At 37.9% G+C, this 60,948-nt stretch overlaps 3 protein-coding genes and 2 long non-coding RNA genes across 7 annotated transcripts; 2 read left to right on the forward strand and 3 right to left on the reverse strand.

Annotated features, from left to right (window-relative positions):
• The first annotated feature begins 6,738 nt into the window (after window positions 1-6,738).
• LOC309478179 lies at window positions 6,739-10,934 on the forward strand. 3 transcript variants are annotated; one of them, XR_014198846.1, is made up of 5 exons: window positions 6,739-7,815; window positions 7,970-8,105; window positions 10,090-10,183; window positions 10,274-10,392; window positions 10,500-10,934. It is a non-coding gene; the product is annotated as an uncharacterized lncRNA (long non-coding RNA). The 3 variants fall into 3 exon arrangements; XR_014198845.1 differs by having other exon boundaries at window positions 10,090-10,392; XR_014198847.1 differs by having other exon boundaries at window positions 7,970-8,030; window positions 10,090-10,392.
• Window positions 10,935-13,242: 2,308 nt separating this feature from the next.
• LOC309477708 (uncharacterized protein) lies at window positions 13,243-50,105 on the reverse strand. The gene is made up of 2 exons (XM_082141075.1): window positions 48,053-50,105; window positions 13,243-16,417 (listed from the first exon to the last, which is right to left on the reverse strand). Exon 2 carries the CDS (start codon window positions 16,315-16,317, stop codon window positions 14,686-14,688), a length of 1,632 nt encoding a protein of 543 aa, XP_081997201.1. The 5' UTR covers window positions 16,318-16,417; window positions 48,053-50,105; the 3' UTR covers window positions 13,243-14,685.
• LOC309495205 (uncharacterized protein) lies at window positions 43,604-46,212 on the reverse strand (the record flags this gene model as incomplete). Its single annotated transcript, XM_082164846.1, has 1 exon — window positions 43,604-46,212. One exon carries the CDS (start codon window positions 46,210-46,212, stop codon window positions 44,884-44,886), a length of 1,329 nt encoding a protein of 442 aa, XP_082020972.1. The 3' UTR covers window positions 43,604-44,883.
• A 2,258-nt stretch (window positions 50,106-52,363) lies between the features above and the next one.
• On the reverse strand, window positions 52,364-53,722 carry LOC309481993. Its single transcript, XR_014200166.1, has 2 exons — window positions 53,563-53,722; window positions 52,364-53,134 (listed from the first exon to the last, which is right to left on the reverse strand). It is a non-coding gene; the product is annotated as an uncharacterized lncRNA (long non-coding RNA).
• Window positions 53,723-56,959: 3,237 nt separating this feature from the next.
• LOC309495287 (uncharacterized protein) lies at window positions 56,960-60,596 on the forward strand (the record flags this gene model as incomplete). Its single annotated transcript, XM_082164956.1, has 3 exons — window positions 56,960-57,072; window positions 57,415-58,459; window positions 60,226-60,596. 2 exons carry the CDS (start codon window positions 56,960-56,962, stop codon window positions 57,968-57,970), a joined length of 669 nt encoding a protein of 222 aa, XP_082021082.1. The 3' UTR covers window positions 57,971-58,459; window positions 60,226-60,596.
• Window positions 60,597-60,948: the final 352 nt, after the last annotated feature.

Consider the following 60,948-nt stretch of genomic DNA (forward strand, 5'->3'; position numbering starts at 1 on the left):
GACTAGACAAGGGTCACCTGTGAACAATCAAACAATGAACCAATAGGCTTGTTCGACTAGATACTCAGAAAAATTATATCACAGGTTTGGCACCTATAATGTTATGCATTTTTCTTATATCTTTATCATTTGCATTTGAATAAAAGACATTTTAACTCTGAATTATAACTTCAAGTTTAGTCTTTTTGGACAAAAAAAGGAAAAAGCTATTATATGGCTTCAGAAGACTTACAACACAACCCATAACACATGAGTTGTGAACTCATTGATTATTTTTAGGATCTTTTCTGGGACATTTCTTAACCATTTTTACATAAATTGTTGCATTGAATTGAATTAGACAAGTGTACACTCAAAAAAAATTTTTTGTCTAAAAATAAGATTTATGTATTTGAATTGCATAACAAATTTCCATGCATTTGGATTACATAGTTTTAACATAAACCAATCAATAATCTGAATGTGATTCATATTTTTAAGTCATATCTAAATGAAACAGATAAGACTTATGTAATTGTATTAATAAACTGAATGTGATTTATATTTGTCAGTCGTATGTAAATGAAACGGGTAAGATTTATGTAATAGTACACAGAAAAACGCCCATGTTAAATTAACACTGCTCAGTGTTCATATGTGTGCACACTACAGAGGTAAAGCGGTCTTGAAGTTAATGAGATAATTAACTGATGATTGAGCATTAATTATGAACACCTGCTGTTAACAAGCAGAATCACTGAAGGAAAGAGAAACACAAGAACTGACTTCAGCCACAGCCTTAGATTGACATCAACTGAAGAGAAAAGACATTAAATCTGTGAAGATCTCAGCAGAGGAGGATTAAACAACTCCACAAACAGAATTACCAGCTTCACTTATTACTAACCAGACTGACTTTATTTCATTTCCGTTTGAATGAAAACAATAGGTGTATTTTTAAGTCACCATGATGGTGGTTAGCGTTTGCTTTAGTTGGACTCTTGACCCTTGACTCTTTAATATAAAAATTCTCTGGCTGCTATAATTATGTGTTTATAAAACAAGTTTGTTGCAGCAAATAAGCCAAGAGAAAAAGAGATCAGGTGATGTTGACTGTTTATTGATGATGATGATGACAAAGTCATCATCATGTAATTGCCTGATTCGCTGATCTTGTTCAGTGTCTAATGCTTTGATTATATAGGACTTGTGTTTTTTTATTTTGTTTTATCCATAACAGAAGCCATTTGATTTTACAGCATGAAATCTATCAAACAATATACTTTTTTTTTTTTATAGTTAGTGCACAAAAACCTTTCATCTATGGCAATACTTAAACTCACACAGACATCAAGAAACAGCATATGAATCTCAACAATGGTGACAAAAGCTACAAAAATCCTGATGCATAATTTATTAATGCCGCAATGCATGCTGGGAGATATGGGTGAGTTTTGATTGGTTGTACCCAGCATGCACTGCAGCATGAAGCATTTCATTGATTGTCACCATTGTTGAGAGTAGGGCTGTGCGATATATATCGTGAGATTGTTATGCGCATCTCATCAGTAAAGCCGGTTCTTTGATTAGTAGTAAATCGCTATCACCTGCTTTCAGATGGAGCGGCATTTACTACAAAGAGCCGTAGTTAACTGACAAGCTGAGCCATATCGCATTAATATCGCGGACGTATCGCCAGCGATAATTAATGCGATATGGCTCAGCTTGTCAGTTAATTACGGCTATTTGTACACAGCAAAAACTCCAGTGTTAAATTAACACTCCTGGGAGTGTATGAGTCCACACTCAAGAGTGTTTAAGTTAATGATATAATTAAGTGATTAATTTAGTGATGATTGAACATTATTGAAGATACCTGATGTTAACAAGCAGAATCACTGAAGGAGAAAATCTCAAATTGTAAGTTACCGTTATGACGATCAATGGTTGCTTTAGTTGGACTCTTGACCCATATATTATTAACTTTAGATTTTGTTTGTCTGTTGTTTCTGAATTATAATCACTAGTTGAACAAAGAAAAAAGTGATCTGATGGTGTTGGTTATGTTATGACAATCATCATTTGAACTTGATCACTAAACTCATTAAAATCCTTCTTTCTGACTTCGATTTATGTTGTTGGTTAGTGAGTCTGCATAAATGCCCAAGATTTTTGATATAATATAAAGGATTTCTTAAAAGTTGTTTTAAAAAAAAATCATTCTTTTAGGCACACACAGATGTCAAGATTCAGTCTATGCATCTCAACAATGGTGAGGAGCAGAATATTCAATTAGGAAAAGTAAATTACATACAATTCAGATCATAATTTATTCATACCACAATGCATGATGGGAGCCATTAATGAGTTGTGATTGGTGGCAGCCACTGCAACATGCTTTATTATTGTCACCATTGTTGAGATTCACAGGCTGATTATTGATGTCTGTGTTTTAAATGAATTTATTTGAATGTCTTTTGATCAGAACAATGTTTATTAAATATAGAATTATAAGTAAAATACTGATAATCATAGGCTGAAGAATCACTAAACTGCTGCTAACAAGTTAAACCAAACTATCTCAATAAGTTTCCCTTTTCAGATCACAGCATGATTATGTCAAAACATAACCAACTGTATAAGATAACATTTTACTTTGTTCTTTTAACTGTTATAAATCAATAACAGCAGACAAACAACAGTATATATTAAAGTAAACATATAATGGTCTAGAGCCCAACTAAAGCAAACACCCATCACCTTAATGGTAACTTACAATTTGAGATTTTCTCCTTCAGTGATTCTGCTTGTTAACATCAGGTGTCTTCAATAATGCTCAATCATCACTAAATTAATCACTTAATTATCTCATCAGCCCTAAATGCCGCTCCATCTGAAAGCAGGTGATGGTGATTTACTACTAATCAAGGAACCGGCTTTACTGACGAGATGCGCATAACAATCTCACGATATATATCGCACAGCCCTAGTTGAGAGTCATACACTGATTCTTGATGTCCAAGTAATAATGTAGAAAGTTTAATGCACTAAATGTTTTTAAAATTCTTTATATTATTTGATTAACTGTTGGATCTAATGCTGTCAGGTCACACAGCTACTATAACAATTAAAACAAAATCACATAACCCCAATAATCAAAGCATTAGACACTGAAAAAAATAAGTGATTCAGGCCACAATATGATGATTACACCTTCATCAATAAACAACCAACATCACCTGATCTCATGTGCTCTTGGCTTTTTCGCTGCAACAAATGTGTTTTATAGACACATAATTATAGCAACCAGGAAAAAATTACATTACTGAGTCAAGGGTCAAGAGTCAAACTAAAGCAAACGCTAACCACCATCATGGTGACTTTAAAATATAACTATTGATTTCATTCAACGGAAATGAAATAAAGTCAGTCTGGTTAGTAATAAGTGAAGCTGGTAATGTTGTTTGTGGAGTTGTTTAATCCTCCTCTGCTGAGATCTTCACAGATTTAATGTCTTCTTTTAGCTGTGGCTGAAGTCAGTTGTAGTTCTTGTGTTTCTCTTTCCTTCAGTGATTCTGCTTGTTAACAGCAGGTGTTCATAATTAATGCTCAATCATCAGTTAATTATCTCATTAACTTCAACACCGCTTTAACTCTGTAGTGTGCACACATATGAACACTGAGCAGTGTTGATTTAACATGGGCGTTTTTCTGTGTACTATTACATAAATCTTACCTGTTTCATTTACATACGACTGACAAATATAAATCACATTCAGTTTATTAATACAATTACATAAATATTATCTGTTTCATTTAGATATGACTTAAAAATATGAATCACATTCAGATTATTGATTGGTTTATGTTAAAACTATGTAATCCAAATGCATGGAAATTTGTTATGCAATTCAAATACATAAATCTTATTTTTAGACAAAAATTTTTTTTTGAGTGTACATAAGAATGGTTTCATGAATGATTTACAAAATGTTTTGCTGCTTGTTTCATGCAGTGAAAGTGAACGGTGACAGGGGTTGCATTATGCCTGACACTGCATGAAAAGTGGGATTTTCGACAGTTACCGGCGCTGTAGATTGTCATGGAAGTTCAGGTTTACGACTGCAAACGGCAATTTACAGGCAACACTGCAAACTGTCGGAAATTGTCGGAAATTGACGTGGGACTTGCTTGCCCCGTGACCCCCCTCCCTCTAATGCTTTAACATGTAAATGAGACTGCTGTGAGCTTTACAAATGCAAATGAGGGTAGCAGGGGGAGTTTTATCCCAGGTGACTAAAAGGTATTAACTTAATTCTAAAAAAAATACAATACAATACAATATTTATTTATAACGCACAATTAAAAACAGCCAAGGCTGACCAAAGTGCTGTACAGGGCAATAGATAAAATGCAGGGCAGAAACAGGACAATAAAAAAAATCAAAAAAAATTTTTGAATTTTTTTTTTATTTTTTTTTATTTTTTTTACAAAAAGTCAAGGGGTAGGCTATTAAAAGCAAGAGAAAATAAATACGTTTTCAAGGATGTTTTGAAGATGGAAATTGAGGGAGCTAGTCTGATATAGAGGGGTAGACTGTTCCAAAGTTTTGGGCCTGCAGTCGCAAAAGTGCAGTCGCCTCGTTTTTTAAGTCGTCAACAACAGCTGAGCTCGCCATTTGCCTGGCTACCGTGCGAGTCTAATGGAAACTCACGCATGAATTTTCCTGCATTGAACTTGTTTTAGCGCCTGCCAAAGTGAATTTTTGTCAAGTCTTATTTGATCGGTGAGTAATGTAGATGAACGGCTGCGTTTGTGACAGGGCGCATGTTTTAACTAAAAGAATGACCAGAGAGAGAGAGAGAGCCGGTCGCGCGCGCACAAATTTCTCTGTGTAAACAACTTCTCGTTAGCTTTTGGCGCTTTTTTTTTTTTTTTTTTAAGTTAGCTTGCTGCTCATGGTTCATGTTCAGTTTCCATGTTATTTTAGCTGTACACGAGAGAATATGTCAATTTGGGATACTAAACTGCACGTAAACCGATAGCAGCATGGCATAGAGTTCTGAGTCTGACTGGCTAACTTAGCTCTTTGCTAACTAAGTTAGCTTGTCCATATAGCAGCTTGCTACGGGGTTCACAGATGATGCAAGGTGGGTTTAAAGGTGAATTGTCTAATTTATAAATGTGCGTCGTGAATGTGACACCTAACGTAACAACGTTACCAGGCAGAGGAGAAGGACGATGAGGTGATTAGATCTAACGTTAACTTAACGTTACGAGGAAGCACACTAAAAAAAAAAAAAAAAAATCGGAGGGTTCTGTTAGAAATGGTATTCTCATTTTCAGATATTTTATACATTTGAAATATAAAATCGGTTGATACAAATTGGGCCTGAAATTTTATACAAATGATTGATTTTATTTTTATTTTGCAGTATTATTGGATTCGGATGAGAATATCAGGGGTAATCGTTTTCTCTTAATTTATAATTGCAGTTTAAAAATTAAATTCTTTAACTTTATATATTTTATTTTACATTACCTCTGTATAAGCGTCAAGATATGCCCCCTTCAATAATGTACGAAGGAAGCTGCAGCCCATTGAGGACACCAGCATGTTGCACAATACTGGTGAGTACTGATGACAACTTAAACATAATATTGTGTTGTGTACAACATAAGTCACAGGCTTATTCATGTGTTTTATCTAATAAAGATTGTGCCATGTCTAGCCAAGTGGAGCGTCCTGGCAGTGAAATGTCCACTCCTGGTAAGTACTTTTCCCCCTGCACAAAACATTGCTCTGCACAAAGTCACACTCCATTCAAGACAAGAAGTTTTTTACTGCTTGTGAATAATCTATTTTAAATATATACAGTGCTGGTCAGAGTTATTTAAGCCGCTTGATTAAGAGTGAGAACCTACTCATCTTGAATGGACCAAAAAAAGCGAATGTTTTAGTTTCATCTTTCCATAGAACATTTGAAAAGTAACTGACACTACTGGAACTTCAAACGGGCATCGTTCTATGGTCAGAGTCTGGTCGTCCCTCTGCCCGTTTGAAGTTCCAGTAGTGTCAGTTACTTTTCAAATGTTCTATGGAAAGATGAAACTAAAACATTCGCTTTTTTTGGTCCATTCAAGATGAGTAGATTTTTCTCACTCTTAATTAAGCGTAGTAATGACTCCAGTATTTCATTATTAATTTAGTATAGGCAACATGACCGTACTTACTGGCTGACTCATGTGTTTCAGACTCTAATGGCTCTTTTCCACTACACAGTACCGGCTCGCCTCGACTCGACTCGACTCTGTTTGGTTTTCCACTGTGTAAAAGTTGTACCTGTACCTGCTTCCAGGTACTTTTTTCGTACCACCTCCGGCGAGGTTCTGAGCGAGCTGAGGCGATACTAAAATGTGACGTGAAAACACGGCAGACTGCTGATTGGTCAGAGAGAATCGTCACATTCACTGCGTCATCATAGCACGTGCCAGACGGAGTATCCTGAATAAAAAACAGCAAAAACAAAAACATCCAAAAACAGCATACACTCGATTTCCTCCATTGTCCTGTGTGTGTGGGTAGCGGGTGTGTCTCGTGTAAAAGATTAAGTCACGGCAGTTTCCTGCGGCGTCGCTATGACGACCAGGTACTATTGTGGAGGTACTATCTGCAATGGAAAACGGAGCGAAAAGCGAGGCGAGACAAGCTGAGTCGAGTCGAGTTGAGCTGGTACTGATAATGGAAAAGCGCCACAAGTCAAACTTTGAATGTCTTGTGGAAGCCTTCTCTGACCCGGAGAAATGTGCAGCCAGATTTCAGAGCAAGGAAATTTCCAGTGAGTATTCACTTTATCTGTTGCCCCAACCTTTATTTCTTTTTTCAGTGGAAAATAAATTTAGTTTTGAGGAATAACATTTCAGTATTTTTCTACAGAGATTGGACTTTAATGGCAACCAACAATCCCAATGTTCAAAGAAGGTTCAAATGTCTGTAATGCCAGCAGACTAGCACAAGACAAACAATTGTTTAAAAAATACATAAATGTGTATATATAATTTTAGAAAATGACAGATGGTTTTGCTAGATAAGAACCTGATTTCTCGACTGGGATTGTGTAGAGACTCTGAAGCTGCATTGAGACGGACATTTGAACCGTCTTGGAACATTGAGATCTTTGGTTGCCATTAAAGTATATGCCATTAAAAATATGGAAATGTTTTCCTTAAACTTAATTTCTTTTCCACTGAGGAAAGACAGACATGGATATCTTGTCACTCAGTATGAGTAAATTATCAGGAAATGTTCATTTTGAGGTGAACTAATCCTTTAAGGCTGATTTATACTTTTGCGTCAGACCGAAGCCCGAGCCTCTACGCTATAGGCTACACTGTTTCATTTATACTTCTGCATTGTTGTCCCTGTTGACGTACAATTACACATGCAGAAAGAAGCCTGTGAAACCCGAGGGAGGCGTTCTAGACCAATCACAGCGCTTCCGTCCACGTAAAATTGACGCATTGTTACATTTTGGGAGAGGTGCACGTCAGGGTGTGCTAAAGGGTACGCTATGTACACAGCCAACTCTGTAGCTACAGCGGGAGGTCGACGCATAACTATAAATTGGTCTTTACTTACTGCTTGAGAATCAAGTTTGGTAACAGTTTATTTTATTGGCTTAATGACATGTTTCAGACAGTCTTGCTTAGAAGAGCAGAGTGTGGCAATTCTTACCTTTTTGTTTGATTTCAATAATTGTACATTTTTGAATATTCTTTGTTTTTTTCGCCCTTAAGATGCTAGCGCACCTCTGAGCAAAGACCTGTTGACACCCAGTAAGTATTTATCTCATCGGTCACTTTTGTATTTTGTCAGGCCTTGTGAAATGTAAGAATATTCTGTTTTTCATGATTTCATCATAAAGCAAGAGGTCATGGGATTGATGGCTATTATTTGTTTAATAATTGTAAATAATCCTGTAATTTACAGGAAGCAGTATGCCATCTTCTCAACTCTGAGACAAATTGTGGGCGCTACGAACTGGAGTAAGGTAAAATAAATAAATAAAAGAATCTTACATTCTTTTATTTTTTTACTTTCATAAAAGCTTACAAACATTTTAAAGGTAAGATTCAAAGAATATGCTTTCATTCTCTTGTATAAGAAAATAGATCCGTTATAGTTTACGATCTTAACCCTCTGGGGACCAAGCTGTTTTTGGGGCCCTTGAGATGTTCTGACATGCTCTGACATTTGTGCTTTTTTCAGTTATTTATAAACATGTTAATGGCAAAGGTGTAAATTCACTCTATATAGCACAAACAGGCCTACCATAATATGCGAGCAACATGTATGTAGATGTTTGTATTTTTAAGAGAATAATGTTTATGCGTGGTTATTTAAAAAAATAAAAATGAAAGTTGCAGAAATAAGACCACAAAACTCATACAAAATATGTGCCCACAAGACTTTTGACTAATGGATGTTGTCCCTTTCAGTTCTAGCTTCAAAATTATGTGAAAATAGTCTTGCTTTATCGTTCACAAAAAAAAATACATTGATTTAAATGGTGTAAAACAGGTTTTGCTTGGAAAGCCAATATGCGAGGGGGAGGAGTAGTTTACACCTTAGTCCCACCCACTCTGCATAATGACTCTGCATAATTAGCCATTCATTCAGGTGTGACACTGACTGAGCCAATATATATTTTGAAGAAGACTTATATTGACCATTTAAGATTTTGCTTACATCTATCTTGTAAATATGTTTTGCTATTTTATTAAAAAGGTTACAATTACAACAATAATTGCAATTTCAGCAATATTTCTGCAAAAAAGTACTCTTTCTTTGTAAAAAAAAAAAAAAAAAGATTATAGGCCTACATTTTATCATATGTATTCATTAGTTTGAATATAGCCAACATTGGAACATCTTAGTCTATGACTTTATTTTTGACAAAATAGTATTTTATATATATGAGCAGAAAAGCTTATTTGATGTGACAGTATATTCTACAGTAAAAACTGTACCCAAATCTAGTCAACAAAATGTTGTCTTTCATACTTCGCCTGACTGTAACGCAGTAACTGTAACTGTAAAAGCAGTTTATTCTTTCACACACAGACGCGCGATTCATATTTAGGCTAAACACTCTTTACAAATATGTACCCTTCATTCATCTCACAGAAACGCGATTCATTTTAGGCTAAACAGTCTTTACAAATATGTACCCTTCATTCATCTCACAGAAACGCGATTCATTTTAGGCTAAACAGTCTTTACAAATATGTACCCTTCATTCATCTCACAGAAACGCGATTCATATTTAGGCTAAACAGTCTTTACAAATATGTACCCTTCATTCATCTCACAGAAACGCAATTCATATTATAGAAACGCGATTCATCTTTTTGTTTACATAAGCCTACAACGTTATTCTATAACGTTATTCCACATTAACACTTGAGAAAGGATAACTTAGCCTACCTCACTCCTCAGCGGGATCTGCTCCTCATATCAGCACGGAAAATTTTCTCCATAAGGTAGGCTATATTATGCCTCTTTGTTTACAGCTGATGTGGGCGTTTCACAGACTGAAATGGTTCTCAGAATTTGCGTTTGAATAGCACGCGCTCTCCGGGGCGTGGTCAAATTACTTTTGAATGGCTCGTAATGAGCTCGACTGGAGTCGCTCTCTTTTTATACAGATTACAGAAGCTGATAATATTTGTTTTTTATATAAATTACTTCATTTAAAAGCTGCGATCTCAAGCTTTATGCCCGTGGGTCTGTTTGCCTGTTTGACTGAATTTTCGCAGAGTTATAGATAATTTTCGAACGCGTTTCAAACGGGAGTTCACTGAAGGCAGAAATCGCATCATGTTAAAGTTTCTTTATTTGTCAAAAAGCAAAACACTTTATTTTTATTGTGAATATACAGAAAAAAAATAGAAACTGAACAGGATCGATTGATGTATTACACGAAAATGAAAGATCAAAATTAACAGAGCATTTAGTGTTTATTTTCATTGCTAAAAAAAAAAAACGAGCAATACGCGCGGGCGCGTTTTTGGTCCCCAGAGGGTTAATCATACATTTTGTTTCCATAGAGTAACCTCGCCTCATAACGAGGGCGTAACCTCACATTTACTCAGAGCTATGTCTGCAAGTCCAGATTTTCATGACGCTGATCATGACGACATTGTAAGTAACTTTTACTATTTTCTCCTTGTTTCATTTTACTGTGACTTGCGTTGTTTTTATTCATATCACTCTCATTTAATTGTTTTCCAGCTGCCTGTAAGACGTTCTACGAGACAGTACGCAGGAGCTTCAGGTACAAACAACCAGATCTGGCATTGCAGGCCGAAGCTGTGAAGAGTTCAGCTCGGAGTCGAGCGAGAAGAAAGAGGGTAAGATTTTTAGTCAATGTGACTATTTTTCACGTGCATTAATAGATGTTTTGTGTCCATACACAGTGCATCACAGTACTGATTGTCTGTATTGGTTGTTTTTACAGCTGCTAGAAGCGACACGGTGTGCTAGGTGAGGATGACGTGGGCATTTGGAAGTGCGCCACCATAGATCTGATGTCCGATGAAGTTCAACCACCAGCCAGGAGCTCACAGAGCTCTGTGCTACGCTGCAGTCGAGATTAGAGGCGACTCCTAAATACAGGGCAACGCACCACAGACGTTTTCAAAGTGGATCGAATTCAGAGAGAACGCCGCTAGTCACCTACAGCTCCGAAGATGAAAACAGACACTGAGCTTCCAATTTGTTGTGTGTGCAGATGATCTGTGCTTTGTACATAGGTGTATATTGTTTTGTGTTTGTGCTAATAAAGCTCTTTCTTTGAATAAACAGCATGTCCCTGGCAAATTTTCCTTTCCTTTATAAATTCATGTCCTTGATGGTAATAATAGTGTAGTCCATAGGTTAACAATGACATGAATATACCACAGAATAGCATATGAATATAAAAAAATAATTTATATATTAAATGAATATTATAATTTTTTGAATTTATAATGAGCGAGGGTGACCAATAGTAACAGATCTGCCAACCAATCACGAGTGATTTTTCTTGTTTAAACTACGTGGGTTCAACCAATAGTGAGTGAGGAAATTCAAGCCTTTCTCTGGCGGGAGCTGCTATTCATATGGTAATTAGAGCCATTCACACCTCCGGCGCGAGCGCACTGCATACGTCATGGTTCGTTTCCGACAATATTCGGCACAGACGCAGGCTGTAAGTTGTCGTTAACTGCCGAAAATTAGGGAGATTTACGGCCGTTTACGGGGTCGGAAATCCCAATTTTCATGCAGTGTGAGATCTGCTTTTGGGTTCACAGACAGAAAGTCAAACAGGTTTGGAACGTCACAAGGCTGAGGAAATTATTTAAATTTCACAACTATCACTTTAATAACCTTTCTAACAGTAAATTTTGTACTTTGCAGGGATCTCGGTAGGCTGAAATACAAGTTTGAACAAGAATAAAAATCCTCCTGTAGACCTGAAAATCACTGAAGTGCCTGGACCATCCACCAGAAAAGAGGAAAAACTAATGGAAAACGAATATTTTGTACCTTTTTACTTTTCTAACTCTTAAGTACCGCACATGTCCCTTGTGAATATTTTATTATTGATGGCATTTTATGTTGCAGCGAGTAGAGGTGCGGTCACATTTTTGAATTTCATGAAATTACACATGCAAAAAAAGTCCATTGACCATTGTCAGCAGTGTGGCGACGTAATGTATGAAGCACAGGAGTCACTTTCACACAGCTTTCTGTTGGTCAAATCCATAGACTGTAAAAAAAGATGGACGACACCCCTTCGCTCTCTTCCATTGGTGAGAACTGAAGCCGCCAGAGTCCCGATATGGCGCTGACATATTGGAACTTGAGTCTGCGCAGTAGCGATCTCGGGACCAGACCTGCGCAGTAGTGAGCAGGAAGTAAGCCTCAGGGAGAGTGCATTCTGCACAATTTTTAAAAAATTGATTGCAGTACGACAAGAGGCTTGATAAAATAAAGTAAATACAATCTTCTCAGTCCTCCGAAGATCCTGAAAAAATGTCCGTTGGTATTTCAGTGACTACTTCGCTCAGAAAACCTGTCAATCACAGCTGTCAATCATGACGTTACACCACCGCATCACGTAACTAACTAAAAACCAACTTATTTTTGAAACAGACACTTGAACTTACATCAGCGTGATAAAAATGACAGCAAATGAAAGAAACCACCTTTGGAAAAAAGATATTTGAAGTGTAATTTAATTGTTTAGTTGGTCTCACATCTCGTTGAATAACACAGGGAGGCGGGGCTTATGACCTATACTAGGACCAGTCACCGGGAGGCGATTGAGACGTTTTGGCTTCACTTTTCAGGGCTTGTGCGGCATGCTTGGTCAAATCCAGCGAATTCCAGTGACCAAGTGGGTCCCATAGTGACATATTTGACCACAAACGAATTTGCTGATCGTGTGGATTCTTATTGAAATGACTGGAATTCACTAGTGAACATTCACAGAACAGATAATTTTACTGCACCTTAATACTGTTTCCAGGACGAAGCCTCTACTTCCTCTATCTTGTTTCATGAGAATACTCAACAACCATTTATGAACACTGTTGATTCAAGTCACACATTTAAGCTTTTCAAAAGCCATAGTGTACATTACAGTCTCCTGTCTAATGGCATCCCAGACTTCAACATTTTATGATTCAAAATAGCTGAATAACTAACCATTAGAGATTTCAGTATAGAGATAAAGGTTAGGACCATAATTTTCAGGAATATTACAGCATAATGAGTGTATATTAGCACTGTTTGTTTGTTTTTGGCATCTGATAGAGCTTTTGGACAAGGAAACAATGATGTCAGACTTACCATCGGACTGAAACACAAATGTTTTAAAGTTAAGTGAAGATGGACATTTTTAATTAGTCAAAATTTATTTATTTTTACATTCATTTATTTCGTGGAACAAATGTGTTTCCATGCATTTTGTTGAAATGTCATTTCTTGTATAGCCTATTGTATATACATGGTTGATTATTCATGTTGCTTATGTAATTTTTTGTGTATTCATTGATATTAATGATATTAATAGCTTTTTTTCTCATGTGCATGGAAGTGTATGTATATAAAATATGTAATAAACAATTCTTATTTTGTATTTGGTTCAATTTGTTTATTATAATAGAAGTCAAAGGTAACCATACAACATGAAATTATATATTTTAAAAAATGAACATTGGTTCCAAGAGGCACCCAAAGTGGTTCCACACAGTGCCTTATATAAGAGTTCATCAGGAAACTTGTGGTTCCTCTGAGAACCGCCCCTTTTTAAAGGGTGCCTAGAGGATCTAAAGACGGTTCCGCCGGTGTAGCAAAGTGAAGAACCCTAAAAGGTTCCTCCAGGCACCTTTTATTTTTACAGAGTAGGTGAGGAGGTCTTCATTCCAGATTTCTCTATTCCCCATTTCTCTATCTTCTCACCCCATCATGCCAGCTGTAAATGGTTCTGGGTTTCTCCTTCCTTACCCCTCATCTCAGTGTTTCTCCTTCCTCTCACCCCCTCATGTCTTTATGTTTCTCTGAGGTGGTACAGTAAGATTGAGCTTATATACATCACAGAGAGACTTACAACTTCCTTGTAAGGTAGCAAAACATGTTGCTTATGTTTAAAGATAGAATGTATACCTAATGCACATGGTACAATCCACTATCCACATTAAGAAACTATTTCTTCAGTGTATACATTAGTGGTGTATACAGCTGTATTATACAAATGGTACATTTGCATCAGTTGAAACATTCATTCTCCTTGCAAAGAGCAAGCCAACTGTACACATTTGAAGTATCATCATTTTAACATCTCTGCTAAGTGAACATTGCATACCTCTAAGCAAAATATAACTCTACCAGCTCCCTGCTCAGCACACATGCACAAACATAGTCTGGCTTCACAAAAAACATTATGAAATTATAAAGAAAATGAATAAAGAAAAATAATAATAAAAAAATTACATTAAACAGTAAAGTTTTAGTCTTCAAGCAAGGACATTGTGTAATATAACTCTGATTGTATTCGTCTGAAAGAAGAATGTCATATACACCTAGGATGACTTGAGGGTGAGTAAATCATGGGCTATTTAAATTTTTGGGTGAACTATCCCCTTTAAAATGCTTTCTCAATGGATCTCCCAGCGCTGTGTAGTAATGTTGTTGCGTGATCGAGATCGGTCCACGAGTAAACCGCTGTATTGCTCCGAGCTGATAAACTGTTTTTTAACATGGTTTCGTTTGCCGTGTGATGTTTCTCATATGCGGCAGAAATGGCAGCTCTCGCACCGGCAGGAAAAAAGTCACAAAATGTGACCATTTACTCTCAGTCATGAGCGCCACCTGCTGCCAGAGAGCGAATGTGTGTTTTTTTGTGTGTTTTTTTTTGCATTGATCAGAACTGACAAATTAAATATCAATCAATGAACAAAGTGTCCTGTGCTCACCACACACCGGCTATAGGTGGAGAGGAGAGATTTGGCTATAGGGTGATGTGTGGCTAACTTACACAAAAGAAGCTCAGCAACTTACTGTGATCTCAGACTGTGGTGATGTGGTTTCTCCCCTGCATGGATCTTCATATGTGGCTTCAGGTGAGTTTTGAAAGAGAAACTTGTTCCACACTGATCTCACGTGTGCAGCTTCTCTCCGCTGTGGATCCTCTCATGTGATTTCAGACTTGCAGACTGAGTGAATCTCTTGTCACAGTGTGAACACTTGTAAGGTTTTTCTCCAGTGTGAATTCTCTGGTGCAGTTTTAAACAGCTCGCTGTCATAAAAGTCTTTTCACACTCAAAGCACATGTACTCTCTCACACCAGTATGAACTTTCTCATGCTTATGTAAATATGTCAGCAGTGAAAAACTCTTTCCACACACAGAACATGAATGTGGCTTCTCCTTCGTATGAACTGTCAGGTGTGTCTTCAGGACTGATGCCCTACGAAATGTTTTGCTGCATTGATCACATGTGAACGGCTTCTCTCCGGTGTGGATCATCATGTGTCTCTTAAGACAACGTTTGTTTGTGAAACTGTTTCCACATTGATGGCATACATGCGGCTTCTCTCTGCTGTGGATCCTCATGTGTAGTTTCAGGTCAGCTTTAAAAACAAAACTCTTTCCACACTGATCACACGTGAACGGCTTCTCTCCAGTGTGGATTTTCTCATGTGATTTCAGATTTGATGACTGACTGAATCTCTTGTCACAGTGTGAACACTTGTAAGGTTTTTCTCCAGTGTGAATTCTCTGGTGCCGTTTTAAACATTGCGCTGTAGTAAAAGTCTTCTCACACTCAAAGCACATGTACTCTCTCACACCAGTGTGTATTTTCTGGTGTAATTGTAAACTATACAGCTGTGAAAAACTCTTTCCACACACAGAACATGAATGCGGCTTCTCCTTCGTATGAACTGTCAGGTGTCTCTTCAGGTCTGTTGCCCTACGAAATGTTTTGCAGCATTGATCACATGTGAACGGCTTCTCTCCGGTGTGGATCCTCATGTGAACATTAAGAGGACCTTTTTTTGTGAAACTGTTTCCACATTGATGGCATACATGCGGCTTCTCTCCAGTGTGGATCCTCATGTGTATTTTCAGGTCAGCTTTAGAAGCAAAACTCTTTCCACACTGATCACACGTGAACGGCTTCTCTCCAGTGTGGATCCTCTCATGTGTTTTCAGAGTTGCTGATAATCTGAATCTCTTGTCACAGTGTGAACACTTGTAAGGTTTTTCTCCAGTGTGAATCCTCTTATGTATTTTCAGAGATGATGAATCACTGAATCTCTTGTCACAGTGTGAACACTTGTAAGGTTTTTCTCCAGTGTGAATCCTCTCATGTATTTTCAGAGATGCTGAGCGACTGAATCTCTTGTGACACTGATCACACGTGAACGGCTTCTCTCCAGTGTGGATTTTCTCATGTGATTTCAGATTTACTGACTGAGTGAATCTCTTGTCACAGTGTGAACACTTGTAAGGTTTTTCTCCAGTGTGAATCCTCTGGTGCAGTTTTAAACAGCTCGCTGTCATAAAAGTCTTCTCACACTCAAAGCACATGTACTCTCTCACACCAGTATGTATTTTCTCATGTCTATGTAAATATGGCAGCCGTGAAAAACTCTTTCCACACACAGAACATGAATGCGGCTTCTCCTTCATATGAACTGTCAGGTGTGTGTTCAGGTTTGATGCCTGAAGAAATGATTTGCCGCATTGATCACATGAGAACGGCTTCTCTCCGGTGTGGATCATCATGTGACTTTCAAGGTGTGATGATCGGGTGAAACTCTTCTCACACTGATCACATCTCCTCGCTCTATCCTCTATCTATCCTCCTCGCTCTCTTCCATCAGGTCTGACATGAAAGAAAAAAATCATTAAATTAAATTCAGTAAATTGAAATAATTCAGAGCCCTGATGTAATAGTAGAAAGTAGACAACTGTTATAAAATATTATGATAATTTGATGCCTTTTTATAAATTGATTATATGTCCTTGAAACTTTCCATGAGGGTTTTTCCTGTATAGAGAATTATGAGGCGGTCGCCTCCGTCAAATTTCGTGCCGCCTCCGGCTCTCGGCAAAACTCGGACAGACAATCACATGGTCAGATACAGTTTTTCCACCATGACGGTTCTGTTGCGGTTACCGCTTGTGTCCATTGATTCTCAAACCGTATAGTGCTGCGCGGATCGCGGATAATCCGCGGGTCAGGCGAACCGAGTAATAAAAACATTCCATTCCAATTAATCGAGGGTGGATGACAGATAAATCATTATAATAATGTGTTGAGTTTAAAAATAAAAAATAATTAGGGAATCACCGAAAACGTGAGGATGATTCTGTTATATTTCATTTAATGTAAGTGGCGATTGATAGCCTATAGCTGATAATAATATAGGCCTACCTAATGTACTGACGGTAACAAAGTTGCGCTGTTGAGGCTGGCGCAGTTAATTATAACATATTATAGTTAAAGGAGTCATAACCTAGTATTACCTTGGATACCCACGCTCTATTATAGTCTTTCAGGCCCTTCTAAAAAAGAAAAGTGGAAAAGAATAGAAACACAGAGCTCCTCTGACCCTTATTTCTGAAGGCATTATTGTCTCGCGCGATATATTGGCTGTCGTGGACGGTCATTGTAATAATGCAAATGAGGGGCGCGTTGATTGGTGGCAGGAAGGAGGGAATGAACCCGACCTGGCCGTGACCTACAGAAGTCAACAACAGAGCAACTCACGTGTGCACCACGTTTCTGCATCTTTCACGGTCGAGTGCGTACTTCGAATCGGAATTCAGTAATGGCGGCGCTCTATGGAGGTATTTTTGGTGCAAAACTACTGAACGCCTGTGACAGTGGAATTTGAAGTTGTAGAGAATAGCCACACATGTGTATCAGTAAATTTGAAGTCACAGAGAGAAATGTTTTAAGAGTTGCAAACTTGTAGACTTTTTTTTATCTTCCACAAACACAACACAACAGTCACACCTTCTCAAATTCTTCATTGCAGGTGCACAAATCCTATTCTACAAATCACAAATTAAGAAACTCATACGCTCACATTTTTGCTACAGTTGCTGCAGTGAATATGGTGCAAAACGCATTTACACACCCGCATCAAGAAATGTGAAGTCACGGAGAAATTTTGCTCATCGATCTGCAAATCAGTATGTGAATTCATCCATTGAGAGTTGCACACTTGTAGAATATTTTCTCACAAATGTCTTGTATATTTTTCTAGCACAAACACAACTACAGCTGCTTGAATCTGCTGCGACGAATCTCAAACACTGTTTTTCGCTTTCAAGTGACAAGTTTCGCGCGCTCTCCCTTTTGCACCAAGTGCACCGTGAAATGTGGGGCAAAAGTGAGTTGTGCATCTGTAGAGGCAGTGGGCGGAGCCTACATGAATATTCATGAGTTTCCCGGGCATGTGCGTGGAACTGCTCATTCTAGTTCACGCTCCTCGTTTCTCAGCAGGTTTAATGGATTATTTCAAAAAAGGTAAATATACAATTGTGTATCGTTTTGTTAAATTCATAATGTTTTTATTAATTCGTCACTGACTGAATGATTGCTGGCATTCACTTCGTGTAGGCCTATATACAGTAGCTACAGCAAACTTCAACTCGCCGTATAAATTGCACCTTGCGAAGCTTTAAAACTGTGGCTTTTACTAATTATTATCATTTGTTGATTGCAATAAATTAAATAAACCCTCATAAATGAATCTGGGCTAACACTTTTTAAAATATATATATAATATATCCTGGTCTGATTGTTCTTAAATTCTTGTTCGTTTAAATAAGCCAAATCATTTAAGACCAAACTCAAGCATGAATGTGTTGCTTTAATATAAACAAAATTGTATGGACAAAAGTGGATAAATTACATTTGATACAACTAGGTTAATGTAAATGAGAAACAAAAAACACTTAACATTATTTTACGGAATAAGAGCATGCGCGTGGAACTGCTCATTCTAGTTCACGCTCCTCGTTTCTCAGCAGGTTTAATGGATTATTTAAAAAAAGGTAAATATAGTTTCAGCGCGAACTTAAACTACAATTGTGTATCATTTCATAAAGTTCATAATGTTTTTATTAGTTTGCACGTTTTGTGCATTCGTTAATGACTAAATGCTGTCATTCACTTCGTGTAGGCCTATATAAAGCACAGCAAACTTCAACTCGTTCATTTCGTTGTGCTTTTCCTCTGTACATTGCAATGCTTTAAACTGTATTTTGTTACCATTTGTTGAATGTCACTGCAATAAAAAAATAAAAATAAAATAACGTTCCACTTTTACCGTAAAACCAAAAATTCCAGAACACCTGAATGATTACAGCAACACTTATTTCCAACAGAAGAGCAGAATATTCCTAAATACATGAACCATTACCATTTAATTTATTTATTGCTAAGCTCTTCTGATACCTTACCTTATGAAGCTTTACAACTGTGTCATCTCTGGCAATAATCTCTGGGAAATAACTCCACAACCATATCCGTGTCCAAATAAACATTTTGCACCCTATACTGATGTTTCTCTTTGCATGTTCTTTCTTTGACCTTATGTGTTGCTCTGTGTGCCTGGATGATACACAATGATGACCATTGATACAAATGCATGATCTACTTCTGACTTGAACTCTTGAAAATGAAACCTTTAAACTTTGTTGGATCAATGTTAAAACATGACATTCTGGCATTTAAGATTTGCATGACAAAAGTTTGGAATCAATATGATTTAAGAAATGTTATACTTTTATAGCAGGCAAGGTCAATTTCCACACTTCATTAAGCAGCACAACCATTTTCAACTGTGATAATAATCAGAAATGTTTCTTGAGCAGCAAATCAGTATTAGAATGATTTCTGATTTCTGATTTTTTTTTAAACATTAAAATAGAAAACAGTTGATACAAATATTTCACAATATTACTGTTTTTCAGATAAATGTAGTCTTGGTACCTTAGAGGTACCTTACCTTAGAACCTTACTAATACCAAACTTTTGAACTGTGTATATTATTAAATCAAAACCAGCTCAAGCACACCTTGCAGTCAATACATTAAAAATAATATTGTTACATTATTTTGCCAGTATGTTTGTAAATATTTTTTTTTAGAACATCAAATTGGTGGCTTATTATATTCCGTAAAATAATGTTAAGTGTTTTTTGTTTCTCATTTACATTAACCTAGTTGTATCAAATGTAATTTATCCACTTTTGTCCATACAATTTTGTTTATATTAAAGCAACACATTCATGCTTGAGTTTGGTCTTAAATGATTTGGCTTATTTAAACGAACAAGAATTTAAGAACAATCACACCAGGATATATTATATATATATATTAAAAAGTGTTAGCCCACAGATACATTTATGAGGGTTTATTTAATTTATTGCAATCAACAAATGATAATAATTAGTAAAAGCCACAGTTTTAAAGCTTTGCAAGGTGCAATTTATACGGCGAGTTGAAGTTTGCTGTAGCTACTGTATATAGGCCTACACGAAGTGAATGCCAGCAATCATTCAGTCAGTGACGAATTAATAAAAACATTATGAATTTAACAAAACGATACACAATTGTAGTTTAAGTTCGCGCTGAAACTATATTTACCTTTTTTGAAATAATCCATTAAACCTGCTGAGAAACGAGGAGCGTGAACTAGAATGAGCAGTTCCACGCACATGCCCGGGAAACTCATGAATATTCATGTAGGCTCCGCCCACTGTCTCTACAGATGCACAACTCACTTTTGCCCCACATTTCACGGTGCACTTGGTGCAAAAGGGAGAGCGCGCGAAACTTGTCACTTGAAAGCGAAAAACAGTGTTTGAGATTGGTGGCAGCAGATTCAAGCAGCTGTAGTTATGTACTTGTGTTTGTGCTAGAAAAATATACAAGACATTTGTGAGAAAATATTCTACAAGTGTGCAACTCTCATTGGATGAATTCACATACTGATTTGCAGATGAGCAAAATTTCTCCGTGACTTCACATTTCTTGATGCGGGTGTGTAAATGCGTTTTGCACCATATTCACTGCAGCAACTGTAGCAAAAATGTGAGCGTATGAGTTTCTTAATTTGTGATTTGTAGAATAGGATTTGTGCACCTGCAATGAAGAATTTGAGAAGGTGTAACTGTTGTGTTGTGTTTGTGGAAGATAAAAAAAAGTCTACAAGTTTGCAACTCTTAAAACATTTCTCTCTGTGACTTCAAATTTACTGATACACATGTGTGGCTATTCTCTACAACTTCAAATTCCACTGTCACAGGCGTTCAGTAGTTTTGCACCAAAAATACCTCCATAGCGCTCGACTGAATATGAGGGGGAGAGGGGCAGGGCGGGCTTCCTGCAGTATAGGTCTGCGGTGTCCATATATGGTATATCCCCCGCGCAGAAATTAACATCACGTATTTGAGTGCGCGTGCACGTGGGCTGGTTGACGAACCCAGGGGTAAACAAACGCTTCACTTTTAAATATCGGCTTACCGGCCAATGTATAATCGTTAGGCAATCATAACATACATTTTTTCTCGTGGAAAAGTGAAAATTACAGGTCATGACTCCTTTAAGAAACAATATAGCCTAGGCTACATGCGACCAGAGTCTTGTTTTCCTGAATGCCATCAAGATTGAAACCGAGACTGATTTCACAACAATTCAATAAACAAACAGTTAAAATTAAGTCACTTACATTTAGACGCAATGACTGTTTTTGTTGTTTCTGCAGCGAAAATAGTTCCAAACAAAGATCACAGCAGAACCATCGCGCATCTCACAGCAACACTTGTTTCATTACTAAATGATTCAGCGTTTTGAACGAATCGGTCGAGTCAAAGATTCAATTACCCATTCATAAACTGCCTCATTCTGAATAAATCAGCCGTTTGATTAAGCTGTTAAATCAGCTCGCTCATTAAGACGGTCGCCTGCCGCCTCCTACTGGCGGTTTAGTTTCATAAAGTATCATTCTTTTCAACATTCCTTATTTGTATATTCAAAAATATTTAAAATAATCTCATTTAATACAGTTATAATTTTAATTTTTTTTTAATTATTTAAATTTATTGGTAACAGCCTAGTGTCTTATTATTTTAATTAAAATAACAGAAAAAAATGTTAAAAAAAGGAAATGTAATTTTGCATAAATGTTCATTTTAAATCAGCCTACTTCAGTGTGATATGTTACCAAAGAGTATAGAAGTACCAAGAGGCCAAACTCAATAGAACGTTCCATTGCAACAAACGCACCCATGCACAGAGCTGCAGCTCCGCCATCTTGGACTGAACGCAACACAGCTGTCATAGAATTGAACGATACCGGTTCAAATTCAAAAGCGGTTAAATGAACTAAATAGTAGTTTCTAGTTTTTAATATCTCTCTAGCAGACATCCCATGTCTCCCGGAAGTTCCGGGAGTCTCCCGCATATTGATAGCGGCTCCCTGATGCCCGCAAATTAGCTCAAATCTCCCGGAATCTAGAGTCAGTGAGCGAGCAAGAGCGCGCAGCTCCAAACCGTGTAACGTTAGAGCACACAGCAGAAAGGGTGAGGGAGCGAGATATCAACATATCAACCTAAAATGTGGAACACAACTTCTTCAGATTTTTTGCTTTCATTTTCTTGCAGTTCTAGAGTAAAATATATTTTATATAAAATATAAATAATTATATTTTTAAATTTGTAAATTTTAATAAACTCAAACTTATATAACTTTTTTTCTGTTTCACTTTCTGAATTTATTTCACTTCAACAATAATCTGACAAATGTCTTCTTTAAAACAAGACCAACCATAGGTCTATATTCCAAAGCATTCTTGAATTACAACCATTTCAGTTTGGATAGTGACAGTTAAAGGGTTAATTTAGTGATATCATAAAACTAAATACAATGTAGTTGTAATGTAATTAATCAAATACAATGTTATCAGTAACTTGGTGTTTACTGATTATTCCTAAAAAAAAATATTGTAAAATATGTTTAAAATGACAAATACTGGTAACGTTGTTGCAGATTGTGAACCAGATATAAAATAAATGTCAAATAAAACAGTTAAAATAGTATTTAGTTTGATCTGATGTTGACAATCAATATAAAATGTCTAAAACCTCCTTTACTGACCATTTGTTGAAAAAAAAAATGTAGGCCTACATTCTGTACCATTTTATAGTTTAACTGTTTATCTAAAAGTGATGAAGAGCTTGAATGTTTCTAACATGAATGTTCTTCAGCATCATGAATGAATGAAGAATAAACACCAACCTCTTTGTTCTTCAGGATATTCAGTGTGTTTCATTCTGCAGGGTTCTGGATCACTCATGTTCTCACTGTCCTCTTTAATAAACTCAGTCTTTGCAGATTTCAGCTCTTCCTGATGCTCTGATGCTCGTCTTCACTTGTAGCTGATGGGAATATTACAGCATTTATTGGAGAATTACAGTGGGAGGAGCTTCACTGACCATGTGACTACTGTGGGAGGAGCTTCGCTGATGATGTGACTGCAGTGTGGGAGGAGCTGATCTGGCCAAAATCAAAAATATATAAATTACTGAGTTTGTTTTTATAATAAATGACACTTCTAAGCATTTATGCCTGTCTATCTATTCAGCGTATCACTGAAACTGAATGCCAATTATTTTTTTTATTTTTTTTATACTGAATTAATTATTTGTAATGCTAATCCTAACATTATTCTGCTTCTTCATTAAAATACAGGTATCTAGAAATAAAGAAAAGAATATAAATAATTTAAATTCTTCCAAATATAATGGTAAGAAAAACAGTTAAAAGCATAAAGACAGAAATAAACGTACATATTGGCCAAAAATTACTCAGTCTGCTGACACCAATGAAATGAGCTTTAAGTGTCAATTTACAGGAGATCTGAAGACATCAGCATAATAAATGAGGTGAAAACAGGAACTATTGTCATGAAATAAAGAGTGTTTTCAGCAGATCTGTTAATATTGATGAGCCTCAGACTATCAACACTCATTCAACAAGCCATTCAGGATCATCAGCAGATCATCTCACTTTATTCTGAGTGTTTGCTGTTAGAAACACATTATTTGAGTCAGGATACATGATAAAAGCCTGAAAACTGCTCTATTGAAAGAGAATAGTGTAATTTCTCACTATATGATATAAAACATCAATAACACAAACAATACTGACACTCATCTTCATCTACAGATAAATAATTATAGCATAATATGTCCAAATTAATCTAAATATAGTTTTAGTTTATGATAACATCACTATAAAGTAGGTAGATCATTGAAATATTACAATTTTGTATACGCAGATCTGAAAATGATCATAACGTTACGACTTTTAAAAATAAAGAGTACCACAGAGCAACATTATTCAAAGTGTATAATAAATAATATTGACATTTAAGTTAAGTATTGATTATTGTCTCATGTGGCTCATATAGCAGTATGTGTTCCAGTATGACACTAAAGATCGATTCTAATCACAGATCTCAAACTTTGACTTACTTGACACATGCAGTAACAGTTCTCACTCCAAACATCGAGACAATCACACAGATGAACACAAAATCGCTCAGGTCTGAATGAACTCAACATATTCTCCTCATGCTCGCCGCTGCTGAAATAAATGTTTATTTCAGTGAGAAGACGCCAGAAAAGACGCACAAGTATCGCCGTGATCGATGAAAACAATACAGAAATAAGTCTGTCGCTTAATCAAACTGTATAAAGTGTATGTGATGGTTGTGTAAATATGAGAAATACCGTGAACTGCTCTCCTCACCTCAGAAGACTCGGCGCGGAAACTCAATGACCGAAGAGACGGCGCGAGCGAACTAGTGATGGCCGGTTCATGAACGAATCGTTCTTTTGAACCGGTTCTTTATAGTGAACCGGTCGAACCAGTACACCCAAGCGGGAACCTCCCCTTCTCTCTCTTGAAACCAACACGGAAGTGAGTTAAACTGCAATTCATTAACTGGCCGCTTGGGCTGGCTGCAGAAGTGAGTCAAATCTGTATCTGCCCATGTTAAAATTACCAACTTTATAGCAGAAAATAACATGTTTACAGCCTGGATCTCTATATGGCTTTGGTCTATACAGCTAATTTTGCCCTTCATAACAACTGTGAGGGGGGGTGCATTTTTTTTTTATAACTCATCCGTTTAGTTGACTAATATTTACATTTCTGTATTTAAGGGTGTGGCCACTTGAGTGACAGGTGGGTTGTCGCTGATGTCAATGCTAGCCGTTTGTCTGCTGTTACTAGCCGTCACTTCACCTCAGCAAATGTTGCTGCTGAACTTGCTTTCGCTGCAGTGTTTGTCCTTTTTTATCGGGATTATTTCATACAATTTAATACACCCATTACTTGGGTAGGCTACAAAGCCCACGGCTTTGGATTCCGTCGTTGTCGTCGAGTATCATTCGAGAGAACAACTAGCGCTGTAACTTTATTTCAGTTGTTTTCCTCTGTGAACATGCACTAATGGATGTCTGACAATTTCGTTGCTTTTTGGAGTTCTCTTACGAGAGGTCTCTCGTACTGCGTAAGTATCTTACGCTAGGGTGACCAGACGTCCCGAAAAATTCGGGACAGTCCCGAAATCGAAACTGTTGTCCCGAATCCCGAATCTGGCCCTAATTGTCCCGAAAATTATACTAAAGCAAAATCTTGAGTAGTTATTGTCTTATCTTTCTTTCTTTCTTTATTTATTTATATAGCACAAGTAAACACAACCAACGTTGACCACTGTGCTTTACATAAAATACACAGAAAACGGAAAGACAGAAGCATAATATAATATAAAACCTCATCAAAAAAATCAAGGAAATGCCTGTTCAAGAAAATATAACTTTAGTTTGTGTTTAAACTCAAGTAAGGAGGTCAGTGTTCTCAGGGAGATTGGGAGGGTATTCCACAGCCTAGGACCCACAACAGCAAAAGCACGATCACCTCGCGACTTCAATCTAGAATGAGGCTGGGACAGATTTCGACTGCTGGAGGAACGTAAACACCTAACAGACACGTTTGCTGTCAAAAGTTCCGATAAATATGAAGGGGCAAGACTATGTAAAGTTTTAAAAACAAACAGCAGTATTTTAAAATCGACCCTATAGCGCACCGGCAGCCAGTTTAACGACCGTAAAATTGGCGTGATGTGTTCACGTTTGCGGAGCCCAGTTAAGAATCTGGCAGCAGCGTTTTGGACCATTTGCAGTCTAGTAATAGAAAACTGAGGCAATCCTACATATAAGGAATTGCAATAATCAAGGCGGGATAGCACGAAGGCATTTAGTACTCTTTCAAGCTCGTTCGACGATAGAAAAGACTTTGCCCTGGATAACAACTTTAGGTGGTAAAAACAGGATTTAACCACTGTGTTAATATGTTTATCCAGCTTAAGGGCGGAATCTAGGGTAATTCCTAAACTCTTAACAGTAGATTTAAACTCAAAATGAATATTTTCCGCATTAAGAAATGTTTTCCCATTTTCTACTGGAGGCCCAAATACAATAGCTTCAGTTTTACTAGCATTTAAGAGTAAAAAATTTGTAGACATCCAGGACTTTATCTCATTTAAGCACAAATAAAGGTTTTCTAAACTCTTTGTGTCAGTACGTTTAAAAGGCAGGTAGATTTGAGTATCGTCTGCATATAGATGAAAAGACACTCCGTGTTTCCTAAAGATAGAGCCAAGTGGCAACATGTATAATGAAAATAGAGTAGGTGCCAGAATGGAGCCTTGTGGAACACCACAGGTAAGAGGTGCTACAGACGAGAGAGAGCTTCCAATGCTAACAGAGAAAGTTCTATTTGTGAGGTACGACTTAAACCAACTGAGAGCACTTCCACGGATGCCAACAATTTGTTCAAGACGTGATAGTAAAATTCTGTGGTCAACAGTATCAAACGCTGCACTCAAGTCAAGAAGAATTAAAATAACAGAATCCCCTGAGTCGAGAGAAAGTAAAATATCATTCAAGACTCTTAATAAAGCAGATTCCGTACTATGGAACATCCTAAAGCCAGACTGGAATTTTTCAAGAATACTGTTCTCATCAAGAAAACTCTGCAGCTGCATTAACACAGTTTTCTCAAGGATCTTGGATATAAACGATAAATTTGAAATGGGTCTAACATTTGATAAATCATTAATGTCCGAGTTTGGTTTTTTCAATACAGGTTTCACTGTAGCATGTTTGCAGAGGGCAGGAACGGAACCTGAGAGAAGACACTTGTTTATAATGGACAAAATCCAAGGCCCAATTTTATCAAATATTTGTTTAAAAAACCATGTAGGCATAATATCATAAGATGAGACAGTAGGCTTGAGCCTACGAACTATATCTGTCAAACTGGACATAGTAATAGGCTCAAGAGAATTTAAAAACCTGGAGGCTGTCGGAGTATCCACGGGGACAGGAGTAGCAGAAACTATAGATTGTCTAATTATAACCAACTTCTCCACAAAAAATTTTAAGAAATCTTCACACGTAGAAGCTGATTCAATAAGACAATTATTACCCACAGGATTTAAAACAGAGTTTAAGACCTTAAATAGGGTCCTAGAATTGTTTAAGTTTTTCGATATCAATTCTGAAAAATAATGAGACTTTGCAATTTTAACAGCTTTTTGATAGGAAAATAAAGCTTCACGAAGTATCTCATAGGACACCTGAAGCTTATCCTTTTTCCATCTCCTCTCTGCTCTTCTGCAAAGTTGTCTTAGGTGACGCGTGGTGCTATTTAACCACGGTTCCGTTTTATTTTTCAGACATTTAAGTCTCAGAGGTGCTACCATGTCCAAAGCATTTGTACACAGTGAATTAAATAAGCTCAATAACTCATTAATATTGACTGCATTTGAAAGGTGATCTAAAGAAAACAATTGCTCAGCATCAGAAAAGGCAGCAGAAAAGGCTTCAACCGATGATGGACAAGATAGACCTACACGTGACCATTTACTAGGTCTAACAGATGCAATGGTATGGCATGGAAGATCAATACTAAAAACAACAGGCATGTGGTCTGAAAAACTCAAGTCACCAATTTGGACATCAGAAACAGAAAAACCATGAGATAAAACTAGATCAAGCGTATGGCCATGTACATGAGTTGGCTGGTTTATCCATTGAACAAAGTCACACGCCTCAATCAGGCTCAGGAAGTCTCTAGATAGAGCTGAAGAATCAGTGCAAACGTGAATATTAAAATCGCCAACAATTAAAAGTCTATTGTACTTGGGAGTGATACCCCCTAAAAAGTCTGAGAACTCATTTAAAAATTCTTTGTTTGTTTTTGGAGGCCGATACACTACAGCAATTACTAGGGAGTTTACCTGGTCTACTGAAAAAAGTTGAACTTCAAAAGTCAAATATGAATCTGTTTCCAGTAATCTACAACCGAAGCTGTTTTTGAAGACAGTAGCCAGTCCTCCACCCCGGCCAGAACGACGAGGAGTATTAAAAAAGTTAAAATTTGTGGGAGTGAGCTCCGAGAAAGAGCTAACATCATCAACAGGAAGCCAGGTCTCCGTCACAAATAAGAAATCAATGTTACCAGCCGTTAATATGTCTTTTAGTATAAAAGTTTTATTTCCCAGCGATCTGGCGTTTACTAATGTCATCTTCATTGAAACAGAGTCACTGACCGGTTGCAAAGTTTGCTGAGATACCCGTTCCAGTGAGCGCAGATGCCGCTGATCCACTCCACCATACCGCACATAAGGGAAGCGGCGCCGCCGAAGTTGCAGTGGCGAGTCCCCAGTTAGATGAAGAATCCATTGATAGGGCGTCTCGAGAGAACGCCTCGAAATGTAAAAGCCGCGGTCCTTCCCATGGGCGTGAGCGTCCCGAAAAGGTCGACAAGCCGGTCCCGGCGTCAGTCCCAATCTCAGCCTGACGGCTACACCACCCCGTTTTCCTCTCCTCCTACGCCGCCTCACCAAAGGGAGCGAAGGCGGCAGACGACGCAACCACACAGGCAGAGCTCGCCGGAAAGGAGGCGGTGGAAAGCCGAAGCACTCGGCAGGTACATTGTTGTTAGAGTAAGACTCCATTGTTGTTCTGATGTCAAACAACGTCCGTCGATCATATGTAGTTAACGTTGTAACATGATAGGCAAAACTTTGATTAATTAAGGAAAGGAAATATACTATCACAAACAGTGGGAGGGAGATCCAGAGAGCGAGACGGCCAGCCAGAAACAACGGCGCCATCTTGGAATTCGCCCGAATTATAAACATTAAAAACTGTCTGCGGAGGTTGAGGCCGGCGACACACTGGCTGCGTGGCGTGTCCGTTTTTATTTCGGCTCCCTGTTAACAGGTTAGAGCTTGCACACTGCCTGCGTGACACGTGCGTCTCAGGCGCGCCTCGAGCCGCGCGGAAAACGCGTGCATGCTAGAAACAGAACCGACGCCTATTTTTCACGCGACACGCAAGCCTGCAAAATAGCAAGCAAAACAGAATAGGAAAAGATGTTTGTATGTCATTTTGACATGAAAACATATTAATAAATGACATTTTGATGTTTGAAAGTTTAAGTTTTTACATAAATGCAGATATAAATGTAATAAAAAAAAATATATGATCGATTTTCAAATATTGCACCTGTCAATACAGAATAATGACAGACTGTTGAATAAATCAATTTTATCTTTGAATAAAAATATGTTTGGTTCAGGTTTGAAATTCATTATCTTTTATTATAGGCTACGCAGTCTGATATCATAGAAGCCCCCCATCCCGTCACCCCAGACCCATAGACCCCCCCCCCCCCCCCCCCCGGTCCCGAATTTCAGGCAATCTCATCTGGTCACCCTATCTTACGCTATGGGAAAATTCCTTTTTCCGCGAGATATTAAAGCCAAAAAATTATCCTTAATTTTGTATTATTGTAAAACGCGTTGCGGCAGCATACAGACATAGGCAAGACGGCTCGCGTGCCTATTGGCTGTTCTGCGGCAACTGCAGCAGCCTATCGAGCGAGGCCTAGCATGACGTCAGACCCATTGAGGGTGCTTCGTGCCCGCTACGTCACGTCCCGCCGAAACGGGCGTGGCTTAGGCCTATAAATCCAGCTCGCAGGCAGCTAATATCTGATTTTTCATCTCTTCAGCAAAGCTCTCGCATCGCTGGATCCGGAGAGAAGCCGCGCCGTCTGAAGAAGCCTTTCAGCGGGACGAGTCGACACTCTGAAGCCGCTGGCCGCGCCGCCTTCAGTCGCCGTTCCTGCTGCGCTATCCGGCGTTATATCCTTTCTCTGCTACTGTTTTGTGTATGTGTGTGTGCTCGCCACCGCGACACACACTCTCATTGCACTAAAAGAGCCAGGCGTCTTTTTCAAGACGCCCCTTTCCTGAGGATCACGCAGCTCTCGTGCTCGCTGACGGCGACTGCCCTCACTGCTAGCTAGTTACTGCCTATGGTGACTCTGAGGACTCACCTGGCATCCTTCTCCGAGACTGCTCCTCCGCCAACTGCATCTGAAAGCCTTTGTGTTCCCCCCTGTGGCTCAGTGGTGGAATCTTAGGTTTTTCGCACGAGAGACCGGGGTTCGAATCCCGGTCTAACGGCAGATAAATTATGCCGCCAATGCTTCGCTCTGTCAGTTCCCTGAAAGGCGACTGCAGATGTGCATTTTGCAGCCAACGAGCGTGTTGTACAACCCGCTCGCCTGCACCCAAACACCGTTTCTATGGTTCCCGTGCGTCACTGGCGAAAGGAGAAAGGAGTATTTTTAGTCCCGCTGCGGCCGGGCCGACCTCCATTTCTCACACATTTCTCATTCCCCTCTGAAGTTCAGGTGACAGGAAATGTCAATATTGCAGTGAGCGAGCCTGTTGTAATACACGCACACCAGCAAACAAACGCCAGCATGATTGACGCTCTCTGATAATACTCGCGCTAACTGAATGCCTATGTGTCTTCCTCTGTGGCCCAGTGGCAGATTCTCAGGCTTTCGCGTGAGAGACCTGTGTTCTAAATAAACCAGTACTGTCTGTTCTGATGCTATCGGTTCAGAATACTGTGTCCGCTGAGCACTGCTCGCTGATCGACCATAAAATGATTATGGGCAAATGAATAAGACCCACAATTTTCCATCAGTTCAGGCCGTACTCCGCCCTGTCTGTATGATGTAATTTGCGTCTGAGGGATGCTGCTAAATGTGGAAGAGCGCGGCTCCGCCCCTCCCTCTTCCCGGACTCCCTGTGAGTTCCCTTGGTGATTGTGCACCGGGCTTTCGCCCTTGGGTTTTTGGTGTCAGATCCCAGCACGCACAGCGTTTTACATTGGGTCCCCTAGCGTAAGATACTTACGCAGTACGAGAGACCTCTCGTAAGAGAACGTACTCGGTTATTAACGTAACCTCGGTTCTCTCTAGAAGAGGGAATGAGTACTGCGTATCTTGCCGTGCATGCACACGCTCTGGTTCGCTTCGGCGATGAAAAACCAGATATTAGCTGCCTGCGAGCTGGATTTATAGGCCTAAGCCACGCCCGTTTCGGCGGGACTCGCTCGATAGGCTGCTGCAGTTGCCGCAGAACAGCCAATAGGCACGCAAGCCGTCTTGCCTATGTCTGTATGCTGCCGCAACGCGTTTTACAATAATACAAAATTAAGGATAATTTTTTGGCTTCAATATCTCGCGGAAAAGGGATTTTCCCCTAGCGTAAGATACTTACGCAGAACTCGTTCCCTCTTCTAGAGAGAACCGAGGTTACGTTAGTAACCGAGTACGTTTTCAAATTTAAAAACGTCAATAAAGGCTCGTTCGTTCTGCTCTCATGGAACAGATGGATTATGCTTATGTACCGTCAGATGAAATCATGCAGGTGTCGGCGCTTTCTCCTTTCATGCAATAAATGCACATCCATGAATGAGCGCGGATTTTCTAGCGCATTTACTTGAACTTCATAGGCAATATATATATATATATATATATATATGGTTTAACCCATTTGAGAGGCGGCCAAAATCAGAATTTAAAATGGACTGAATAAGCTCTCCGAACTCGACGAGCGATGCCGCGCTGACGGACCATAGACTATAAAAAAGAGTGACTGACATGTATGCACATAAATCACTGTCACACACACACACACACACACTCAGAGTCATATTAAGTTACTGCATAATACATTTTCAACTAGCAGAATAGTACAGAATCACGATACGTCTCACTTGTAGCCATGTCTTTTAACTATTATATTATTGCGAAGGGCAAAAACAGGAACTTTTAATTGGCTTTACATCATCTAGTGTCACTTTAGCGCGAGGCCCTGTGCAGTCGCAGACTTGGTACTGTTAATAGCATTACCCAGAGCCGTTAACAGCCTGAGCTAACTCGATCACGTCGAGCTATTTGGGCGTGATTTCTCAGCCTCTTTGCCCATTTTCTGTTATCCGGGAGTGACGCAAGGCCAAGATGGCGATGGCCGGCTCCGCCCACTTTAGGCTTCAAAAATGCTCTTCAGAAACCTACGGGTGACGTCACGGACACTACGTCCATATTTTTTTTACAGTCTATGAGTACACCACATCCGACTGAATCGTTCAATACAGTTCGCGTCTTGCGTCAGCGCTGATCCACAAGTTATTAAAGGTCCCATGACATGCTACTTTTTGTAGGCTTTAATATAGGCCTTAGTGGTCCCTAGTACTGTATCTGAAATCTCTTTCCAAAAATTCAGCCTCGGTGCAGAATTATAGCCACTACAAGCCAGTCCCAGAATGAGCTTCCTTCAGACAGGCCGTTTCGGTGTCTGTAGCCTTAAATGATAATGAGGAGGAGAAAGGCGGCGCAAGGTGGAGGGTGGGTGTGGCCTTGACCATCTTGCGCAACGGTACCGTGGCGTGCATGTTTACGTTGGATATAGCAATGGCACGAAGACACGCAGTCTTTCAAGCATTTCAGTTTGACCCAGAATCTGATCTGGATGGAGAAGCAACGGATGAAGAAGTTGCACCTCAGCGGCTCCAGCAGGACGTTTCCGAATGGTTAGTTTAAAATATTATGTCTGGATACGGTACTTTATTCGGATGGTTTACAGTTATTATCATGTAGCTAACGCTAACCTACTGTTGCCTTTTCATGAGAGATCTGTAACGTCTGTATTTATCTTATTACAATTACATCAAGCTCTGCTATCTTGAAATGTGGATATCGCGCGCGCCATATAACCAACAGGAAAACGGTTATCCAAATAACAAAGAAGTGTACAACACTCGCGTTACAGTGTGTGTATTCACACACATAAACTGCATAGCTGCATAGCTAATGTTACAGCCACATTCTATGTGTAACAATCTAGGTAACCATAAACAGTAAAGCAACACACTTATATATCATTAGTTGACTTACTTGTCCGAGGTGTGTAGCTGAGCCAAAGAGAGTGATCCAGACTTTAGTTTCAGACGTTCAGCAAGCCCAGCTCTGTATTGGCCCTTTGGTGTTCATTTGTACATCCAATTATTGAGCAATTGTTATGCTTCGCTCGCTCAAAAGCCATGATATCTCTCATGGACAAACTAAAATGCTGTGTTTGAGTCTGCGCAGTACGCTCAGCCATCAGGAAGTGAGGGCTTCTAATTTGCTTCACTTCTCTCCGTTGAAACCTATGGGGTCGCTGTGTCCAGTTTATATACTGTCTATGGGTGGCACCCAGCATGCATTGCGTCATGAAGCTTTTCGTTTGTCACCATTGTTGAGATTCATACGCTGATTCTTGAGGACTGTGTTTGATACCATGGTCTGTAAGGTTTTGTACGAACTGTGTATTTATAAATTAATTTTAAGTTAATTGCAATAAGCTAATCTTTTTAAAATTCCTCTTTGATATATTACACTCATCTTTCAAATAATGAACTCTTACTGAGATTAACAAACTTATATGTCCATGATGATAATATTATCATCTGAGCATATTTTTCTCATGATTATTTCTGCTGTTTCAAATGTGTTAAAATAAACACACATTTATAACAATCAAAGAAAACTAATATTACAGAGTCAAGGTTCAAGAGCCCAAATAAAGCTGACACTAATCACGATTCTGGTGACTTTAAATGAAACATTCAATGAATCATCAACACCAAAACCTGTTAATTCTCAACAAGAGCTTCTGTAGACATCTGACAGAAATAAAGTTAATCTGGTTATTAATAACAAGCGAAAACAGCATTTCGTCGCTGTCCGATGAAAACCGCGTATGTCCATTTTGCCGATTTTGAGATTTTTCGACGGATAGAATGTCCAGGTTCATTTCCGTATACAGTATGCTTCACATACCTAAATGACCAATGAAAAGTTGTGAAATCATGTCATCTGATTTTCACGTATATCCATTTGGTGTCAAAGCTGTCAATCACGCCGCGTATCTCCCGCCCTGTGGAGGCATCTCGCCGGTCTAAGCGTCTCTGGAAGCTCAGCATTGGATAGCCGAATAACTCTGTGAGGTAAAGTATCAGCAAACGTTTGTTTTTGACAACTGTTCAAGTTTATTATATATTCGCAATATATTCACAACTGTTATTTACCGGTAAATGGTCTAGACGAAGTAATTGTCACTTTTTATTGTGGAGATGTTCACGCACGGGTCTGTTAACTTAAGCAATACTTTTAAGGTAGTCTAATATTTTCCTGACTAATAAATTACTGACACAGTAAAGGGTAGATTTAAATAAAGAATAACGAATTTTAAATAAAGAAAAACTAAATTTAAATAAAGAAAAAAACGAAATTTAAAAAACGAAAAATGAAATTTAAATAAAGAAAAAACGAAATTTAAATAAAGAAAAATGACATTTAAATAAAGAAAAAACGAAAATTAAATAAAGAAAAACCCGAAATTTAAATAAAGAAAAACTAAATTTCAATAAAGAAAAACTAAATTAAGTTAAATTAAAAACGAGATTAATTTAGATTGATAATGGGTAAAAAGGCTAATAGCCTACATGTTGGGTCCGTGTACTTTTTCGTTCATTCATTATTCTATTTCGGAATGAAAGATGAAATGTAAAAAAAAGGGTGCAGCTTGTTTTTTTGTTTTAAAGAAAAAAAACAGAAATGGCTGTATTTTTTTGTACATAGCATAGCCTACTTTGTTATGATTTTAGTATCATAATGATTAATAAATGCACGCACAATTATCCGTGAACTTGATTTGAAGCCTTTCAACTTGTGTGTGCAAAATGCAGAATTAAATGAATGTGCAGCAATTTGTACAAATAGAGTCTGTAGGTCTACTATACTGTTAAAAGTATGAAAAGTGAACAGCACGAGTAATAGGATGCACAATTTGAGACGGGTCAAACATGATTTTGACCACTTCATTAAGTTTGGTTTTGTAGAAAACCTTTCTTTAAAGTGAATTTCGTTTTGTATAAATTGTATCTTAATTTTAATAAATTTTTCATCAACCAATTGCCTGGAGTGGATTTAATAAATAAGAAGCAAATATATAGCAGACAATATAATCATGGAGGCGCCCGCGCGGTCACTTGCATTGCACGTTAACTGGAGCGCATCTCATCCAAACTTAACGAAACTCAGTGTATGCCTCACACAGACATGAGAAATACTTCAAATACACAAAGCTTGAAAAGTCTTTAAACGAAATAATTCAAAACGAAAAGAAAAAGGCTCTCTGATTATGTATGATTATATGATCATATAGCCTAGCCTATTTTGTGAATTGTTCATTCCCGGTTGGCACACATTTTGCTGCCCTTACAAAAGTGCCGCTCTAGGCAATTGCCTAGTTCGCCTATATGGACGCGCCGGCCCAGCAATGAGTGTTGATTCATTGTCCCTTCATAGTTTGCAAGAGACATTTAATAAACTGAGACGTAGGCTATTTAATAAACTGAGCGTAGCCTATTCATCTGTCAATATGAAACGCGACTTGGCCATTCTAATTAATGATCGGAAGAACGCGTATCGACCACCGTTACTGTAAAATATGCACGTATGTCCATTTAAACTCGATTTTGGTCAAATGTGGATTATATCATTACACTGGCAAGAATATGGTTACATTTAAAGATGCCGTACCAAGTATGACAATGCTACGTTCAACTGCTTTTGAAATTACGGTGTTTTTTTCACTTCCTGAAAAGTAACCGTTTTGGACATACGTGAGTTTCATCGGGCAGCGACGATTTGAAAAAGACATTGAAAAAGAGGCATGATGTGATTGGCTGCAAAAAAAACACCCGTTAATCTTTACGTTTTCATGAATTAAGATTTAAATTATTTATTTGAATGTATTGCTCTATTTATTTTAGAGCATTTTATGGGATTCCATATATAAAATATACCTATCATTTTTTTCATAAACACAAACTCTCCTCCACCCAGTGCTATTCTATCCAGAGTTACATTTTAACACACATTGTGTGTTAAAAATATACACAACATGTGTCAAAATACCATCAACACATGATGTGTGTTGTTTTTTAACACATCTCTTTTTAGAGTGCAGTAACTCCAACAGTTCACTGAACTGAGACATGTTGTGCTGAGAGAAATGATGAGCACGAGCAGCTGATACTGAGCATGCGCACACTACCGAACAGCGGTTCTCGAGTCACCAGTACAGAACCAAGAACTGTTTCTTTCGGACACGTTCGACTCAATGAGCTGATGAGCTGAGCATGCGTGCAAGTTTTTTCAGAGGGACGAAATGCATGTTTCTAAATTGTTGAACATCAATACGTGTAACAAAATAAAACATGTTGGAAACATGTTGTGAAATATGCAATTCTAATTAAATTCGAATTATGCCTTTTGGTATATGAAGTACTTATGGGTCATAGTAAACCACAATTGTAAGTGTATTAAAAAGTGTTTTTATAAAGAAAGGTACCACATTCCTGTACTATGTTTCCCTTGTCTTGTATGGACTTTTGTTATTTCCTGTCCTGTGCCATGTTTTGTAGTCCTTTGTAGTTTTTTCTTGTTTATTAGTCTCCCCAGGTGTTTCTGATTAACCACACCCCCTTGTTATCTTGTTTAGCTTGTTTGCCTGTGTATATAAACGTCTGTGCTTCAGTTGTTGTTTGTCGGTCGTTGTAGCTGTTTCCGTGTTCCTATCCTGAGTTCTGTGTTCCTTTGTTTGCCCTGGAGTTCCTGTTTGTTTCATTAAATTAGTTTTGCGTATGGATTCTCTCTCTGCTTCGTCCTTGCCTCATCGTAACACCACAAGTTATTGTTAAACAATTTATTAAGAAAGTGTTATATAGCCTAAAGCAATTTACAGTTGATTGTTGTATATGAAATACAGTAATTTGTAGTTTTTTTTTACAGTAATATTGAATTAAACTTGTATTTTATTTTACAGCAATATTTTGTAATTTCACTAAAGTACAGTATTTACCTGGCAATAGAGTTGCCAATAAAATCCTGTAAATATATTTTACAGCAATTTTTTTTGTAATTTCACTAAAGTTGCCTACAGTATTTAGATGGCAATAAAGTAGCCAATAAAATCCTGTAAATACCCACAAAATTCAAGAAGATGCTGTAATAGTTTAACATTTAAAAAGCTGAAAAGAATAATTTTAACAGTAAACTGTACTCTGTTATTTACCATTATATTGATGTAAATGCATTAAAATAAACATTTAAAAAAACAAACACGAAGTCAAAGCTGTTGTAGAAAAATATTTATTAAAATAATAAGCAAATTACTGCAAGACTGGTAACAACAATTTTACTTTTTCAAGTACAGAAACTCTTTTCAGAATTAGTCACAACATAACTACAAATAACTTGTAAGACTTAAAAGCAAGATTCTGGGTTCAATAAAAGTTAAAGGGACAGTTCATCCAAAAATGAAAATTCTGTCATCATTCTGTTTCCTCGCCCTCAATTTGTTCCAAACCTGTATGAGTTTCTTTCTTCTGTTGAACACAAAAGATGATACTGGAAAGAATTTTGGTAACCAGACAATTGAAAGTAAATGGCTACCATCAACTGTTTGATTACCAACATTCTTCAAAATATCTTCTTTTGTGTTCAACAGAAGAAAGAATCTCATACAGGTTTGGAACAACATGGGGGTGAGTAAATTATGACGGAATTTCCATTTTTGGGTGAACTAACCCTTTACGCTCAATCAACAGAATGTCATTATGGTTAACTCACATCTCCTGTTAAAACTCACATTTCTGCTTTTTTATTATTATTTTTTATTTATTTTTTCTATAAATGTTTGTGATAAACAATACAAATGCTGGTGATTGGCAACATTCCCTCTAAAAACATTTAAACTGTTTTAATGTAAAGTACTTTTTTACATTTTGTGTAAGTTGAACACATTTGAGAACAAGATCTTACTGAACAAGATTATACATTATACAATTCTGGACCTTGAAAGTTGCAATGATTTTGCTGCCTATGTGTGGTTCAGACACCTCTCAGATTTCATTAAAAATATCTTAATTTGTATTCCGAAAATGAACGAAGGTCAGTAGTTAATTGATGACAGAATTTTAATTTTTGGGTGAACTAATCCTTTAACATATACACATTCATACATTTATATTTAAGTAAACTGTTACCTTTGAACAAATTCAAGTGTGCAGGATGCCTCATGCTGGTACACCAGATTAAAGTTGTAGTAAGTTGCAAACAAAGCAGCAAATCCAGCCATAAAATTGGGGTGTGGATTCATAACCACTTGACCCTCAATACTCAGCATCCACTGGGTTGCAGTGAGAATTTCACCTAAAAATAATAAATATAAGAAACACTTTATAAAAAATGTAAACTAAAATACAACAGGCAAAATGTATTAAGTAATTTAAAGGTCCCGTTCTTCGTGATCCCATGTTTCAAACTTTAGTTAGTGTGTAATAATATCTGTATAATATTGTGAGATTAACAGTGGTTCAAAGCAATCGTATTCGCCGTGAGCAGGAGCCCTGTTGTCAGTCAGTCCGTTTGGATCACTGATCTATATAATGTCATTCTATATAGATCAGTGGTTTGGATTCTTCGGAAATAATATCTGTAAAATTATAAAGCTCAAAGTTCAATGCCAAGCGAGATATTTTTATTTAACAGAAGTCGCCTACATCGAATGGCTTGTTTGGACTACATCCCTCTACTTCCTTCTTTAATGACGTCACTAGAACCGTTTTTTGACTAACCTCCGCCCACAGGAATACACAAAAAGGGGGCGTGGTCTTGTTGCGCTCCCACGGAGAAGAGGAAGAGTTGCGTTTGTAGAGTGTGTTTGTCGCCATGTCGTCGAGACGCTGTTATTTTCATCCCAAGTCAAATCACCTTTGTTTGGCCTTCCCTGAGCGCATGCATCTCCAAGTTATGGTAAGAGGCGTGACCTTTCCGGGCAACGTGCGCTAAGCTGCTGTCGAATCACAACACAGGAACCGCTGGCACAATCAGAACTCATTACGTATTTCTGAAGGAGGGACTTCATAGAACAAGGAAGTCATCAGCCCGTTCTTAGGACAGTGAAAACAGCGGTATACAGATGAGTAAATTGTGTGAAAAATACTGTGTTTTTTTACACGCGAAACATGAACACATGTTATATTGCACACTGTAAACACAATCAAAGCTTCAAAAACACACGAAAAACGATTAAGATTTTGGAACGTACATTATCTAAGACAATCAGTCTCGGAGAGTCTGGAAGTGTAGAACTTTTTTCCACATCAGCTGATGTTGCTGACATCTACAAGAACAAAAATAAAAGGAAAAATTTGTAAATGTAATTAAATACAGTGTATGAGAACAAAATATAACCCACAACAAAATGTTATAATAGAAAAGCACTGTATATGACTTACATCAGTCTGAAGAAAGAGTGCTTCAGGTTTTTCTTTGAAGTGTGACAGAAGCAGAAGGACCACACATGGGATTAAACAGGATGCTCCACTGTCATCATACTTCATAAGTATGCGTTGCATCTCATCTGTATTAGTCCCTGCTGGCATTTGTCTGAAGAACTGAAGAATCATCTTTCCCTTTTCTTCCATAGACTTCTCAAGTTTCTCTAGAATGGTTATGTTTGTAAGAGATTTAAGGTTGTACAATTCTTTGGGCGTGAAAAGATAAGGCCAGTCATTTTTCAAGTCAGCAATCGATGGTGGTGGGCAGGCATTGATGGATTTCCGTTGTAGGTAGTATGTTGCCTTCATTAACTGACTGAGATGTCCTCTCTCTACCCCAGCTGGCCCCTCAGTACTGTGGAGGTCTTTCATTTCTTTTTGTTTTTCTTGGAGACTTTCCTCAGATTCTTCTTGCGGACACTCAGGCTGCCATCTCACACAACCATACTGGTCTGCAGGTCCTGGGGCAATGTCTTGTCCTGATGAATTTGAGGTCTTTTTCTGCATCCTGCGTCTTGACAACAAGCAGCCACGATTAACATGCTCCACTCTTGTTTTTAGTTGAGTCAAAAGAGATCCATAGCCTGTCCCTATTCTTGTGCCATCTACCAGGACATCAGCAAAGCTTTGTGAATACTGTTTATCGTTTTTGCGACAATCAAGCACTGTGATTTTGATGGATTTAACTCTGTCAGTCTCATCTCATCCACAGCAATTCTTATAATTTATCTGTGATCTTTAGCTGTGGGGCGTTTTCCCAGCGCAATGGCTGTTTTAATACTAGAAGGCATCCTATTCCAGGGAACTTCCAAGTTTTCAGGCCATACACTTAAGTCCACAGTTGTACTGGAACTGTCTGTGCTGGAGACACTTGGTGTGCATGAGGAACTATAATTTGATGATGGAAAGTCATTCATTGTGGTATCAAAGACTATTTGTGTGGATTCTAGAGGTGTTACTTTGACACAACTTGTTTGGTCAAAAAAAAAAAAAAAAAAAACCTGATACAGCTCAGCATCCACACACAATTAACACTGAAGTAGTTACCAAAAATAAAAAGTACTCAAAAATGATTCTCTCATTATTTACCCTTATGTTGTCTCAAATGCAACTTAATGTCTTCCGCAGAACACATATTTTTTGTAATTGTGATGTTTACATCCATACAATGCAAGTCAGTAGGGTCCTTGCTTGAAGGGACAGTTTACTAAAAAAAAGAACAACATGAGTGTGAGTAAATGATGTCAGAATTTTCATTATTGGGTGAACAATCCCTTTAAGGTCCTAAACTCTCAGGCTCCAAAAAGGACGTAATGGCAGCATGAAGATAATTCATAATCCAACATAATCAAGGATGTGTAATCAAACTTCAAATCATAATCATGCCAATGAGACCATTTAAGTCAAGATTTATACTGAATAAAGTTGCATTTTACTCAAAAATGACAATATTACATCAGAAAACATTAATTATACCCCCTCATGATGCCTTTAAGTCCTTGGAAGTGTTGGATGACATTGACATACATTGTATGAACAAAATCACATCAATGTATTTGTTAATGTTTCACAAAAAAAGCAAAAGTTGTAAGAGTTTGAGTCAGCATACAGGTGAGAAAATTATAACTTGTCAGTGAAGTCTTCTTTTTAATCTTTCATGTCAAGTACTTTTGCAGTAATGATGAGGAAGATGACCATGACATACCTTCTACATTCCAAGCATTGAGGAGGCGGCGACACTGTATTGGCGTGATGTGATCAGGCAGATCCTCTTTAACTAACTGCAGGGGCCTCATTTATAAAACTTTGCGTAGGATTTGCGTCAGAAGTGGCGTACGGATGAAACATAGGACGTGCGTACGCACAGAAATATTCGGATTTATAAAATTTTCCCTTAATAAATCACAATCAATTCTACATATAGCGCAGCTTTTGCGGCTTCATGTCACGCCCATAGTTGCCCATAAATAGTCTGTGAAACACCCACAAGTTAATATTCATCGATTGCGAAATCATGGCAAACACAGAGAGGAAAACCAAGAAACGTAACTTCACTCACGTCATTACGCATTGTGATGGCATCATGGCATTTTATTACCATCCATTTGATTGCATCTGACAAGCTACAGATGTGTTATGAGGATGAAATGCATATCATGCCAATATTAGTGCAGAACATATTTCACTTTTCTTTTTCCAAATATGTGGTATTTGCATTATATTTGCAATATATGTATTTGCATTTCTTCGTTTGATTTTGTTTGTTTTACACTGCAGATCGATCAAACGGGTGTTCGTGTCGGCTGTTAATTGTAAGACTTGCTTTGTGAAGTCTTCATGTTACTTATGAGAGGCAGTATTGCAATTTCTTTTACACAACGGTCTACAGTTTCACACTTTCACGTGTTTCTTCCCTCTGCCGACGGTGTCGCCATTTCTCCTTTCACCCGTTTTTGTGCGTACGCCTGGGTCAGAGTTTGCGTGAAGGAAATAAAATTTGCGTGAAGGTCTTGTCTCCTGGGACGTCCCCACCTGATATCTGAGTCTCGTCTCCTGGCGACGTCCTCACTTGGATATCTCACCTAGTCTAACTACCAGGGTCTCGTCTCCAGATCGACGTCACCACTTGGGTAGATTTTTCCCTTAACTCAGTATTAACTTGTTCCCCTAAACTTACTTCCTACACTGAAAAAAAGTGAAACATCAGGGCAATTCATTCAAAATATATATTTACATTGGTCCAATGGAAAATTGTGATTTTCAGTTTATACCTTCTGTTTACACTATGCCTCAAAGTAAGTGTTACGCCCTCTATTACTGAAAAAAATTATACTTTGGATTAACTTAAAACAATTGATGTAATTTTGTTACAGCTATTTTTTTTTGATTTTCTCAAATTGTATTTATGATTTAGTTAAAACCATACATTTTGATTTAATGTCAAACCAAAATGTAAATTTTTTCCAACTTAACGTTTTACCTTAACCCAAAGTACACAGCAAAAACTCCAGTGTTAAATTAACACTCCTGTGAGTGTATATGAGTCCACACTCAAGAGTGTTGAAGTTAATGAGATAATTAAGTGATTAATTTAGTGATGATTGAGCATTATTGAAGACACCTGATGTTAACAAGCAGAATCACTGAAGGAGAAAATCACAAATTGTAAGTTACCATTATGGTGATGGGTGTTTGCTTTAGTTGGGCTCTTGACCCTTATATGTTTACTTTAAATTTTGTTTGGCTGCTGTATCTGAGTTATAACAGTCAGATGAACAAAGAAAAAAAGTGATCTGATGGTGTTGGTTATGTTTTGACAATCATCATTTGAACTTGATCACTGAACTCATTAAGACCCTTATTTCTGATGTAGATTGATGTTGTTGATTACAGAATAACTGTGATTCTGCATTAATATCCAGAATTTTAGATATAATACAAATGATTTCTTAAGTTGTTTTGAAAAAAAAAAAATATATATATATATATATATATATATATATATTTTCAATCCAAACATCGAGACAATCACACAGACGAACACAAAATCGCTCAGGTCTGAATGAACTCAACATATTCTCCTCATGCTCGCTGCTGCTGCACTAAATGTGTATTTCAGTCTGAAGACGCCAGAAAAGACGCACAAGTATCGCTGTGATCGATGAAAACAATACAGAAATAAGTATGTCGCTTAATCAAACTGTATAAAGTGTATGTGATGGTTGTGTAAATATGATAAATACCGTGAACTGCTCTCCTCACCTCAGAAGACTCGACACTGAAACTCAATGACCGAAGAGACGGCGCGAGCACAGCGAACGGTGATGTCATAGGCCGCCAACAGTACGTTCGTAGACGCACCAAATACTGTTTACGACAAAACATCAACATAATCACACAAAAATAATAAAAAATATATTTTTTTCCAGCTGCTCTCTTTCTGCTGGTTGTGTAAAGTGTGTGGTTTCTTAACCCCCCGAAGCCGTGTGGAAAACTTTTAGCATGGATAGATGCACTTTTATGGACTTCAAAACAGAAATTGCAATTCACTCCCATTATAAAGCTTGGAAGAGCAATGCAGATTTGAAAATCATGCTTCCCCCCAGTATTGTTGAATCACGGAAGCTACACCAGTTACTTTTGCCAAGAGATTTATTATTTAAACATGTGTCATGTCAGACAGAGAGAAACAGGCATTTAAAAATAAGGCTATAGGTGAGGAGGTCTTCATTCCAGATTTCTCTGTTGCCCATTTATCTATCTTCTCACCCCATCATGCCAGCTGTAAATGGTTCTGGGTTTCTCCTTCCTTACCCGTCATCTCAGTGTTTCTCCTTCCTCTCACCCCCTCATGCCTTTATGTTTCTCTGAGGTGGCACAGTAAGATTGAGCTTATATACATCACAGAGAGACTTACAACTTCTTTGTAAGGTAGCAAAACATGTTGCTTATGTTTAAAGATATAATGTATACCTAATGCACATGGTACAATCCACTATCCACATTAAGAAACTATTTCTTCAGTGTATACATTAGTGGTGTATTTGCATCAGTTGAAACATTCATTCTCCTTGCAAAGAGCAAGCCAACTGTACACATTTGAAGTATCATCATTTTAACATCTCTGCTAAGTGAACATTGCATACCTCTAAGCAAAATATAACTCTACCCGCTCCCTGCTCAGCACACATGCACAAACATAGTCTGGCTTCACAAAAAATATTATGAAATTATGAAGAAAATGAATAAAGAAAAATAATACTAAAAAATAACATTAAACAGTAAAGTTTTAGTCTTCAAGCAAGGACATTGTGTAATATAACTCTGATTGTATTCGTCTGAAAGAAGAATGTCATATACTCCTAGGATGACTTGAGAGTGAGTAAATCTATTAAAATTTTTGGGTGAACTATCCTCTTTAAAATGCTTTCTCAATGGATCTCCCAGCGCTGTGTAGTAATGTTGTTGCGTGATCGAGATCGGTCCACGAGTAAACCGCTGTATTGCTCCGAGTTGATAAACTGTTTTTTAACGTGGTTTCGTTTGCCGTGTGATGTTTCTCATATGCGGCAGAAATGGCAGCTCTCGCACCGGCAGGAAGAAAAGTCACAAAATGCGACCATTTACTCTCAGTCATGAGCGCCACCTGCTGCCAGAGAGCGAATGTGTGTGTTTTTTTGTTTTTTTCATTGATCTGAACTGACAAATTAAATATCAATCAATGAACAAAGCGTCCTGTTCTCACCACACACCGGCTATAGGTGGAGAGGAGAGATTTGGCTATAGGGAGATGTGTGTCTAATTTACACAGAAGAGACTTTGTTGCTCAGCAACTTACTGTGATCTCAGACTGTGGTGATGTGGTTTCTCCACTGCATGGATCTTCATGTGTATCTTCAGGTGAGTTTTAAAAGAGAAACTTGTTCCACACTGATCTCACGTGTGCAGCTTCTCTCTGCTGTGGATCCTCTCATGTGATTTCAGATCTGCTGAGCGACTGAATCTCTTGTCACAGTGTGAACACTTGTAAGGTTTTTCTCCAGTGTGAATCCTCTGGTGTTTTTTTAAACAGCTCGCTGTCATAAAAGTCTTCTCACACTCAAAGCACATGTACTCTCTCACACCAGTATGAATTTTCTCATGTCTATGTAAAGTTAGCAGCAGTGAAAAACTCTTTCCACACACAGAACATGAATGTGGCTTCTCCTTCGTATGAACTGCCAGGTGTGTCTTCAGGGCTGTTGCCCTACGAAATGTTTTGCCGCACTGATCACATGTGAACGGCTTCTCTCCGGTGTGGATCATCATGTGTCTCTTAAGACAACGTTTGTTTGTGAAACTGTTTCCACATTGATGGCATACATGCCGCTTCTCTCCAGTGTGGATCCTCATGTGTAGTTTCAGGCCACCTTTAGAAGCAAAACTCTTTCCACACTGATCACACGTGAACGGCTTCTCTCCAGTGTGGATCCTCTCATGTGTTTTCAGATTTGCTGAACAACTGAATCTCTTGTCACAGTGTGAACACTTGTAAGGTTTTTCTCCAGTGTGGATCCTCTCATGTGTTTTCAGATTTGCTGAACAACTGAATCTCTTGTCACAGTGTGAACACTTGTAAGGTTTTTCTCCAGTGTGGATCCTCTCATGTGTTTTCAGATTTGCTGAACTACTGAATCTCTTGTCACAGTATGAACACTTGTAAGGTTTTTCTCCAGTGTGAATCCTCTGGTGCAGTTTTAAACATTGCGCTGTAGTAAAAGTCTTCTCACACTCAAAGCACATGTACTCTCTCACACCAGTGTGAGTTTTCTGATGTGCATGTAAATATAGCAGCCGTGAAAAACTCTTTCCACACACAGAACATGAATGTGGCTTCTGCTTCGTATGAACTGTCAGGTGTGTCTTCAGGTTTGATGCCTGAAGAAATGTTTTCCCGCATTGATCACATGTGAACGGCTTCTCTCCAGTGTGGATCATCATGTGTCTTTCAAGGTGTGATGATCGACTGAAACTCTTCCCACACTGATCACATGAGAACGGCTTCTCGCCTGTATGAATTCTCATGTGAATCTCAAGACTACATTTGGCTGTGAAACTCTTCCCACACTGAGTGCAGGTGAAAGATTTCTTGGCTCTTCTTTTCTTTGATAATGTCTGTTTAGTCTTTGAGCGACTCAAAGGTTTTTCTCCAGGTTTGACATGATGTTCCTCCTCCACTTCACTCAGTTCTTCACTCTCCTCGCTTTCTTCCATCAGGTCTGACATTAAAGAAAAAATCATTAAATTAAATTCAGTATATTGAAATAATTCAAAGTGAGCCCTGATGTAATAGTAGAAAGAAACTGTTATAAAATATTATGATAATTTGATGCCTTTTTATAAATTGATTATTTGGTTCTTGAAACTTTCCATGAATGAGGTCATTTATCTTCCAATTATTATTTTTAAAACAATTATAGGCACAAATTTCTTTAGCAAGAACTATTAAATATAGAAATGACACAATTATCTAAAATGATATTTACATTAAAATATACAATACTGCCCTATGTTGACACCAACTTTGAGATTGATATTTATTTTAGGGCTGGACCGAAGTGCATGCCTGAGCTTGTGTTTTGGGTTAAGCTGCGTTGCTTTGACATTGTGGAAAATAGAATAATAGAAACAAAATATATTAGCCTTTTTACCCATTATTATCAATCTAAATTAATCTCGCTTTTAATTTAACAAATTATTTTTCTTTATTTAAATTTAGTTTTTCTTTATTTAATTTTCGTTTTTTCTTTATTTTTTATTTTAATTGTTTTAAATCTACCCTTTACTGTGTCAGTAATTTGGTAGTCAGAAAAATATTAGACTACCTTAAAAGTATTGCTTAAGTTAACAGACCTGTGCGTTTTATATCACTAGTGTCCGTTCTGAGCATAAGCCCTGCCCGCGTGAGGTGCGCCGCTTCCCGCTCGCACTGTTCTGTAGTTTACTAAAATTTTATTAATTTTGAATGTGTCGCGTGTCGCGTCTCGCGTGTCCATCTAATTTGCACCAAATGCGACACTGCACTCCCTTTTGAAGTCGATTGTATGAACGGTTCTCAAAATAATCAAAATGCAAACGGACATACAGACACATAGATATTCCTGCCTTTATGAGAGAGAAGAATATGTTCAGCACCCTCTCTCTGAAGCTTCAAATACTCGATGATCATTACTACCGAAGCTTCAAAGCTCAAAAATGGTATTTGGACCAGTCCTAATTTATTTTACTAAAACGTTTTAATTATTAATGGCCGTTCACACTAGACTTTTCCTTGTACTGACTTCCATTCATGTGCATGTGAAAGTGGGACACCAGAAACACAAGCTCAAGTGAATAACCCTGTGAGAAATAACACAAACGTTTAGCATCCAAGTGGAGTGGATTGTTTATTTAATTGTATTATTATTATTTGTTATATGTTGAAAGTGTAGAGTGTCTGCGGCTTTAACTAGTTTTAAATTAATATTTGTTATTAGCATTATCTGTGTCCTACATGTTTCACTCAACCACTCCTGACATGATTTTCCTCCTTTTAAATCAGAGCTTTTCTAAAAATTGTGACATCATCTGCGCTCTTTCTACTGCATGATGGGAAGACAAGAAAATAATCTCAATCCATTGTCTCAGTTTTTACACAAACTGTAGCATTTACTGTATTCATCAACCCTTACCAAAGTTACTGTAGGAAGAATCTCTAGAACTATGAATAACTTATATGATATTTGACAAATACAATGTTATCAGTAACTTGGTGTTTACTGATTATTCTTAAAATAATAGTGTAAACTATGTTGAAAATGACAAATTCTGGTATAACGTTGTTGCAAATTGGGAACCAGATATAAAATAAATGTCAAATAAAACAGTAAAAATAGTATTTAGCTTGATCTGATGTTGACAATCCCTATAAAATGTCTCAAACCTCCCTTTACTGACTATTTGTTGAAAAAACCCAAGAACAGTCTGTACCATTTTTTACCTGTTTATCTAAAAGTGATAAAGAGCTTGAATGTTTCTATCATGAATGTTCTTCAGCATCATGAATGAATGAAGAATAAACACCAACCTCTTTGTTCTTCAGGATCTTCAGTGTGTTTCATTCTGCAGGGTTCTGGATCACTCATGTTCTCACTGTCCTCTTTAATAAACTCAGGGAAATTCCAGCATTTATTGGAGAATTACAGTGGGAGGAGCTTCACTGACCATGTGACTACTGTGGGAGGAGCTTCACTGATGATGTGATTGCAGTGTGGGAGGAGCTGATCTGCCCAAAATAAAAAAAATATAAATTACTGAGTTTGTTTTTATAATTAATGACACTTCTAAGCATTTATGCCTGTCTATCTATTCATCGTATCACTGAAACTGAATGCCAATTCATTCATTATTTTTTATATTTTTATATGCTAATCCTAACATTATTCTGCTTCTTCAATTAAAATACAGGTATCTAGAAATAAAGAAAATAATATAAATAATTTAAATTCTTCCTAATATAATGGTAAGAAAAACAGTTAAAGGCATAAAGAAATAAACGTACATAGTAGCCACCAAATACCCTCAGTCTGCTGACACCAATGAAATGAGCTTTAAGTGTCAATTTACAGGAGATCTGAAGACATCAGCATAATAAATGAGGTGAAAACAGGAACTATTGTCATGAAATAAGGAGTGTTTTCAGCAGATCTGTTAATATTGATCAGACTATCAACACTCATTCAACAAGCCATTCAGGATCATCAGCAGATCATCTCACTTTATTCTGAGTGTTTGCTGTTAGAAACACATTATTTGAGTCAGGATACATGATAAAAGCCTATAAAACTGCTCTATTTAAAGACTTGATAGAGTTTGATTTTATGAGAACTACATTCATTACAATAAAGTAATTAGATCATTAAAATGTGCAGAAGCTGAAAACGACCATAAAACGTATGTACAGTTATGTACTTATACAACTTATGTATACAATATTATTTATGTATAGATTTAAAGGGTTAGTTCACCCAAAAAATTTTATTCTGTCAGTAATTACTCACCCTCGTGTTGTTCCAACCCAGTAAGACTTTCGTTCATTTTCAGAACACAAATTAAAGGTATTGCAGAGGATCTTTCCAAATTTTAGGTAAGACCCGCCCTCTCCACTTTTTGAAAAGTTTGATTGATTCACCAGAATGATTGACAATTAGGAGGACCAATAGTATAGGTTACCCACCAGGAAGTAAAACATCCTCCGCTATACCTTTAAGATATTTTTTATTAAATCTGAGAGCTGTCTCACTCCTCCATAGGCTTCTATTGTAATTGAAACTTACCTGCCCAGAAAGTTATTAAACACAATGTTTAAAATAAAAAAATTACTTTAAGGACATTTTTTTTAAAATAAATGTTTAATTGTTCAACATACAACAATTAAAAACCACTTTACAGTCTCAAAACATTAAAATATAAGATTAAATGGCTCTGAAGGAAAGAAATTTCAGATACGTTTTGAAGTTACAACACCACAGATGTAATATTGCATAAAAGGTTTAACAATTAAAAGTTAATTGAGCAAAATAATTAAATTCATCACGAGTAGGATTACAAGAAGTATCTACTCTGATAAAAGAACATTTAGCAAAAAACTGCATTAGAAATATAATTAAAACAACCTGTTTCTCAGTCTCAACCCGACTTAATAAAGTGAGATGATCTGCTGATGATCCTGAATGGCTTGTTGAATGTGTTGATAGTCTGAGGCTCATCAATATTAACAGATCTGCTGAAAACACTTTTTATTTTGTAAGTCTTGGAGGTTTCGGTGCTTTTGCGGTGCAAAAAAGAACAAAAAGCAGTTGAAGGAGAACGAGCAGAATTTATTTATTTATCTGACTCCATTAAAATGATTGCTAATCTTTAACCTCTTACTTACTACTACTAAACTAAAGTTACTAAAGAACTAAAACATAGGATTTAACCAGAATAATTGAAGTTATAATTACTTTAGCTTTTAACATTATAATTAATAAAAGGGAAGATTCTCAAAAGCCTTTAAAGCAAGCTAAGTTGTTTATTACGGCACGTTTAAATATACTGACAGTAGAATGGGACAACATACTGTATAGAAAAACATTCCTTTTCTTCTTATACCCTGAGCAAGGGATTGTTAAACATGATTGCAATATCAACACCAAAACCTGAAGACCATAAACCTGAAGGCAAATGGCTGGTGATGAAGAGAAGGAGAAGTACATTAAAATATTCTCCTCAATGCATGTTTCAGCAGCAGCACCTAGACTGTACATTACGATACTTTAATATCTCTATTAAGTTCAACACAATACGCTGATTTCACGCAGCCGTTATTTTGAAATCGAAAGCGAGGCTCCGGTGGGAAGAAAACCGGAAGTGTCGCCTTTAATCACAGGAGAGTCGTGAATGCGATGGCGTATTGTTGTGTTTAATGATGTTGTGTCAATTCTAAAACTGTACATACATTTCTTTTATACTTTAGACTATATACAGTGAAATTCATTTATAAATAAAATATATATTTTTTATAATTCAAAAAGTAAAAAAAAGAAGCAGGAATGAACTATATACATATCCTATATTGTATATTAACATCCAATAGTGTAAATCGCGGCAGCAGCTTCAAGTTGGTAGTCCAAAGGCATTGTTGTTTATCTTTACTTCCGGGGTTTTTCCCACCGGAGCCTCACTTTCGATTTCAAAATGGCGGCTGCGTGAAATCAGCGTATTCATACAGTTTATAAGCTGTCAGATGAGACCAAACATGTTAGGACACACTAGTAGATCAATAGTATATAGTGGGAAGAAGCTTGTTTGTCCTGTGTAGCAAATGGCACAGATGTTTATCAGAGATGTAAGAGACAGTAAACAGTCCTTAATCTGCTTAATGACGATTCCCTCGCATCTGATTCACAGCATTAGCATACTGTGATGATGAAGGCCATTGTCCCACGTTTAATTCACATGCATACTTTTAAAGTGACAACTGCTGTACTAGGGCAGTAAATAGGCTAGTTATACCCATATTTCACATCAAAAGTTCCTGTTTTCACCTCATTTATTATGCTGATGTCTTCAGATCTCCTGTTAATTGACACTTAAAGCTGCCGTCGGCAACATTTTTTTGATCATATTCAGTGTAATCGACACTATAATCCGACAGAACAACATAAGGTGGTTTTAGAAAAAAACCCGAGCTTCTAACTCCACCTGGAGCGTGTTATTTGTTTTGCAAAAATCCAGCGCTCCCGCTTCATCAGGTCCAATCAGCGCAGGGGGGTGTGAGATCTGACTGTCAATCACAGGTCGTGCACACGCCACAGATCCCCCCTCACTCGCGCACGTTAATATCACATGCACACGCCACGCCTGAAGTTCGCCTGGAGATTGCATGAAGCGTGATGGCGGAGAGAAAATCTACTAACAAGCTTCCAATTCCTCGGTTATTGCTATCTATGGATAGATTAGCCAGGGCAGCCTACCTCCGAGTCCATGGTGTTGATAGATGCTGAAGAGACGGACGCGTTCACAGAAAATCAGGTACACACGCACAGTGACGCACTGACGAGCACGACCTCGATGGGAGGGTGCTCGCTGGTAGTGGGGAGGGGCATGAGAGTGGTAAACATTCAAAATTTTGGCTAATCGACCCAATCTGCCAGACTTGCCGACGGCAGCTTTAATGCTCATTTCATTGGTGTCAACAGGCTGCCTTTATTTATTAAAGGGTTGGTTCACCCAAAAATGAAAATTATATCAGTAATTACTCAACCTAATGTTGTTCCAACCCCATAAGACTTTCGTTCATCCTCGGAACACAAATTAAGATATTTTTGATTAAATCTGAGAGCTGTCTCACTCCTCCATTGGATTCTATTGTAATTGAAACTTGCCGGACAGGAAAGTTAGTAAAGACAATGTTTATAATAGTCCAAGTGACTACAGTGGCTCAACCATACGTTTATCAAGCAACGAGAATAATTTTTTGTGCGCAAAAAAAAACAGTTGTGTATTAGCATCAGTTACTTTACAGACAGACAGAAATAAATGCTTATATGTGATATTAAGTATAAAAACAAACTCAGTAACTGATATATTTTTATTTTATTTTAGGCAGATCAGCTCCTCCAACTAAAATTTACCATAATTAAAGCCCCTCCCACATCAATCACATCATCAGTGAAGCTCCTCCCACTGCAATTCACCCATAAATGCTGTAAATTCCCATCAGTCTACAAGTGAAGACGAGCATCAAAGCATCAGGAAGAGCTGAAATCTGCAAAGACTGAGTTTATTAAAGAGGACAGTGAGAACATGAGTGATCCAGAACCCTGCAGAATGAAACACACTGAAGATCCTGAAGAACAAAGAGGTTGGTGTTTATTCTTCATTCATTCATGATGCTGAAGAACATTCATGTTAGAAACATTCAAGCACTTCATCACTTTTAGATAAACAGTTAAACTATGAAATGGGTAAACATGTTTTTGTTAGTTAGTTTTCAACAAATGGTCAGTAATGGGAGGTTTAAACACTTTTATGCTGTTTGTCAACATCAGGTCAAACTAAATATTCTGGATTCTGTAACAATGTTACCAATATTTTTGACATTTTTCAATATAATTATCATTATAATTACATTGGCAATTAACAGAGTAAACGACAAACTATATCAAATAAATTAACTTTCCAGAATGGCTGACAGGGTTGTAAGTATAACTTAAGCAAAACTTGATAGTTACTGATAAAGTTGTATTTCTTATAAATAATAGAAGTTTCATATTTATTGAGATTCTTCTTCTTATAATAACTTTGGTAACAGAGTTGATGAATGTGATCAACACTGTACAGTTTATGTAAAAACAGAGACAATGGATTGAGATTATTTTCTTGTCCTCACATTAGGGCAGGAGAAAAAGCCCAGATGATGTCACATCCTGTGTCACAATTTTAAGAAATGCTCTGTTTTAAAATGAGGAATATACGAGCGTTTGGGACGCTCAGGGGTTCAGGATTAATGCAGTCAAGATGGTGGTGTGTGTGTTTCCGGTAAGAGAGACACTAGAGGGAATCCGGTTCAACTTATTTATTCAAAGGGAATTTGTATACGTTGATTCACAAATGTATGTGTGGTCTATAATAAACAGAATAAACACAAAGAAAACAGTTATAAGTAAAGGATACAAAGATTCAGTTAAGTAATATAAATTAACATACATAGGTTAACTGCGTGCGGATTATATTAATAAAATAATAAAGTAAACAATGACACGCAGATTGCACGATCGTTGCGTATGCTCAATATTACAACAGCAAACATACAATGTCATCAAATTCAACATATTCAAAAAATATTGAACAAACCGGGTGATCTGTAAATAAGATGTGAATATAATATATTGTAATCGAATATAACTACAATCATTTCCATGCTCAAAGTCTATGACGACGGTTTGGTTTCACTTTGTGACGCAGTTTAAAAATGCGCTCACCCCACGAGCAAATCTCGACACCCAGAACAACAATACCAATAACAAAGGCAAAATATAAACGAAAACTCACCCATAATCATCTACGCACTGAGAAAAAACATATACATTGTTGGACAACCGACCAGCCGGCCTGATTTGCAACTCAGCTGCCGATTTTGCATGTCCACACCTGGCCGAGCCGAGCCCTGCACAACACCAACGACTCAGGGGGCGTGGTTAGGGCTTTCTCACAAGGAAAATCATGTCATAAGTAACAGGGTTGAGTGAAACATGCAGGACACAGATAATGCTAATAAAAATTGCTAATTTAAAGCTAGTTAAAGCTGCGGTCACTCTTGACTTTCAGTAGGCTATGTGAAATTTCTATGGACACTGTAAACTTAAACTGAAACACAGGGTTATTCACCTGATCTTGTGTTTCTGGTGTCCCACATTCACATGCATATGAATGGAAGTCGGAGGAACTAAAAAAATCTAGTGTGAACGGCCATCAGTAATTTAAGTCTTAAGTAAAATAAATTAATATCTAAAAGTTGGTGTGAAAATATGGAAGTATTGTATATTTTAATTGTTTCATTGACCAAATGTAATTAATAGTTCTCACTACAGAAACATGGGATTTGTCTATAATGTTTTAAAAAAAAAAAATTGGAAGATCAGTGTACCTCATTTGTACTATCCTCCAATTGACCTATCGCCGGCCCCTCCCCCAAAACGGCCATTGTCCAATCACACATCATAGCAACCGTTACTATGTGAGCAGGTCCGACAAACATTCTCCAAGCAAGATGAAGCGGTGCGCCCACAGCGTTTGTAAATCTGTGGAATAAGGGCTGCCTCCGACAAAAAAACAAACAAACATTTTCTAGTCGACTATAGTTTCATTTAAGCCATTTGTGGACAAATCGCCCCTTTATATTAATTTAATTACTTAAATAGGCTATATAGCCTACACTGTAGATTGCACTGGTGTTTGATTGAAATGTAACATCTATATGCAAAATAATCCTTAAAAGATTTCTCATTTAAGGCCATTCCTGTTTGGAATATGTGATTGTGTCAACAATAAGCAGAAACATTCTGCATTTCCATTTTGTACTGTGGATCATTCATTTCAACATTTATCCTCATTCTCATGTTTAAGAATCTGTTATCTGCTTGACAAATAATTTATGCTACTGCCCACTGACATGCTTTTAAAGCTATTGTTATCCAATTTTTTTGGCCTTCAAACACCTTAAAATGCACAAATGTAGATCAGAGAAATCAAAATTTTCTCGGGGGAGCATGCCCCCGAACACCCCTAACTACCTCACATTTGAATTCACGTACGTGTCTGTGTGGTAATATGGGCTGGTGTGGCTGCCCCCTGCATATAGACCTACAATATACATTATTCTCTGTATCGAATCATGTTATCTTGTAACCCACCCCCAGCCCCTGATGTTTCGGGCTCAGCCCCTGATGTTTTTAAAACCTAGAAACGCCCCTGCCCCTTTCCCATCTCTCTCTCTCTCACACGCACACACACACACGATTTAGCTATTACATTTGTGTTGCGGTTATGAGGGGGTCCTTGGAATTTTTTTTGCCCTATGAGGGGTCCCTATCTCCAGATAGTTTGAGAACCCCTGGCCTACAGGATAATGATCGTTTACGTAATATAGCTGCACTCAAGCGCACGACCGCACGCATAAAGTTTGCCACAAAGAACCGGTAAAAGTAATTTGGGGTCAGTAAGATTTTTTAAAGAAATTAAGAAAAGTAATAGGCAAGGATGCATTCAATTGATCAAAAGAGACAGTATAACATTAGACATTTATAACGTTAGAAAAGCTTTCTATTTCAGAAAACTCTGAAACTTTCTATTCAAAGAATCCTGAAAAAAAGAACAGTTTTCTACATTAATAACAATCAGAAATATTTATTGAGCAGTAAATCAGCGTATTATTCCCTCAGGTAGGTTGCACGTTTTCTTGTGTGGGTGGATGTTGGATCAATAATCACGTTGTTTGCATTCGCCTAAACTGATTTGCCGAAATCAAAATGCTGACATTGAAAGTCCCGCTCGGAGCGGTAAATAAACAATGATTTGTCCCTAAATAATGATATATTATATCATAATATATTATATTATATATTATTATTATTATTATTGATAGGATGATAACAGGTGTCGTGATCAGCTCTGCTGCTGTATCAGGTTAGATCAGCTTTGCAGTAAAAAAAACAGGACAACAAATCGGAAAAAATCAAGACAGAAGAAGAGGTCTACGATGCCGTCTGCAAGAGTGTTTATGTCGATTGCGTGGGTATTAGAGATTTTTTTTGCGATTGTCTTGGGGTTTCTCAGATTTCGCTTGAGACCGGTAAGCATCCTCGATAGTAGTCGTGTCTCCTTCATTGCGTATTTTTATATTTTGAATATATCCCTCCACTGCATACTGTAACCCCTTTTGCCTCGATCTGGTGGATATCGCGGAGGTATTGCTCCAAAAAAGGTCACTGACACGCACGGGTATACCTCTTCCCATCATGGCAATCTGTTGCTGCTGGTCGTGTTTGACCATTTGTTTGTCGGATGTAGCAACAGTAACTAAGTGGGGCGGGGCTCGGCGAAAGGCTAATTGGTGTTCTTAACCAAAATTAGACAGCCAAACTTCCGTCATGAAAAACATGAGTCAGAATATAGCTTCTTAGCTCCGTTTAATAGAGACTCTTGTTGAGCATGAACAAAGGAGTGAAACTGAAAACAAGCACAAAAAATACACTAAGGTGAAATTGTCTCTTGTACAAATACTAACAAAGCTTAATTACAATGACATATAATGTCTGATGATTTGATTTTGATTTGATTGAAATCAAAGATCTATACTCATATATGATTTTAAATCAACATGAAATCGGCACAAATCTATTATTAGAAATACTGTAAAACAGAAAATATATAAACTACTTACAGGCAGTTCTTGCTAAGGAGAAATTGAAACATAGCAGAGGATTATTGAAGCTGGAACAATCTTCACCATGTGCTTTGACTAATAAACTAACTTCCTGATTCAGCCTGCAATACCATACTTGACCGCTAGAGGACCTAATTACTCTAACAAGGACAATCCCCAAAGGGCAGAACAACGGCTGTCTGTCCCTTTTTCAGAAAGGGAACAGAGTCCCATTCAGTCTGTTTATGTATCCTGGAGCTGATGGCCTGGACAGTTTCTGTCATTTCACTGGGATTATTGCAAGCGAGAGAGTTTCAGCACTGGGTTAGCGGGACATCGCTGGTGCCATCACTCTGCATGTGCGCTCTCCTTCACTGGAGGGATTGTTTTTCAGAAACTCTGCGGAGGGCAGTTTATTTAAGAAAGGTGGTGATGACTGATGCGTCGCTCACAGGTTGGGGTGCGAGGCCAAACATTCTATGCAGTTCCTAAGGAACCAACATTTTGATCAGATCAGACAACAAAATGGCGGCGTCATATAAATCGCCAGGGGGCACACGCTCCCCTCAGCTTTACAGTGAAATCCTCTATGGAGAATGGACTCTTCACCCTCAGGTAGTGAGCCAGTTGTGGGAGAGGTTCGGCCGAGCTGCTGTAGATCTCTCCACCTTGAATAAAATCGCTCATTGCCCCCTATTCTTCTCTCTGGGGAGAGAAGGTGTGCCTTCAGGGCAGAACATCATTCATGATGGGATTTGTCTATAATGTTTTAAAACTTTCAAGATCGGTGTACCTCATTCATGATAATATTATGTAGCAGTTGTCTTACATCATTTTTATGTCCTTTCACGTCATATTTCACTTTTTAAATTAATTGAATTGAATAAAATGTATTTATTTCATTTCAGACCTGATGGAAGAGAGCGAGGAGAGTGAGGAACTGAGTGAAGTGAAGGAGGAACATCATGTCAAACCTGGAGAAAAACCTTGAGTCTCTCAAAGACTAAACAGACATTTTTAAAGAAAAGAAGAGCTAAGAAATCTTTCACCTGCACTCAGTGTGGAAAGAGTTTCACAGGCAAACGTAATCTTGAGAGTCACATGAGAATTCATACAGGCGAGAAGCCATTCACATGTGATCAATGTGGGAAGAGTTTCACACAATCAGCACACCTTGAAAGTCACATGAGGATCCACACCGGAGAAAAGCCTTTCACATGTGATCAATGCGGCAAAACATTTCTTAGGTCATCAAACCTGAAGACACACCTGGCAGTTCATACGAAGGAGAAGCCACATTCATGTTCTGTGTGTGGAAAGAGTTTTTCACGGCTGCTATATTTACATAGACATCAGAAAATTCATACTGGTGTGAGAGAGTACGTGTGCTTTGAGTGTGAGAAGACTTTTATTACAGCAAGCAAATTAAAACTGCACCAGAGAATTCACACTGGAGAAAAACCTTATAAGTGTTCACACTGTGACAAGAGATTCAGTGATTCATCAAATCTGAAATCACATGAGAGGATCCACTAGCCTGGCTCCGCCCTCCTACGTACTTCAGCACAATTTTCATTTTCCTTCAGTACTCCGTCTGGGTTTGTTATTCTTGGGTTTTCTCCGGCCAAATTTTTGGCGTTCCTATCAGCGAACAGAGGGAGTGGCTGAGAACGATGACGTTGAGGTCGTGCGCTAGTTTGAGTTGTAGGGTTACATCACGACTAAACGTTAGCAATTGGTTATGGCAGATCCAGAGTGGCTCTGGGCAGATCCAATAGTTTTAAACTTCAACAGAGTACCCGCCTACAAGGAAGTTAACGCTTGTCAATGGAGAGAGGCCAGACTCTCTGTACAAATGAAATGTACGAGAGTCTGGTAGGACAAGGCTAAGGATCCACAGCGGAGAGAAGCTGCAGTGCACACGTGTGATCAGTGTGGAAAGAGTTTCTTCATTAAAAGTCACCTGAAGCTACACATGAAGATCCATACAGTGGAGAAACCACATCACCACAGTCTGAGATCACAGTAAGTAGTTCATCTTTATGTGCGGAGAAACAAAAGTCTCTTCTGTGTAAGTTAGTTTCCCAACAGCCACGATGATCGAGAGGACATTATCTACTAACTCATGTTCACACCAACACGAAAGTTCAGACTGATTTTCACATGCAGTTTGTCTGTTCAGACCAATGCAAAGAATAGCAGTAGAGGCAAATTAACTCTCTCACTGTACACTGTAAAAAATGTGGCTGCGATTAGTTATAACAACTTAAAATTTGTTGAGATAACTTAAATATCCAAGTTAACTAAAGTTAACTAAACTTAATATTTTAAGTCAAGCATGAACACATACTTTTTAAAGTTGAAACAATGTTGGATTTTAAGTTGTGATAAATAATCGCAGCAATTTTTTTTTTACAGTGTAGGTGGCGCTCCTGGAAAAGCAGAAATAAAGCACTATACGCAGCAGCGCAGCACAACTTTCTGTTTCTGACACCGACTTGTTATGGAGAAGAATGTCAAACAGTATTTTCATGTTTTCAAACAGCCGTTCAGAATTTTGTATTTGCTATGGGGATTATTAAGATACACAGATGAGAGAGGCTTCCAGATTATTTCTCTATTAATGAAGTATATTTTGGTTTTTATGTGTACGCAAGGGTCCGCATACAGTGCATGTGATACAAATTTCATCAGTATAGAACGTGCGCCACCTGATTTAACGTTGCCACGCAGGTCACACATTGAATTGCATTGTTTTGCAGTAATCAGTTGTTCCACAAGGTGGCAGCACTGGCCTGGGCTGTTTATTCCCAGTATAAAACCAAGGGGGTAATCCAGTATCCGGAAAGCATACCTTCTATGGGGGCATCCATTGACTAACAAGCCATCAACTGCTGTTAGCATCCCATTGACTCCCATTCACTTTGACAGCGAATAACTGTACATCTGAGGCATTTAAAGACTCTATTTGTCCATTGTTTATTTCTAAAGAAACACGACAATGTATAAAAGGCTCCATTACCTTGTATCTTACGTTATGGCCCCGTAGAAACAGTTTTGTAAAAATAGGCTAACGATTGCGTCATAACCACGTGACTCTGTCGTACAGTAGAGAAATTACCGTATCAGGAGGAGAAGCACGCGGGCAATCGGGGGGACGTGGAGGAAAAATTACAAAATAATTAATCAGAAAACTTACCAAAAGTTGAGCCTGCTCCTAGCTCATAGACAGCTAATACTCACGCTCTCCGTCTCTGCAAGTTTCAGAAGGGAATGATTCAGATTTCTCTTGGCACAGCTACTAGAAGACTTACAACTGTCAGACAGGTTGCTCACGTCACATCACGTCACAAGCTCAGTTTGAGGCTGCGCAGTACGCTCAGGAAGTGAGAGCTTCTAATTGACTTCACTGGTCTCCGTCGAAGTCTATGGGGTCGCTGTGTCCATTTCTTTTACTGTCTATGTTTAAAACCAAACTAAAGGGACGGAACAACAACAACAGACACCTGCATTAACAAGCGAGGGGGTCAAGAGATAGCCATAACTTTAGTTTAAAAGATTACAAAACATGGTTTCACTTTATTTTGATGGTCCCTTTAACACATTCTGTTGATTATAAGTAATGTTGCACCTTCATGTCTTACTAACTCTCATTAGAGTGTTAGTAGAGTATTGGTTGAGTCAGGAGAATGTCTAGAACGTCACTTTAAACTGCATGAGTAAGTCATGATTAGCTGGTTGTTTGCATAAAATAGTCCAGAGAAACTCACTTGATTTAATTTGTCTTTTAGACCTGATGGATGTGATCAAGAAAGACAAAACAGAAGCCAAAAAATCTGTCTCCTGCCCTAAATCAAGGCTGAAGATTCACATGAGGATCCACAGCAGAGCAAAACCTTACATATGTGATCAATGCAGGAGCTGAAGAAGAGGCCGTAACACTTTTAAGAGAGACATGAATCTAATATTAATTTTTAACTCGTTCTTCATTGTTTTTCGAACATATAGTTTCTCTTCCACTTCTACTCTTCCATGCAAACGCAGTATATACTTTCATGTATCATTTAAACTGGGCACTTCTCTGAGATGCTTTGCTCGTCAGCAAAGCATCATGCAAAATGGGAGAGGGACGATTGATGTTAATAAAATTCCCAGTTATTCATTTTATGTCTCAGAATGTGTGTTTCTTGTTTTTAATTTCACCACTGTAAGTTTAACCACCGTGCGCATCTTCCCTGGATGTGCTGAATCTGTGAAACGCGAGTCTGAGGGGATAGAGAAGGAGAGGTGGAAAATGCATAGGCAGAGACTTGTGCCTCCATTTGCAGTGGCGTAGACAGGGGAGGGGCCATGAGGGCCTCCTGAAAACTGATTGGCCCCCCAATGTGCCCCACCCTACTACAGGTCTGTCACTCAAAAATTCGAATGATATCTTTCGGCTTGCATTTGAAGAATTAACGGTCCGGCGATGCTTCTCAACAACCGGACTAAGAATAGCAAGCTTCTGTTTTCCA

This window comes from Leuciscus leuciscus (assembly GCF_965113295.1).
Source record: "Leuciscus leuciscus genome assembly, chromosome: 1".
NCBI classification, from domain to species: domain Eukaryota; kingdom Metazoa; phylum Chordata; class Actinopteri; order Cypriniformes; family Leuciscidae; genus Leuciscus; species Leuciscus leuciscus.

Bases quoted from the DNA above. Each gene is read 5' to 3' on its own strand.
- LOC309477708 (XM_082141075.1), bottom strand. From the start codon at position 16,317: ATGATGATCCACACCGGAGAGAAGCCGTTCTCATGTGATCAATGCGGC.